Genomic DNA, 72,089 nt, shown 5'->3' with positions numbered 1-72,089 from the left:
GTGTTCGAAGGATTGGAGACTTTAGAATAGTTGGAGGAAAACAAAAAGGTGAAAAACAGGTCAGTACAATCACAGTCTCTCAACAAGGCTATGCTGTAATCCAAACGTTGCTCCTGTAAAGCTTAGTTATGTAAGTGAAGGGTATATAAGAGCTGCAGTCAGGTGTAACTCCTCACCCCAGTGCTGCGCGTATGCTAGTGCTATATAAATACATTTCAATAACAATCATAATATGCCAGAAGCTAATAACGTTTATGGTGTGTGCTAAGTTGCCACCGGTTTAGAATTAGCGTCATACCGTTGCTTCCTTCCACAAGACAATCACATTACAATTTGGCTTTTATTCTGGCTGTACAATTCATGCTAGAGTTTTTAACATTATTTGATATGTCTATTTCTAAGAATATCTCTATAACAAACACTAAACTTAAATATTCATATTGTTCTGAAAAAAGTCATAGTAGAAAAAGCCATAGTACTTTTTCTGTACAATATGGCTGCTTTTTTTTTAACTGCCCTGCTTCTAATATCACCTAATATTGCATGCAAGAAGAGGAAACATTAGTGTCTCCGATTAATAAATGATAGTGATGCTTGTATTTGGAAATAACAGCAATGATTTTATGCTCTTCCCATTTTTATCTAGAACCCCAGAATGCATTTTCTGAGTTAAAGCATCTCTATAACTGTGCATTAGAACTCAGCCTGTTAAATGAATCCATTCCTCTCTCTTCCCTAATAAGGCTCATCGGAACCTCATTTCCTCAGTTCTTCTTCTCTCTATTGAAAGAGCACAAATTCCTGTGTTCCGTGTCTTGTAAGTAGAAGGGGTAATTATCCCTCCTGGCCACTGAACAGAGCCGGGCCTTCAATAATGAAGTCCAAGCCGGTCATGTTTCTACAATTCTAGAGGAACTAATTAAACTGGATATCAAATATGCCAATCTGTGCTTCCAACTAGCTACACTTCCCCTGAGACCTTATCTCTCCAGCATACATCACCAAGCACCCAGGACTCACAGAGACAGAAGTATGATGAGGAGAGCAGATCGGGTCCCATCTGGAACGTCGCTACGTTTCCTGTAATATAATAAAGGCACAGAGCGGAACTCATTGACATAGATTGCAGGATTCATCACCTTTTTGCTATAAGAAGTGCCTTGTTTCAGTTTCCCTCCTCACTACCAAAGTAAAACATTAAAAGCATTATGAACATAACATAACATCAGTTCTCTTCTACTGGACAAGGGTCACATGACAACATCGCGGAACTACCACTGGTGCAGCAGATGCGGTGCACGGGGCCCATGGAGATAATGGGGCCCTCTGCACAGAGAACTAGTGAGCTGTGGGCTTCGGTTCCCTCCTCCCCACTTCCCTGCACCGGCGCCCACAGCTGGTTTGTTACGCATGACACCTTGGGAGGGCCAAGCCAGAGAGCTATAAAAACCTCTGGATCAGATTGCTGTGCTGGCATATCCAGACAATTGCCTCTTCCAAATGGGGTTTGAGAATCACAAGTCAATTCAGACTTTGAAATATCAGTAATCAAGTAAGGATTGTTAAATTCACATACAGCAATACATGATAGGCTGGACAGCCAGCATCAAAGCGACCCCTAATTCTGGCAGAATTTCTACATATTAACACTTCTATAAAATTAGATCAACTATTGTATTTTTTTATGAATAGTTCTGTTTAAACAATATAACTTGGACAGGGCCTAAATATTTAGGGATAGGTGCAAATCAGTCCTTCCCCTTCTTGTGGCTCTGTGAAGTTGGGCACTCCTTCCCCTCTTGATATACAGTCACTCTCTGAGGTAATTTCTCCCTTAAATATGGACCCTTCGCGTTTCATCTAAAAAAATTCACTTCCTCAGGGGAATGTGAATATTGTATGTTAATCTTTTTATTTCATTTGGTTTAGGGAGTATATTAATATGCTTCCACCAATACCAAAAAATGTCCATTAAAACCAGTTCTCTAGTCCTGCCAACCCCAAGGTGGTGCAATAATGTGTTTACTTTATACAGCTAAAACATACTGGACAACTTTTTGTTGAGCCCTCGTGTCATATTACAGTGGGAGCGGGGGCCAAATGATGTGATTCTTTGAGAATCTCGTCAATGCGGCTTTAATTCTGCCCACTTCACTAGGAAGTGGCACAACGGCTGGGGCTCTACCAGTAGTCCAGGAGACCTACCAGGAATTCGGGAGTCTCCTGGAAATTGCGGCAGTGTTGTCAAGTGTGAGCTAAAAAAGGCATCAGTGACCCTGTCTAAATCATGAATGCTTCTATGTATGTGAAATCTCCCACATTGCACGCTGGGATTCCCCTCAATCTCCTGGTTTTACTCATCTTTATTCCACTAGAAACCTTTAAATCAGAATTCTCATGGTCCAGCCTCCTTGTCCACCTAAATTAAAAGGATACGGTTACTATGACTGTGTGGCATTATGGCTTAAATAAACTTCAGGTCACAGGAATGTCCGAGTTTTTAATTTCAAAACTATTACACTATTTTTTTCCTGTAAAACAAAATATTGTCTTCATCTTGCAAAACAACACCACCTTATTGCAGTAGTCAAGGCAACGCATTCTGAGCGCAATGTGCGTTTGATTAAAAGAACACGTCAGTTGGCTCTGCGCACTCCCGAATTCATCAAGAAACGGATCTGATGAATTAGAGTGTAGGTCCGCTGTGCTCTTCTACATAAGACGCTGCAGGATACATCCAATATGTGGATTATAAATTTGCAAAGGAGCGCACAATATTTTTTAAATTAATGTCACCTGTTAATAATATAGCTATTAATGATAAAACCATAAATTAGTTGGGGGGGGGGGATTTATTTATTTTCCCATGCAATACATTTATTAAGGATGTCCTTAATGTCTATTGTACATAAATACATTTTTACAGTTACTCTTGGTTGCAAACACTGACCTGTGCCTATAGTGTTATTTTAGGCAACTTTCGGCTCTTCTTGAGGAATTACAGGGAGTTATGGTACTTTCCACAACGGCCGGAGAGCCACAAGTTGCCTCATTCTGCTATAGAGGGCTTTAAACTGTGATAACATTGGAGCCAGACGGAGTGTAATTAACTGAGGCTCTGAGTTAGCTAGTTGTAAAGTAAAGATGTAAGTACCTAAAACATGGAAGACTTGTTCTATACCCCTGTGTTCTAGTGGGAAATTTCCTCCTGCCGAGTGTGTGATCTGTGCTGGATCAAGGCATGTTGTCTGATTAATATTTTACAAATTGAGGATACTTGGAGAAAGCATTGAGATGAGCTGCATGCAGATGAGACATGCATGTACCAATTTGGGGTATAAGATGGTTTGAGTATATGTCTTTTATGTACTTTATTCATTTTTTTCCCTTCAACAAATCTGCAATTTCAATACAATAATTTGACAATAATTTTGTTTGGTTTCAATGTGAACTTACAAGAAAGCACATAAATATCTTTGCTATATTTATCACTTACATATTTGTTTTATGTGACAATACAGTATTTATACAAAAATACATTATTTTCACAAGGAGTGTAAAAGTACTTTATGTGCGGTGTGAAGATAGCCAGCAGAAACATACAGCAAGCCCCTCACCCCACACATACACGATCAGCCACAAACATTACCACCACTTGCAAGTGAAGTGAATAACATTAATTATCTTGTTTCAATGGCACCAGTCAAGGGGTGGGACACTAGGCAGCTAGTTAACAGTCAGTTCTTGAAGATGATGAACTGGAAGCAGTAAAAATGGGCAAGCGTAAGGATCTGAGCGACTTTGACAAGGGTCAGATTGTGATGGCGAGACGACTGGGTCAGAGCATCTCCAAAACGGCAGGTCATGTGGGGTGTTCCCGGTATTTAGTGGTTAGTACCTAACAAACGTTGTCCACGGAAAGACAACCTATGAAACGGCGCCCAAGGCTCATTGACATGTGTGGGGAGTGAAGGCTAGTCCGTCTGGTCCAATCCCACAGAAGAGCTACTGTAGCACAAAGTGCTGACAAAGTCAATATGAAAAATATAATTGCAATAGTACTCTGGAGCTACATATAAAGAGAGAAGTGAATCATGTATAATAATATTTTATTAAACTCTTATTTTTATATCAGTACACAACTAATATAAGCTCATATTGTCTATTAAAATACATGCAACATAAAAACATATAAAATTCACATACCATATAGATACATTAATTTGAGCTCTAAATGAGCTACTATATAAGCATAAAAATGATGTAAAACCGTTAGTATTAACTTTCACTGCAGTCCAGGCCTGTTCCAAATATTCAATCAGTGTATCAATTGCTTGTGAATTAAATAATTCCGCTACCATTAAAAGATCTTGTAGCAGCAATCACCGTTCTTAAAGATAATTAAGAATAAACTGACGGGAGGAAAGTCAGTAAATCGTACTTACAGATTCACTGTCAGTTTGAAAATGATCCGTCCTTCCCCCAATCATGTAGCGCTATGAACATTCTTAAGTACGATCTCCTCAAAAAAGAGGACTTTATACTGTTAAGATTATTTTTACGTCTTTCTAACAATGGAGCAATACTAGGGAATACTATAGTTAATACTATAGGTTTTTACATAATTTTTATGCCTATATAGCAGCTCATATAGAGCAGCACGGTGGCTAAGTGGTTAGCACTTCTGCCTTACAACACTGGGGTCATGAGTTCGATTCCCGACCATGGCCTTATCTGTGTGGAGTTTGTATGTTCTTCCCATGTTTGCGTGGGTTTCCTCCAGGTGCTCCGGTTTCCTCCCACACTCCAAAAACATACTGGTAGGTTAATTGGCTACTAACAAATTGACCCTAGTCTGTGTGTCTGTGTGTGTGTGTACATTAGATAATTTAGACTGTAAGCCCCAATGGGGCAGGGACTGATGTGAGTGAGTTCTCTGTACAGCGCTGCGGAGTCAGTGGCGCTATATAAATAAATGGTGATGATGATATAGAGCTCAAATTGATGTATCTATATGTTACGTGAATTCAAGTACGATGGGTTAACTGCAGGCATTCTACTGTCCAAAAACAAACTTGTTGGTTAATTGGCTTCTAACAAAAATGGACCCTGGCGTGTTAGGCAAGTTCAATGCAAGATCCAATGCGGCAGAGACTGATATGTGTAATTCAATATTCTCAGGAAAGCATGTGTAATATGGTGGTTCTATACAAATAGACAATAAATAAATAGATACACCACTGTACCAGTGTTTTTAGATCTTAATACCATTGTTTGCATACAGAATGGTCAGTTCTCTAACCTAAAACACAGCTAACAACAAAGGCTCTTCCGCGATCAATTTTGGTTCCTGTAGAACTTCCGCCGGTGGCTTAGATTAACAAATTGAACTTGTCACCGGCCTCTCTCTCCAGAGGGAAGTTCCTCCTTTAAATGACACTCTGGGTCCTTAGTCTGTTGTTATGTTATTCCTCATTAAACACATTTGTCTGATTCCACACCTCACTGGAATCTCCTCAGACCTGGGGGAAAAAAAGGCAGCTATGTGGACAGTTAATAAAGTCATCAGAACCATACATATATATATATACATGCATATATTTCACACAGTTATTTTTTATTCCAAAAATAAACCCAAATTTAATTTTATCGGCAATAATGTTACCTCCTTGTATAAAACACTTAATATACAAGTGTGTTCTAAAAATAGTATTGCCTTCAGAGTCAATACTGGATTTAAACACCATTTAACAGTGCTATATTCCCAATTGTATCATCCATTTCATGCTAACATTTTGTTTCAGAAATTATTAATTTGATAGTTACCTACCTGACCTCTTTGCCAGTGGAATTCGATGCAAGTTAGAGAGAGGAGACAGATTCAGCAAATATCCACAGTAGTTTACAAAGAAACATTTCTCTCAACACTGTACTGAGATTAGAGGACGGAGACGCACTCAGCAGCATTTTGGAAACAGATTCAGTACATTTCAACAGACATTCCTGTAAAGTTAAATCAAAGATGTTTCCTGACACTATCTTGGGAGAGAAGACTGAAACGGTCATTAGAACTGGTCCTGTTTGCATTTACCACAGTCAGGCTGGCAAATCATAATTTATATTTCATCTGTGTATGCTTCATCCATGGCGTGCACACAATCATTGTGTTGCCTGGAGCAGATGAGAAGTTTCATTTGTTACAAAGACAGAAATTGGGATTCTAGCTCTCGTCCGATTTACACTTCCAGTTTGGCGACACATCACTCAGCACTTAGATTTCTTGTGACTTTGTCCAGATTTTGTTTTGTCTAACACACTTTTGGCAAGATGTGTAAAAAGCATCCACCTGTGTTATGGTAATCCAAGTTAAATAAAAGGTAAGAACTCATTGTACGTAATTATTTTGGAACAGAGAATCCCAGCAGATATTTTAATCCTTGTTGTGACGTATTTTGCTTATGACAAGTCATGCATACTTACCTACCTTTAAAAAATGATTTCAGTAAGATTGTTCAAGTGTCATGTTCTGCTCCACCCAAGGGGCAGGTCTACCTCCACCCGTGGATGTATATAGTGACACCCAAGGCAGGTCTAGCTCCACCCGTGGATGTATATAGTGACACCCAAGGGGCAGGTCTAGCTCCACCCGTGGATGTATATAGTGATACCCAGGGGGCAGGTCAAGCTCCACCCATAGATGTATATAGTGACACCAAAAGGGCAGGTCTTGCTCCACCCGTGGATGTATATCGTGATACCCAAGGGGCAGGTCTAGCTCCACCCGTGGATGTATATAGTGATACCCAAGGGGCAGGTCTAGCTCAACCCGTGGATGTATATAGTGATACCCAAGGAGCAGGTCTAGCTCTACCCGTGGATGTATATAGTGATACCCAAGGGGCAGGTCTAGCTCCACCCGTGGATGTATATAGTGATACCCAGGGGGCAGGTCTAGCTCCACCCATAGATGTATATAGTGACACCAAAAGGGCAGGTCTAGCTCCACCCGTGGATGTATATAGTGATACCCAAGGGGCAGGTCTAGCTCCACCTGTGGATGTATATAGTGATACCCAAGGGGCAGGTCTAGCTCCACCCATGGATGTATATAGTGATACCCAAGGGGCAGGTCTAGCTCCACCCGTGGATGTATATAGTGATACCCAAGGAGCAGGTCTAGCTCTACCCGTGGATGTATATAGTGATACCCAAGGGGCAGGTCTAGCTCCACCCGTGGATGTATATAATGATACCCAGGGGGCAGGTCTAACTCCACCCATAGATGTATATAGTGACACCCAAGGGGTGAGGTCTAGTTCCACCCGTGGATGTATATAGTGATACCCAAGGGGCAGGTCTAGCTCCACCTGTGGATGTATATAGTGACACCCAAGGGGTGAGGTCTAGTTCCACCCGTGGATGTATATAGTGATAACCAAGGGGCAGGTCTAACTCCACCCGTGGATGTATATAGTGACACCCAAGGGGCAGGCCTAGTTCCACCCGTGGATGTATATAGTGACACCCAAGGGGCAGACCTAGCTCCACCCCTGGAGGTATATAGTGAAAACCAAGAGGCGGGTCTACCTCCACCGGTGGATGTATATAGTGATACCCAAGGGGCAGGTCTAGCTCCACCCGTGGATGTATATAGTGACACCAAAGGGGTAGGTCTAGCTCCACCCGTGGATGTATATAGTGACACCAAAGGGGCAGGTCTAGCTCCACCTGTGGATGTATATAGTGACACCAAAGGGGCAGGTCTAGCTCCATCCAGGGGAGGGCTGGCAAATTTTAGTCCAGGGGGCAAGACTCGACTCAGTTGCCTATTTTAAAGAAAAACAAATGCAGGTGACCCAGTGACCCAGCCCAAGGTCACCCACTATGGGACCCAAGGGGCAGGTCTAGCTCCACCCTTGGATGTATATAGTGACACCCAAGGGGCAGGTCTAGCTCCACCCTTGGATGTATATAGTGACACCCAAGGGGCAGGTCTAGCTCCACCCTTGGATGTATATAGTGACACCCAAGGGGCAGGTCTAGCTCCACCCTTGGATGTATATAGTGACACCCAAGGGGCAGGTCTAGCTCCACTTGGATGTATATAGTGACACCCAAGGGGCAGGCCTAGCTCCACCCTTGGATGTATATAGTGACACCCAAGGGGCAGGTCTAGCTCCACCCTTGGATGTATATAGTGACACCCAAGGGGCAGGTCTAGCTCCACCCTTGGATGTATATAGTGACACCCAAGGGGCAGGTCTAGCTCCACCCTTGGATGTATGTAGTGACAGCCAAGGAGGAGGTCTAGCTCCACCCATGGATGTATATAGTGACACCCTGGAGCATGTCCAGCACCACCAAGTGGAACCAATAGCTCTTTGCGGGACTGATGAGAAGAATATTTTTATTTTATTGTAAAAGTTATGGCAACACCGGAAACAACCAAACAGTGCAACAATGAAATTACTGCTGCACTGCTTGGTAAATATTAAGGTGCAGAAGCATGAGGGTGCAATTGCTTGTGATAAGGGGGTAAAATAAAATAAGCACAAAAAAGTCCTTACACTGCGATAAATGTTTATTTACATTGAAAGGGTATTATAAATAGGCCCTAAATTCTTTAACTATCAAACATCTCTCTATCAAACTACAAACACATATTGGACTTAAATAAATATATAAAAACAAAACAGTAAAAAAATTACTTGTCATGTGCTGTCTCACTTGAGTCACAAAGATCCTCATTTCTTTTGCTGTTCTCTAATATATGCACATACTGGCTAGTGGGCCTGTGCAACCCCAGACTAGCACATGACGTCATCATGTGAGTGATGTCGGCTCATTAAGTGCGCACAAGCGCATGTGTGATAAAGTGGTTCGGGAGGAACATTGGGGTTCCAGCAGGTTAGCTAACCTTCCTGGGATTCTGGGAGGTCTCCCAACATTCCGAGAGTCTCACGGACATTCCAGGAGAATAAACAACTATAAAGTCATGTCATATATTTCAGTTGAACCGAAGTATAAATACAGCGCAATTTCTAGATAGTAAGTTCTTTGCTTGAATTTGTTGCACATGAATGTGCTACTTTACACAACACTCACAATATTATGGTGCAGTATAAAAATCGGAGATTGAGAAATTAAAGGATTTATCCATTTTTTGAATTTTGGGCTAATCCATAGAACAGTTTCCAGAATTCTCCAACTACCAGAAAGAATAATGCATGTAGGCACTGGATAATATGCAAATGGAATTACAGTCCTGCTCATTGCTCCCGTATACAGCTGAGAAGTGTTACAGAACAAATGTATAATTGATGCGCTGAATGTATAATTCAATAATACTGCGATACAGAGATAAAAGTGATGAGCTCACTGAGAAACAAATTAGGCTGTCAGCTCTGCGCACAACCTTATTTACCAGCTGCAACAACTTGTGTTTCAGAAACATGGCTGTAATAAGATGTCTAAGTCCATTATATAGCGTGGGGTATTTTGAGAGCTATGTTTGTTTGCACTTTGACCTGTTGTCCTTCCTGAATTTCAAATGTCTATCAAGGTAAAAACAGCCCAAGGCAGACCCCTAGCCAAATATGACACATATATGAAGCTCTAAAAGGTTTGAAAGTTTCACTTGACTGTGCATCATAAAGTATTTACCTTCCATAGTCTATGGCAATGATGGCTAACCTGTGACACTCCAGGTGTTTGTGAAACTACAAGCCCCAGCATGCTTTGCCAGCTATCAGCTGGTTATCTACTGGCAAAGCATGCTGGGGCTTGTAGTTTCACAATACCTGGAGTGTCACAGGTTAGCCATCACTGATCCATGTTAAAACAGTGACAAGCTATTTTGTCAAAATTTGGGAATTAATGTCTCATTCGCTGCACGGCAGAGCAGCGGTAAACAGGAGCCGTGGGCATTGGTGGTGTTTGGAGGAGGGGGAGGAGAGTAAAAAAAACTTCAAACGCTCTAGACACACCCCCAAGATGTGGCCACGCCCCCATCAGAAACTTGTTACCCCCCCCTTGTCCTGTTTAAAGATAAGGCAAAGTTGAGAACTATCTTTATGACACTTTTACCCAATATTAGTAAATAACCTCCATTGTGTCAACATGATTCTATTTGCATTGAACATTATTTTCTTCTATTACACAGATACTGCGAGTAATGTAATTGCAAGTCACTGAACGAAAGCTATTTGGTAACTATAAAGCAATTTTACAGGTAACAAAAAAAAAATATGAGATCACCTATCTATGGAGACATAAAGCTTGGCATCAAAGGGAAATATTGTACATATAATTGGATTTACAGTTTGTATAATTAACACTTGTAAATTAACTTTTTTTTTCTGCCAGATGAGGAAAGACAGGTCGCATGCAACATATAAGTGGCAAACTACCTTAACTTGGGGCTGCCGCCATGAAAAATGGCAGGATCCATTAGTATATGAAATTAATGAATTAATGGAAAATAAAATTTTTACAAAGTTAGTTTTTTTCCCCACTAAAATCCTCTCAAAAATGAAGTTGTAGCCAGAGTTTTAAGAAAATATTTACAGTATATCAGACTAAAAATGTGTAAAGAAAGAAATACTCTATGGGACATATTCAATTGTTGGCGTTACAGACTAAATTAATGTGCCCCGCGCACTATTAACGTCATTACGGTAAGAGTGCGTGTAAATACAGTTATTACGGGTTTTTTCATGATGGATTTCAGCTCCGGATAGTATTACCGTAATAACGCAAAAATAAAAATAAAAAAAAAATAAAAAACAAAGATTTCTATAAATGATTATAGTGTTAAGGGTCGGTCTTTTATTTTGTTACCAATTTTTTAATGTGTTCTGACCTTTTAATTAATTACGCATGTGCATATACTGTAGTCTGTTGCCCTATAGGACAAAAATGGTCCAAATGTTGTAGATAAGGCATTTTAAACTTATTTAAATTGGTCTAATCTAAATATGGCTGAAAAAATACTACAACTATGAAAACATTAAAATTATTGAACATCAAACAGTCCCAATGAATAATCGGTAAGTATGTTTATAACACAATAAAGCTCATCATCTCTGATGTCATCATATTTGTCGTTACATCCCATGCACCAGATTTATCAGACCACAGTCATTTCTAGGAGGTGTCACAGATGATGTCACAAATTAGAATGCTGGAAGTACGAGCATTCTAATGTCCAGAGACTATCAGCCAGCTCATGTTTAGGTCCCATTATCGCAATGTTCTCATAATGTAGCATTTTGTAACACCTGTGTTTGTACTAATTAGCTTCCACTTACCACCAAAGCTCGCTGTTAATTAACAGTCCGTCTGGTGTCCCCGCTGTGTTTGGCGATTAGACACAGATCAATGACAAAAGACAACAGCCATTAGTACTAGGAAAGTATTTTCAAAGCTCAAGGAATCCGAAAGAGATTAATCCAAGTATAAGATGAAGTAACTGCAGGGGTTGCATTACCACAAAATATGGAGGGGAGGTCATTTCTATGGGTCTCTTTTAGAGTAATTGCACACTGATTTCCACATTAACAATGCAGTGGTTATTCCTCATTTAACAATGCATTTGCATATTTGGTTTGTCCCAGTTGTTTTGCTTACTCATTGCGCTTTGTGGTCTGAGGGAAACATTTTAAACCCCTTCATGTTATTTTGTACTTCCCGAAAGTACACTTTTGACCTATATTCAAGTCCAATGAGATTTTCTTTAATGCAAGTCACAAATTTTTCCTCTGTATGTTTGCAAAGATAATGGTTTATTGTTGTAAATATTTCCCATAGATGTCCTGCTTCACCATCAGACGTAAGTCCCGTTGAGTGCCGAATTTTGCGTGAAATTGCTCTGTGCAGGCTCAAACTGACTTTACGTCAGGGAACGCAAGTGCATGCAATTCAAGTTCAAACGCAAATGACACATCCAACTGCCTACAATTTCATAGGGGGCAATGAGGGAGGGAGCGTATGCATGTAGGTAATGTACTGTAACAGCGTGCCAAGGTTGAAGGTATGCACATTCATCTGATTAAAGCTATGGGCATCTTTTAGGTAAATGTTTTTAGCCCCATCGCTTGCACCGGCAATAGGGCAAGTGTAAGCAGTGTCGGACTGGGGCATGACGGGCCCGCCGGGGGACTGCAATGCAAGGGGCCCACCAGAGGGGGTGTGGCCAGCCATCATAGAGGCGAGACCTATTATTGCAAAGTTTGTATTTGTTTTGTGGAGAGAGTGGACTCTCCATTACGTGTATCAGGCCGCATACTGAGTGGAGCGCTATCTTTGTCAATTTTGTTATATATAGAGGCGAGACCAGACACTAGAGGGGGAGTGGTCAGCCCACGAAGGACAGCTAGCACAATAGTGTAGTATATAAAAAAATGCAGTGTGTATATAAAGAGTACACGGTCTTGACCTGCCCCTTAGATTGGGCAGAGCAGTCACCAAAAATCAGGATTGTCCCACTAGAATCCGAACATTTGACAGACTGTCTTACCTGTTCTTGTCACTTTCACCACCTGTGGCTGCTGTGGGTTTCTGTAGTTGTGGCTTGTCTGGATCCTGGAATGTTGGGGGTCCTGTTTGGAAAAAAAATGGGTACATTTAGGAAATTCCAACCACCCCCGGCGTTAAGTCAATAGGACCCACAATTAATACTTAGGCCTTCCACCAGTACCAACATTAAAGTAATAGTATTCCCATTTAACAAATAAATCTATTTTCCTCCCTCCAAACAGCCCCAACAATAAATTAATATCATTTACGTACTTATTTCCCGCAATCATCACTGCCATTAAATAATTCATATTCACATTTAATAAATAGACCTCATGCTCCTCAACTAGCCCCACATTCAATAGCCCCCAAACCCCCCCATCTTAAATTAATAGTCCCCACTATAAAATGAAATTTCCCCACTATCACCCCACAAACAAAATAGCACCCATTAGTTAGCCACCACCTACCACACACACACATACAACATTGCCACAAGCCCGCTGTGCCATCACACACATTACTGTGTTCCTTCATCACCATGCTGTGCCTTCTTATGATCACACTGTGCCCTCCATGCTGCTTTTGCTCCCCCCTTTCTCCTGGTCAGGGTTCGATAGAAGAGTCTTTATATTACACCAATACATTGTGCGTATCCTGCAGCATGTTGTCTGTCTGCATACTGCAAGTACCGTATAGCCAGAACATACTTATACCCGTATTCAAATGGAAACGTTTCTGGAGATACTGTTGTACTTGAATACAGGCGCACGTGCGTGCAAATTCCGTTCAGTTTGCGTTCACTTTGCGTTCCTTGATGAATCAGACCCAGAATGCGCAATGGCGTATCACTAAGTATCTCGAATACCCCCACCTCTCCAATGCCTTACAAGTCTAAGGCCTTACAATTTGCCCTCCATGACTTTAAAGCCCCTGCTCTGCGCATCCAGTGATAACTATCCAGCTAATCCATTCATTCACTCGCCATCTGGATAATGTATTCATTCCTTACACATATGGCTCACTCTCCATTTACATTCCAGAATTGTTCGACATTCAATGTGTTTAAAGACAGTTGACAATCTGACCACCCCCTATATAACCCCTAATAGTCCTCGCTCACTTCATCCATCCCATCTAGCCAGTAACTCACTCCTGCAAAAAAAATTATAATATTATTAAATATGCTGCAACCAGCATTTCTTAAACATTAACAATTAATAAAATATTTTTAGATAAAACATTAATCGCTCTTCCACAGTAGCAGCATGTTGTGAAGACGAAAAATCAAACATCACAGCCTACACATTGCCAAACGCTATGTTAGTAACTGCTGCATTTCCTAAAATAGTGTCAAAACAATCCAATGGTTAACCTACATTTTTATTAACACTGTATAAAGGTTTGAGTTACGTTTCCTACCTGCCAGTAAGTTTTCTGACCTATCCACTCAATACCCAGTAATTCATTTGTGATCTCTTACACCTGTAGTCAAAGCATTTTTTTATGCAACACCCCATAACGCATCTACTATCCACAAAGCTTATCGAAATGTATAATAGTCGCCACTGTACAGAGAGGTTAACAATAAAATAGAGATAGGGTTAAAACAAAATGCCAAAACCCCCTGGTGCACTTTCTCAAATAGCAAACAACCAAAATGTATATATCATATTGTATTGTATTGTCCTCAAATGTTCCCTTCAGTTTCAGTACGTTATAGTCTCTGTTCAGGTCCTTCAACACATTAGCTTCAAACAGATAAATGTTCAGAATGTTCCCAAAAGTATCTGCGCTCTCTCTGTCTAGCCCACAACTCATGGGCACTTCCAAGAGTATAGCACAAAGGCAGTCAGCAAAGAAGCACCATGTCTAATTACTCTCTATTTATGATCTCATTCTTTCGAGCACTGTAAGGAAGTGGTACTTACGTTTGATTGGCAAAATTAAAAATATTGTTTCCAGTACAATTATTAAATTGGAGATTTCTATGGATGTTTACAACTTTGAGCACGAAAATTACATATCTTAAGATTCCACCTAGAGTACAGTGTTCAATATTATACCCCTGATCCCCAATACATAAAGAGGTAGTGATATCACTTTACATTAGAGATGCTCACTGACCCCCGTGAACTGGTTTTGGTTCTGGATTAGCTTCGTGTTTTGGTTTTTTTAGAAAAAAATCCTAAAAATATGCTAAATCACATAACTTTGCTGTTTTTTGTTCCTACATTATTATTAACCTCAAGAACACTAATTTCAAGTAATTTGCAGTCAATTTTGACCACCTCACAGGTCACAATATTATTTTCATAAACTTTCGGACAAATACTGCAGCGACCTGACTGGATGGTAAGCAACAGAGCAATGACACAAACACACGGCAGTTCCTAGCACATCTAGAACACATTGGCACATAGCAGCGGCAGAAAAGAAAAATGGTGCAAGATGGAATTGTCCTTGGGCCCGCCCTCCCACCCACCGTTATGTTGGATCTTAAAAAGGAATCCAAAAATCGCGAGATCTGACAACGTAACAATGATGTTTTGCCTCGTTTTCAAATCCGAAAAAGCGCGACAGTACCAAGCCGAGTCGGCTCGGTACTCGGATCTGCTAAGTTCGGGTATGTTCGGTTCTCGGGGAACCGAGCCTGAGCATCTCTACTTTACATATCACTAGTAAGATCTCACCTGCTTTTAATCAGAGGTAGGGCTTCGTGCTGTTAAGGAGTTACCACACCGGGCTACAAGATTCGCCGGGTCTCGTTGGGGAAAGCTTCTTCATGCAAAGCATGTGGAAGCCTGTTTAACAAAGATTGTGGCAGTACTCATGCCTTCATCATCATCATTTATATAGCGCCAGCAAATTCTGTAGCGCTGTAAAATTGGATACAAATACAGTAATAAAACAATACTGGGTCATACAGACATAGAGGTAACAGGGCCCTGCTCGCAAGCTTACAATCTATGGACAACAGGAGTCTGATACATGAGGTTGAGTGCTACATATTGCACATTGGTCCAGCCAGATTGCAAAGGTATAAAGTGCTTAGTGGGCAATGTCATTCCAAGGGTCGTTGTCTTGTGTGAACTGTGTAAACGGTAGAGTATAAGAGGGTGGTTGAGGACCCTGAAGAGGTGAATGTTCAGAGAGCACGTGAAGGTTTGAAGACTAGAAGAAAATCATACGGGGGGGGGTATTATACACAGTGGGTGCAGTTAATGAGTGCAGATGAGAGACACAGATCTTGCGCAGAACGGAGGTGTCAAGTTGGGAGATATTTTGAGACATGTGAGGAGATGTATGTTGGTTCCATCTTTACCTTCTTCTGCTATCACCATCTCAGGATCAATTTGTACAAGATTAAGCTCTGAAGCTGCTCTTACACTATTAGATAAGTCTCTAGATCGATGAAATGCCCCAGATATGTTGCTGATTTGGCCACATACATTGTGGCAAAATTTGTCACAAGCCCAACAGACAAAGTTGACATGGTAATACACTCTTTTTAGTCCTGTTGGCCAATGACAATGATCTTGCATCACTAGACAATAGGATTTTTCATTCAGTACTGATCTGATTGCACAGAATGCTCACCTTACTGGTCATACACACTACTATAATGGTCTTAAGGTGCCACAAGCGACCATCCATGTAGTACAGGGCACGTTAAGGTTTGAGGATGTATAACGTGTAGCTGCAGAGCAGTAAACTCGCTCAGCGTCTCCTAGCATCAGTTTGAACCCTGCTTGTAAACAGTTAAACCACTGAAAATTCAGGGCTATAAACAAATGAAAGAAAACATCCTTTTCAAGCCCAGATATCACACAAAGTGAAGCCGCAGTGAACATAACATGCAATAATCGGCTTTGACTAAACCCCACTCTGAGCGGCCACTGAATCACTGTAGCTGCAGGGTATCCTCCAATGTTAAGGCTGATTTTTTTTATTTTTTTTTTAAGATTGTCAGATCTGCAGACGGCTCGGAAAAACCTTGTAGAGTCCAAGACAATAAAAAGAGATGACAGTTTGGGGGCTCTGAACGAGGCCCCTCTGCGACTACATCAAAACATTAGAGAAACTGGGTTTCACCAGCTGAGGATCAAATGTAATACATCATTACTGCGTGCACATGTATTCTTAGCAGTGTCCTGCCTGCTCCCAGCTAGTCTGTGACACCACGGACCAGTGACAACACAACACATCACAGCACAGTATACAGTGAAATAATACACAAAGTCACAGGTCTTATATGATCCAGAAGTTCTTCCTTCTTTATTTTCTCGTCACCACTCCCTTGTGTGTTTGTCAGTATAAGACAATGATGTCTACATTTACACAATAGAAATATACATAAATGATAAAGCTGACTAAAAGGGGTGTATCACAAGTAATAATCAAGACAGAGCATGTGAAATAAGGATTAAGGCTCATTCAAATATGGAGATCTATTTTTATACATGCTGATGAAATCAATTTACCTTTATTGAGGTGGAATAATATATTTAGCAGGGCCCTCTTACATCTTACCCCTTACTTCTTTGTCTGATTGTTAATACCCTTACTTCCAACCATCCCGATTTAGGCAGGACAGTCCTGATTTGAGGGCTCTGTCCCACCATCCTGATTGGGACATTTGGGAGGTATTGCATGTTCACTGTTGCTCTGCCCTGTCAACGGGTCCGCGCTCACTAGTGCGCACAGCATTTGAGGTATCTGGAGGGGAGAAGAGTAGGGTGTAGCCTAGTGCTTCAGAGAATAGGGTGCAGCCTAAGTACACCTCCAGGATATGGCAAATCCCCTTGGCCCGATGCCGGAATCCCAAATTTTGGGACGTGTGTACCAGCCATGTGTTGTTTCTGTAATTGTTGCCAATTATAAAAGTGCAGAATAGGCTAGCCCTATGTAAATAAATGTTAATTAAAATAAATATTTATAAATTAAATTCCATTTACAGAGTATTAGAGTCCATCAAACAGTGGCCGAACAAATGTATTCTGAGCCCATCTGCGCTTTTTTTATTAGCTCCCACTGCCATTCTTATCACATCTTTAATTTACACACTTCTCAGGTTACACAGAAGCTTGCAGAGTGCCTAACCTGCTACATAACCCTGCGCAGTCTAATATTAGTGTTAGGCCACTGCCATACAGTTCTTTATTACAGAGGAGATGATGGGGGCAGGCGTGAAGGTCTCTATGAGTGTATTTGTCTACATCAGGGTAGGTCTGGTCTTTCAGAGGTCATACACTGTGAATTCAACCTACTAATAACCAGATGACAGGGATCCTCATGTAGTGCAGTTGATGTTAGCCCATCAGCCAATCAGATTTACAAAAAAAGTTTGCTTTAATCCTGGTCCTCACACCCAGTCTCAGGCGAAAATGCAGGATTTTTAAAATAGAGAGAGAGAACAGCTCCATTTTGGCGATGCTGTACTGTACAGCAGCCGCGGCGCCGTCAACGAAGTGTCCATAAAGCACCGCCGGACGCTTCTTTGACAGCGCCGCGGCTGCTGTACAGTACAGTGCTGCTGGTAGGGGCAGTGCTTAGCGCCTGTTCGTTCACAGAGGGGAGGGGTTTCTGGAGAACTAGAAACCCCCCTGTGTGCGCCCCTGAGGCTAATACTGCCCATTATCGTTGTGGAGTCCATTACAACAGGCAAATCTAAAAAGTTGCTGGTATACTGAAAATGGAGACACAATAGTAGATTAGGAATAATTAGCACATTACAAACTCCTTTAATTACCATTTCCTAACTTTGGGTTCAAATTCTAAAGAAATCTGCTTCCACCAGCCGCCAAGGGACAAGAACGTTCGAGTTTGCTGGAAATGGAAATCATGTTGTGTTACAGGTTTTAATCACAGACATTTCTGACAAGCTATTTTCCATTCAGCCTTCCTGTCATTCACAATCGCTATTCAGATCCCAGCAAGACGAGAGGGGACTGTACTGAGAAGATTGTTTAGACAAGTCTCCTGAGGGGGCTCTTTTAAAGAAAGCGATCTGCAACTCCCCTGGTCCCCAACGTAACAGTCGCTGGCAATATTGTTTCTTAATTGATAAAAGAGTAAAAGAGAAACACACTACAGTTCTGAAATGTCAGTCTGCTGGACTTGGGATTTTTTTCCAGTATCAAAATTATAGTGAAGAAAATTACTAAATAAAAAAAAACAAAAAAAAAACATTCTTTGATAACAATCCCTCAGGCCCTCAATGAATACCAGAAACAAAAAAGACCACATCTAAGCTCGTGATGTCAAAACAGGCTGTAGTAATAAAATAAAGGATAAAGAAGAAAAAGAAAAAGGAATCTTGTACGGATTCCAATAAAAAGTCTATAAAAATAGTTTGTTGTTTTTTTTAAGAGACACAGATGTATCCCTTATTGCAGTATGCACATATATTGCAAACCTATATACATTGCACATTTGCTCTCCATATAAATTTAAAACAGTGCAGAAATACATAAGGGGCCTGATTCATTAAGGAAAGGAAAGCAAAAAAAAAAGGAGTAACTTTGCACCTTGGCAAAACCATGTTGCATTGAAGGGGGAGGTTAATTTAAAATGCGATGGCAGATTTATAGTTGGGATAGGGCATGTCCTAGATCAAATTTAAACTTCAGTGTAAGCATAAAGCTATCGCGTATTTGTGTGCTACATGAAAACATAGCCTGTATTTAACTTACGTGCAAAATAATAAACTCATTTGCACCCCTTGCAGTGTAACGTGGTTTTACCAGGAGAAAACGTACTCCTTTTTATGCCTTACTTTCCTTAATGAATCATGCCCATGGAGATAATGGGGCCCGCATGGTAGATGCAGAGGGTCGGGGGCCCCCGATGCCCTTCTCCCCACACCGGGGCCCACAGCTCGCTAGTTCCACCTCTGATACTGGATAATACATTAAAGACCTGCATGATCTTGCACTGTATAATATCGATCAAAGCAAACTTATTCCAGATAGTCCCTAAAATATGAAAATCCCCCCCCCCCCCCTCCCAAAAAAAAGAAATCACGTTTTGTCTCTAACACCCCTTCAGAGTGTGAATCTCAGAGAAACAAAAGACATGAGAGCGGGTGGTATTTTCTAAATGCTGGTCTCTACTGGTAATCAGCTGGCTTTGCTTCTTAGAATGCAGTGAAGGGGTTAAATAGGGAAGAATGCTCTGTTAACCATTCAGCTGCTGGACAGATATACGTTTAAAACACTCACTATTCTAAGTAGTCCAGTAAATTGAGATCATTCCCCTCCTTCTCACTATCATAAATGTACATCATCCACACCCTGCTGAGTAAATTAGCTGGATGTGTGAGGACCCCCCCCCCCCCCCTCACCTCAACACAAGAGAAAACTTCTAGCTGTTAGAATGCACCCTGTTTAAAATACAATGGTGTAATGTTACCTGTATACAATATGGGTTAAATGTCCACATACTTAAGGGAGCTCACTAGCTTGGCTCTGCCAGCATCTCTCTTGCATGGAGCTAGTAAGCTATCAAACCATCAATGCTATTATCAAGCTATTGGACGGAACGTGTTGTTTTCCTCTCTGTAGTCTTCCCTGGGGGGTCTTAGCCAGCCAGAACCCCACATGCCTATTTGCATAATCCTTTGTGATTGGAAGGCAGGAAAAAAGGGAGTGTCCTAGATGTAAGGTTTGTACCCCAGCGTCTTGATGAGTTTTATATTAGAAGAGGATCTGAATACAACACTGACACTTTTTTTTTTAAAGTGCATTCCCCAAAAGTGCTCAGAATTTATTCATTCAACCCCATGTAATGAGTATCCTGGACTCCAACCACTAATAAATGTCAGAGTTGATGAGGTACCCTCTGCTCCCCATGCCCTGGTGGCTTCCTTTGTCGGAGGCTGTGGATTGAAATCACTGCCTCACCCAGGGCTCCCAGGGGACACAGCAGTCAGTTCCTGTTGCTCAGTCTTTGCTCCACCTCCAGGCTGTGTTTTGTGGAATATGAAGCACCATGGTGTGGTGTGATCGTGGGGTACAGATGCTGCTGACCACAGTGGGGGCTTTTGCAGCCTTTAGCCTCATGACGATCGCCATTGGCACGGACTACTGGCTGTACTCCCGGGCTCACATCTGTAACGGAACAAACTTCACTATGGACGACTCGCAGACCCAACCCAAGAAGACCAAAGGGGATCTCACCCACTCCGGACTCTGGAGGATCTGTTGCATTGAGGGTGAGTGCTTGTGCAGACATTAGAGAGAGGGGATTACAGATGTACCCCACCCCCCCCCCCTCCCCCTGGTTCTGTGCTGAGTCTGTCCAGGTAGTACCTCGATTTTATTGTGTATTTGATGTGGTTGCTTAGCAACCATCATTTGGAGAATTGCCTTAAGTCCTGTGATTTGTAGCGAGAAAGGACTGGTCCAGTCTTATTAATGTGTCCCGCTGTGAAGTCCTCTTATTGGGACCCGACGCTGCCCCGGTACTATCAGGGATCGGGTTGCTTCAGGTAGTATAGTAAGTTTATTAACTCAATACTGTAAAATCTGCAACTCCCAGATCAGGGAGATTATGTTGGGCAGAATGAGAATCCGACAGAGATCCAAACAGTTTATACAAATGGAGCCGATGAAAAAGTTCAACAAATGATCTGGGGTCCACAGACAGCTCCTTGCTATATTGTGCAAGACGGGCTACACATAGTCTAGACAGGGATTACATTGTTAGAATAGACACCGCTTTCATGACATTTGTGTGGTGACTCAGTAGGGGCTGCTGTCCAGCAGCCGTGGTGCTGAACCTTCCTGTGCGCTAGGACGCAGAGCGCGGTGCTCTGTGCTAATGAGAAGACTGTAATATTCATACTTGTCACACAATGCACCTGTTGCACACAGCTACACCACACAACTGTGACACACATAGACCACACAATGCACCTGTTACACACAGCTACACCACACAACTGTGACACACATAGACCACACAATCCACCTGTTACACACAGCTACACCACACAACTGTGACACACATAGACCACACAATGCACCTGTTGCACACAGCTACACCACACAACTGTGACACACATAGACCACACAATGCACCTGTTACACACAGCTACGCCTACACCACACAACTGTGACACACATAGACCACACAATGCACCTGTTACACACAGCTACACCACACAACTGTGACACACATAGACCACACAATGCACCTGTTACACACAGCTACACCACACAACTGTGACACACATAGACCACACAATGCACCTGTTACACACAGCTACACCACACAACTGTGACACACATAGACCACACAATGCACCTGTTACACACAGCTACACCACACAACTGTGACACACATAGACCACACAATGCATCTGTTACACACAGCTACACCACACAACTGTGACACACATAGACCACACAATGCACCTGTTGCACACAGCTACACCACACAACTGTGACACACATAGACCACACAATGCACCTGTTACACACAGCTACACCACACAACTGTGACACACATAGACCACACAATGCACCTGTTACACACAGCTACACCACACAACTGTGACACACACAGACCACACAATGCACCTGTAACACACAGCTACACCACACAACTGTGACACACACAGACCACACAATCCACCTGTTACACACAGCTACACCACATAACTGTGACACACACAGACCACACAATCCACCTGTTACACACAGCTACACCACACAACTGTGACACACATAGACCACACAATCCACCTGTAACAATCACAGATCACATAAACCACCTATAAAACACACATAGACCGCACGTTGTACCTATAATACACATAGACCACAAAATCCAAATATCCCAGATATGTATCACACAATGTACCCGTATTACACACATGGACCACACAATACACTTGTATCCAATGCATAGACAGCCCATGGCACCTATGATGCACACACATGCACATTTTACCTATAAAACACAGAAACCCCACAATCCACCATCACAGACATGGATCACACACACCACGCAAATCAATAAAACACAGAAAAAAAAACAACTGTATCACATATATACATAGATTGCACAATGCACTGTTACACATATACACAACACAATTCAACTGTAACACACATAGACCACATAATTCAGCTGTAATAAACACAGAGCACACAAACTACCTTTAAGACACAGATCAAACAAACCACCTATAATACACATAGACCACACAATCCATATCACAGACATGTATCACACAATTCACATGTAACAAACACATATACAACACATTTTACTAGAATCACACACATATATACCACACCATGCACCTGTAATACACTTATAGACCACATCATTTACCTGTCTTGCACACATAATCCACACTATGCACCCACAACACACACATACATCCCATTCACATATATCACACACATAGGCCACACAATGCATAGATCACACAATACACCTGTAACACACACAGACCACACACATAGACTACACAATGCACTTGTAATAAACACATATATCACACTCTGCACACACATAGACCAGCCAAATAACCTGTAAGACACACAAAGACCGAACATTTCACATGTATCCCATATACAGACCATAAAATCACCTGTAACACATACAGTGACCACGCAGTTCACATGTATCACACACATAGGCCATGACATTTACCTGTAAGACATATATGCAACACATAATGGACCTGTAACACAAACATAGACCTAACAATTCACATTCATCACATAGACCTAACAATTTACCTGTAACACACAGAACCCCCCATCCCCCATGCACCTTATAGACACACATAGATGAAAACATTCACCTTATAACGTATACAGACCACACAGTTCCCATATATAACACACATAGATCACATGACCTGTTGCAGTGAATTTATTATAAAAAAACACAAAAGGTATTCATCATTGATAAACCCTCTAACGCACTGTCTAGTAATGCTGTTTCTTATATATTGAGTGAGTGTGTGGAAGCCGTTGAGAATGAATGGAGTGTAGATAAAGAGGATGCTAGCCTCTCCCCAGACCATTGATTATTACTTCTTATATATAGATTTTTGTTTACTTTACTGATTAGTATCAGTGCTGTGGCGTTAATAAATGGCTGTAGTGTGGGTGTTTGAACGTGTTGAAAAAGACTGAATGTAACTTGTTAATAGCAGCAAGTTCCATGTCTTTCTGGATGGTTAATGAGTCGTTTGTGGTCTCTCAGCAATAATAGCGTGGTGTACAATAATTATCATTATTACATTTCATATATTGGGCATTATTACACACTGCCTTTCCTTGCTGTAAGCTAATGCAATATTCTTATTTTCCTCTTGTGGTAAATGAGGAAACTGCTTATATTATGTAACACCCTCATAAGCCGGGTGTTGAAGCCTTGTTACCTGTACAAGCAGCTTCAACATCAGAGACCTATGTGTTGCATAGGTTTGAATTTGGTTAATTAAGTCTATAGTCAAACATAAGTCCAACAGTATAGACAGCTTGGATATATAATAGCAGTAATAACAATGATACAAATGGGTGGTCTACACTGTCCATGGTTTTAGGATAACCTGACCGTAATCTCCAGGATACCTTCCCACTGCATTATTGGATTTACAGAAAATGTTGGTTCGTAAAAATATAATTATCACTGAGTCTTGTCAATAACATACCCAACTCGAGAGGATGAATTGGATAATATAGAGACTTAAAATTCTAATATAATTACAATATATATATATATATATATATATATATATATATATATATATATATATATATATATATATCTCAACGGTTTTGCCCAGCAGTGAAAGTGTTACTGGACTGGGAAATGTCTGAGCACTATAAATATAAAAACAAAACAAAAAAAAATAAAAATCATGCTCATTTCTGACTGTGACATTGAATATATTGGTTTAGCATGGTCTTTATGAAGCTATAGAGGCTAACGACATCTAACAGTGGCACAACTCCCATTCAATTCCCACAACTTCTTGTGTAAGGAAGTCTCTAAATTCCATACCAATTATATATATGCAAAATCCACATTGAACCAAACCATAGACTATGAGTGTGTAGCTAGAAGTGAGAGTGATATTTAGAGATAATGTCTTCCTAGGCATTGGGACTTAAATCATCTTAATCTGTGTATCCTGTATCTCTTGCATTCAATAAACCACTTTTCCAACTTCATTATTTTTTTACTGGGAAAAGTGGTTGGTAAAAAACAAGTAGTGAATAAAGGACATTGACAGAAAAGACACTTGGACGCTGCCTCCTGTACGGAGCACCGGATGTGTGCTTAGTTTTTCCGATATGGTAAATTTAGCCTTGGCAATAATGTTCACATGCTGGAAAATAACAAAGTTTCCAAGAGGGTTTTATCATCAGGAACAATGTGTAGTTGGAGGTTGATGAGTCCATTGATGTTTGGTGCAACACCCTCCAACATCTCCAAGATCAGAGGTGGATTTATCTTCTAAGACCAGACCCATTTCTGTGGTTTTACTGGACATTACCTCTCAATTTCTTTATACTCACGCAAACTTGATGTTTTTTTCTGGGCATATAAGGTTTTCTTTTTTGGCAATATAAATGCACACTGGATTTATTAGTAACTACTGTACATGCTGCAGTCACTATGAGATTCATGTCAGTGTAGATCTATTAGTGTGTCCTTGCATGGGATAGCAGATGGGTGGACATGGACTGTGGTAGAGAGTAATTGGCTCATCTCTCCCCCTCTTGAGTGATGGATAATTCTTATATTTAGATTACCAATTGAGCCAGAGTTACAACAGAGAAAAACATAATTTTATTTTATGGATTGGGCAAAAACTACTGTGGGTCTCGCTACCGTGTGGCACCACCCACTCTTAGTAGCACCGCCCCCATCTTTGGAAGCGGCACCCCCAACCCTGCTGCTTAATATCTTGACAGGCCGGAGGTCAGAGCGGCATCTTCGGCTCCTCAGACTGGGAGGGAAGAGCTTGGATGTGACATTAAGTGCCACACTCCCAGTACATATCTTCCCAGTTCTGGCTTTGTCTATATCTGGGCAAGGCCCTCCGATACGTAGAGATTGCAGGTCAATCTCAGCTGAAAAGTTATTGTCAGGCAGCACAGAGCAGACCCTACACTACACTGTACAATCTAGTGACATGCTTGGAAATGACTGGGACCTAGCTATACTCAATTATACTAAACTAGTCCTTACTGAATCCATAATGGTTGACTAGACAAAGTAACTAGTTATATACCATCTCTAACGCCCCCAACATATTATGCAGCCCATCATACTCCATCATGCTCTACCAGACTACCACACAGCCTGCATTAAGCGTAATGCAGATCTGCAAGTCCCATCATGGGGACTAGCTGAGCACATGGTAAATTCTAGTGTTGTGTGAAAAAAACACGTAGTGATGGGGGCCGCTGTAGCGGAGAATAACTGAGGCAAATTGTGAGATCCTGAAGGTCAGTACCTAGAGTTAGGTTTAGAAATATGAAGAAACAGGGAGGGATATAACTATATGGTAGAAGTATATGGTAGTGTCTAGTGCTATATGTTGGCATATGAGCCATTGTGGGGACATGTAAGGGTTATAAAAGGTATTTGATGTATTATTATGGCATGTGGTACTGTAAGTTATTAAACAAGGACTTTTGCAGTATTATTAGGTTATATGATGCTATATGGTGGCATTGGCATGTAAAATAAATTGATGCATATGTGCTATAGATTATAGATATTATATATGTGCATATATAATGGAATATGAGGCTATTCTGAGGCATACACTATATGTCAGCATTGGGGCATACAAGTCATATTCAGCCCTTCCCGTCATGCCACATACATTACACATTTACATTTCCACTGTATTGAATAAATACATTTATTTTACCATTACATCAGCTAATGCTCACTTTTAGGCTGCAAGAAGTAGATATTTAGGGTTGGCAGCAACTTCAGCTAAAGTGTAAATATCTTCGCCTGGGTGTTGTAGTACAAGAGGTGCAAATACTAACTTTTTTTTGGCACGCAGGGAAAATACTGCCTGCTTTTCAATGTAGCATACAGATACAGCTATATTATTACATTGCAATTTAAAGATTATCTATCTCTCTACTGTATTAGCCTCTACCACATCTGATGGGAGGCTATTCCACTTATCCTCTACCCTTTCTGTGAAGTAGTTTTTCCTCAAACTTCCTCTGAACCTCCTTCCCCCCAGTCTCAGTACATGTCCTTGTGTTCTAATACTGCTCTTCCTTTGAAGAATGTTTCCCTCCTGTACCTTGTTCAAACCCTTGATATATTTGAAAGTTTCTATCATGTCCCCCTTTTCCCTTCTCTGCTCCAAACTATACATATTAAGATCTTTTAGTCTTTCCGGGTAAGTTTTGTGCTGTAGGCCATGCACCATTTTAGTTGCCCTTCTTTGTACAGTCTCTAATGTATTTATATCCTTCTGGAGATCTGGCCTCCAGAATTGAACACAGTATTCTAGATGAGGCCGTACCAATGACCTATACAGTGGCATTATTACTTCTTTCTGCTACTGATTCCTCTCCCTATGTAACCAAGCATCTGACTTGCCTTCCTCATTGCTTTGTTACATTGCTTACCTGCCTTTAAGTCACCTGAAAAAAGTGACTCCTAGTTCCTTTTCCTCCTCAGTAGTTTCCATTATAGTGCCATTAATACTATATTTAGCCTTTGGATTTATGAGACCCAAGTGCATGATTTTGCATTTTTTGGCATTAAACTGTAGTTACCACTCTCTTGACCATTCCTCTAGTCTACCTACGTCCTCAATCATTTGTTTTACCCCTCCGGGTGTGTCTACCCTGTTGCATAACTTTGTGTCATCTGCAAAAAGGCATACTGTCCCTTTAATACCATTTGCAACGTCTCCAATAAAGATATTAAAAAGCACTGGTCCAAGTACTGATCCCTGGGGCACTCCACTGGTAACCTTTCCCTCCTGTGAATGCACTCCATTTACAATAACTCTCTGTTTTCTCTTGCAAACAAGATCTTATCCATTCAACCATCTTTGAATCCAATCCTAAGCTTTCAAGTTATTTAACAGTTTGCGATATCAGACAGTGTCAAAAGCCTTACTAACATCTAGATAAGCTACATCTATGCCCCCCCCCCCCTTGATCTATTACTTTATTCACCCAGTCAAAAAAGTAAATAAGATTTCATGATCTCCCCCAGTAAATCCATGCTGTTTGGGATCCTGTAAGTTACTTGATTTGGGATATTCTACAACTCTTTCTTTTAAGAGCGTTTCCATCAATTTCCCTACTACTGATGTAAGGCTCTATCCTGGAAGTGGCTGCTGGGAACAGGTACAGAAGCGAGAGATGCATGCAGTCTGCATCCAAACTTGTTGACAGGCGACTAAAGCTGAACAGGTCTGGGGACTCATTAAATATTCCTTTTTTACTATATATGTATGTGTGATTTTTATCCAGGAATATTTCCACTAAATTTTTCTATAAATGTTGAATAAAACATGTTGACATAAGCCATAGTACACATAATGACAGGGCAACATTATAGATTCAGATTCTCCATTACCTGGAGAGAATAAAATGTAGGTACCGCGTGCATAGATATTAAACCATGCTGACTTGTGCAGATTGGAAGTATATCAGAGGCTGTCCAGTGTATCTTAATCATCATATTCAGAAAGAGAGACCTTAGTGTCCTGGGAACTGTCCCCACCACTCTCCAGGATAGCCATTAAACCCTCCAACTTTATATCCTATTCCAGTGTTGGCTAACCTGTGAAACCCCAGGTGTTGTGAAACTACAAGTCCCAGCATGCTTTGCGAATATATAGCAGCTTATTGCTGGAAGGGTATGCTGGGACTTGTAGTTTCACAACACCTGGAGTGTCACACGTTAGCCAACACTGTCCTATTCCTAAATTTCCTGATAGAAAATATCTCTCCAGCATCCTCCCAGCCATGTGATAATCCCAGCATTATTACCTGCATCAAGAAATGACATTGTTTATGCTTCTTAACCCATACAATTGAAATTCAGATTATGGCATACTATAGTAACCAACACTTTAAAGAGATACACATGGATAAATGTTGCTGTCTTACTAGTACTTGACCAGACCACCTCTCCTTACCCTGAAAAATAATTTATACAGTTGGTCACTGCATTAGTCAGAGAAGTGTCAGCACTTATACAGGTGAACACAACAATCACAACTGTGCCAAGAATATAAATGGAACAGTTCACTCCCTCTTTGGTTATTTAGTGGCAGCATTCTTCATTTGCTCCTTTTGTTTCATCAGAGCCCAGAATTATCTATAAATAACATTAGAAAGAGGCGCCCGATGATGAAGTGCAAAATTATATATATATATATATATATATTAGTGCACATATTCATAAGTGGTCCTGTACCAAATCAAAAAGATTCTTTGAAGCTTATTTGGATTTCCTTGATGGGATCTCCTCCAGATGTTTTTGGGTAGGTAGACTTCTATATTCACAAAAGTAGGGATTACATTATTCCACTTCATACCACCAAAAAGGATTATACATGAAATAGTGTAATATTGTTTCAAAATGTAATTAAAAAATCCGAACAAAATACCCTCTCATGGATTAAAACGAAATAGAGTGTCACAAGCAGTAGGGTCAGAGGAGTGCCTGTACAGTCTGCTCACGTTGGTACTACCTCTTAGAAGGCGCGGAGTCTAACGGAGAAGGAGGTTTGCGTCAGAGGCTCCCACAAGGGAGTTTCCACAGCTCCTAGACCGCAGGTCGTGGTTCTCCTAGGAGGTGATGAGCAAAACTGTAATGAGAACCAAGACTATAACGAAGGATGACACGGATGAGAGGTATCCAAATAGTTGAGAGACTAAGACAGTCTCCCAGGGAAACAGTAGGGCTGATATACTGGGAGATAGGATCAGGAGAGCAGTAGACTGGTTACACAGGAGGCTGGTAGCGATGGTCAGCAGAGCGATTACTACAAGGATAGTGGAGTAGACACAGAGGCTGTGATGATCTGCGGATTGATGCGCTGGAGACTCAGAGAACAGGCAGCAGTCAGGAGCGAGGGAACAGGATGTCTGAACAGGAGGAGAGACCTGAAGATCTGGCAACTAACACAGGTAAGAGGTGTGTTTAAATAGTGAAGTCTTGCATCCGATTGGCTGGAAAGAATGAATGGTTAGATTGCCGGTTCGCGCATGCCAAGATCAGCTGACAAGATGGCGCCCCGTCAGGAGAGCCGCGGCATCCGTCCCTGAGGAGTACAACTGCCAGAAAGAAAGTGAGTAATAGTGGGGCGTTCCGTCGATCAGTGGGTCTGATGTGAGACATACAGCTTATCTGATCCAGGGTCCTGGATATTGAATTGGTGTATTCCTGTTTATTTGCCAGCTAAGGGCAACAGGTGTGGCAAAAGTCCAGCAGATGGGTCTGATCCCAGAAAAATTCCAATAGAAACCCAACGCGTTTCCCCTCTACGGACTTTTTCAAGGGGTTTGCATGTATTCTGTGTGTCTCTTGCATCTCTTTCTATTATGACCAGTGGTGATCTTTAATTGGACACATGGGGGTAAATGTATCAATATGCGATTAAATTTCAAGCGGCGCTGCATTGTAAAGGGAAGTTAACCCTTTACAATGCAGCGCCGTTTGAAATTTAATCGCGGAAGAGGCTGAACACGCGGGTGTTGAAGAACCCGCATATTGATACATTTACCCCATGATCTCTCAACATTGATTTCAAATCCACACATTAATTAATACAACCCTATTTTTAAAGTTAAACTTACAGATAAAAACAATAATTTGATGTATACAAAAATAACAATACTTTTATGTAAAAAAACGTAAACATCAAAGTGCAATATCCCTGTAAATCGAGAACTGGACTGTGTGCTGCCATATCCAACAAACATGCACTATTGAATCAATAAGGGTGAGTTTGTCATATTGGAGCAGGGTAGTATTTACTGCAGAGAAGTGAAGACACCATTTGTGCCCTCAAGTGGGTGGGGCAATACATATTTTTTTACTGGGGTGAGCATGGCTTGATGACGTGAATTGTTTGGGATATATAATCACCCTTGAAGGAGAAGAGGAGTGTATTGTGGGATCTATTTAAGACCCTTCACAATTTTTGCCTGCTAACCATCATCTCTTATTGACAATATTTGCTAGAATAAGAGATGAAGTAACAGAGCTACCTAACATTTTAAATTATCTTCTTTTCATTGCACATACACGACAATAGGTCAGCGCATGCACTGACACTGAATGGTAAGGAGGGACCTGAATACATCCCACTATGCTCTACGATGGCTCTTTCCATAGAAAACAGCTAATGTTTAATACACAGGCCCCTTGACTGTCCTGTTCTTGTGGAAGGCAATGATGTGATGTTAATGAGGACAGCTCTGCATGTGACTAGAAATTGCATGCATTGAGGAGGGGCCATCGGAGTGCCAGAAACAGAGTTATAGAGTAGAAGGAGCAAGGTCCCCCAAAAGCACAGTGTAAGGGTGTAAGGCCTTTGTGTGGTCAAATGTATGTCTGCATGATTAGAAAGGGAGGAAAATGAGGCTAAGTTGATATAAGTCTACTCAGAGAAGCCTGTTGTCTTGTGAGGGATGAGGGCAGGGCAGGATTAACCCGAGGTCTAACTGGGCTACAGCCCAGGGGCCTTGGGCATCCAGGGGGCTCTTGACAGAGCTCAGCAGCATTATTGATCGCTCCTGAGCCTGTCATTGTTGTCCTTCCGCGGCGCTCAGTAATCTCCATACTGTGGAGATCTTGTGAGACTCACGAGATCTCCGCAGCAAGGAGCTTACAGGACAACAGTGACAGGAGAAGGTAAGCGCTTGGGGTGGGGGAGGGGGGCGGCTGCGGGTGGCCAACAGGGGGCGGACTCACGGGGGGAGGCGGCAAGCGGCTAATAGCGGGGGGGCCCCATGGGGTAATAAGGGCCCCCTTAGCTCAGGGACCTCCGTTCCCTTAATCCGGCCCTGAGGGTAAACATTTTTGGCCACTAGCTAATCGGGGTTCTTGTCTTTGTATGTATAAATCTGAAGGCTACTGATGCGTTTACTCCTTAATATCAGAACCATCACAGGGGCAAACGCAGGATTTCTAGAGGGGGGTTTCCACACTACGCCACCAGTGGGCGTGACCAGCATGCATGGGGTCATGACTATAATATTAGACAGTGCTTGGCTGCTCTCCAACTCTTCCTATGCCTATAATATACATGGGCAATGCTGCGTGCACTACTGTCAGGTGCATGCAGCTCTCCCTTTTCAAGCAGAGCCGTGTGAAGTGGGGGCAGGGTCCAGCCACCTGAATTATACAGTGCCCCAGGCTTGGAGGAGGGTTTTCAGGCACTAGGAAACCCCCCTTGGTTTGGCTATGCATCACAGGGGAGAGAGTGCGATATTTTCCAGAGAAAATAAAAGGAATTAGATATAGCTGGGGGGGGGAGGCTAAAGACTGGGAAATATACTGTGGATAAGGTGGATTTCAGAATATAATTTTCAGATTTTCAGACACACTTTAAATTACTGCTAGGTTACTACATAATCAAATGACCCACTGACACAATTAAAATACAATCTCACTGTAAATTAAATTCACTTTCTTACCGTTTTAACATAGAACAGCCGTTTCGGCACACAGAACAATGAAATTAGTACTGTCCGTACAGACAAAATAAGGGGAGATATCAATAATTAAATCCAGCATACAGAAGAAAAGAAGTGGAACTGTGTAGTTGTCCATAAATACATAATGAGTACAGATACTGAGAATTGCATCAAGTGCACAAACAAGAGAAGTAATACTATATAGCTGTTATTCAATACAAAATGGGAACATATTCTGAGAATTACATTAAGCTTATAAGGGAAGATACATTTTGTTATGTAATCGTCCGTGTATATAGTATAAGGACAATGAATAAGAATTACATACAGAATCCAAGACAACATAGAGCAGTGTGAAGTTGGTATTAGACAAAAGAGAAGAGCAGATACTACTACTAAGAATTTCTTCCAGCATACTTACCAAGAGAAATGATATATGGTAGATCCTGTTCAATTGGTGCCTTCAGCAGTGGAGAGGTGTCTCCTGGGGCGGAGAGTGGTGTTGGGGGTGACCTAGTATTTCAGACACATTAGACAGCCTCCAGCCCAACCTATGGCTCTCCCCAGGTGTTGTGAAACTACAAACCCCAGCATGCTTTGCCAGTAGATAACCAGCCGATTACTGTCAGGGAATGATGGGACTTGTAGTCTCACAACACTTGGAGAGCCACAAGTTGGCCAGGCCCGATATATAAACCACTGTACAGATATCTCAAACTTACCAACTTTGAAAGTTGGCTTCAGGGAGCCTGCCGGGGGAAGTGGGCGTGATGGGGGGCAGGGATCCAAAATTTGCGTCATTTTGGACCCGTCCCGTGACATAATGATGCAAACGTGTCATTTTACAGCAGGGGGTGGGGCCAAACGCTGCAATTCCCGGTGAATTGCGGCGTTTTGGACCTAATTGTGGGCAGAACCAGGAGATTGCCACACACTCCCGGGAGTCCGGGAGACTCTCGCGAAATGCGGGAGTTTCTCGGACATTCCGGGAGAGTTGGCAAGTATGAGATATCTTGAATATTGTTGTAAAAAAACAATTATAGCCAAACAAACTTTAACATTGCTTAATGTCCTAAAATATTATTTGTTCCCCTGCTGCCTTTTTATTTTAATATGCACAGTTGGAATACTTTATTTCTAATTATATAATTTTAGCTAGAAAACCAAAGTGGCGCCCCCTGCAGCTTTTCCTTGATTGAATTTGTCAACAAATAACAGAGTGGTAGCTTTTGCAAACCAAAATGAATAGGCATTTAAATAATGTTTAAAGGTTACTAAAATGCAATGATCTTTGGTGTCTTTCCCTTTAATCTTTTAAAATGATCCACCAGTTAATGTAATAAAAAAAAATTAATGTGTCAGAATGAATGAATGTATAAGCGGATGGCTGCAAACACCCCCCCAACACTGACTTTGAGTAGAGATGTGGCATTTGGGAAGGAATTGGGGACAAGCAGTAGCCAGCAGGACTGGCCCTTAGCTTCGCCTCCATCACGTCATTAGAAAGGCTTGTTATCGAGGCCGTCTCCTGGAGCTGTGCAGTGAAACATACTCACATCTGAGCCCTTCCGCTCGAGACAGATCTCTATCCTCGGTACCGACTCTCTCTGACATTACAGGGTTTCTTTCCTCCAGAAGTCTATTACTACAAAAAAAAAACTCTGCTCTGAATTCACATTATGTACAACGATTCCCTGAAGTTAACACTTTTTAGTTGCAGTCACGTCCTAGTTTTACACAAAATTATACCAGACAGCTCAAGGTGTGAAAATGTTATAAGCAGAAATCTACTTTAAAATGCATTCAGATCTCACTTCTGTAGCTGTGCCCCAAGATTCTGTCAAAGGCTACTGAAATGCAATGTCACTATATCTGTCATTAGCAATGAAAGGTAAGCAGACGTAGGCAACACTATAGGCCATTATGGAAATTAACACAGAGGTATGTAGATGTTGGTTTGACAGATGTCACCTCCTGTAGAATAGTAGCAGTTATCTCTATTTCACTTCTAGGGCTAGATTTACTAAACTGTGGGTTTAAAAAGTAGAGATGTTGCCTAATAACAACCAATCAGATTCCAGCTGTCATTTTGTAAAGTGCACTAAATAAATGACAGCTAGAATCTGATTGGTTGCTTTAGACAACATCTCCACTTTTTCAAACCCGCAGTTTAGTAAATCTAGCCCTTAGTCTTCAAGGGTATGACCAAGAAGTCTATTTACCATTGGTGGCTAGCGGTCTGTAAAGCGACTTCTAGCAGCAATACAAAATGTATTGTGGCACTGGACTCCATTAAAAAGCTTGTTGTTGCTTGTTCAATGGAGTTGGATCGTAGTTCCCATAGCTAAAAAGAAGTCAAAGTAATATAAATCTTTGATTTCTCCTGGTCATACTAGGGTGAAAACAGACATTTTTGGCTTATCACAGCTTCATAAATAGACCCCCATATTACTTATATGAGGCCTTGGAAAAATGTGGGTCTACAAAGGTCAATGACTCAGTTTGACTTCATATTGATGTACATACAATGTACAGTCATGGCCAAAAGTCTGGAGAATGACACAAATATTATGTAGCATTTTTATGATGGTAATTTGCATATACTCCAGAATATCATGAAGAGTGATCAGATGAATTGCAATTAATTTCAAAGTCCCTCTTTGCCATGACAATGGACTTTATCCCAAAAACAACATTTCCACTGTATTTCAGCCCTACCACAAAAGGACCAGCTGACATCAGGTCAGTGATTCTCTTGTTAACACAGGTGAGTGTTGACGAGGACAAGGCTGGAGATCACTCTGTCATGCTGATTGAGTTAGAATAACAGACTGGAAGCTTTAAAAGGAGCGTGATGCTTGAAATCATTGTTCTTCCTCTGTTAATCATGGTTATCTGCAAGGAAACATGTGCATTCATCATTGCTTTGCACAAAAAGGGCTTCACAGGCAAGGATATTGCTGCTAGTAAGATTGAACCTAACTCAAACATTTATCGGATCATCAAGAACTTCAAGGAGAGTTCAATAGCTGTGAAAAAGGCTTCAGGGCACCCAATAACGTCCAGCAAGCACCAGGACTATCTTCTAAACTTGATTCAGCTGTGGGATCGGGGCACCACCAGTGCAGAACTTGCTCAAGAATGGCAGCAGGCAGGTGGGAGTGCATCTGCACGCACAGTGAGGCGAAGACTTTTGGAGGATGGCCTAGTGTCAAGAAAGCCAGCAAAGAAGCCACTTCTCTCCAGAAAAAACATCAGGGACAGACTGATATTCTGCAAAAGGTACAGGGATTGGACTGCTGAGGACTGTGGTAAAGTTATTTTCTCTGATGAATCCCCTTTCAAATTGTTTGGGACACCTGGAAAAACACTTGTCCAGAGAAGGAAAAGTGAGCGCTACCATCAGACCTGTGTCATGCCAACAGTAAAGCATCCTGAGACCATTCATGTGTGGGGTTGCTTCTCAGCCAAGGGAGTGGGCTCACTCACAATTTTGCCTAAGAACACAGCCATGAATAAAGAATGGTACCAAAACATCCTCCAAGAGCAACTTCTCCAAACCATCCAAGAACAGTTTGGTGATGAACAATGCCTTTTCCAGCATGATAGAGCACCTCGCCATAAGGCAAATGTGATAAATAAGTGACTCGGGGATCAAAACATCAAACTTTTGGGTCTATGGCCAGGAAACTCCCCAAACCTTAATCCGATTGAGAACTTGTGGTCATTCTTCAAGAGGCGGGTGGACAAACAAAAACCCACAAATTCTGACAAACTCCAAGCATTGATTAGGCAAGAATGGGCGGCCATCAGTTATTATGCGGCCCAGAAGTTGATTGACAGCATGCCAGGGCGAATTGCAGAGGTCTTCAAAAAGAAGGGTCAGAACTGCAAATATTGACTCTTTGCATAAACTTAATGTAATTGTCAATAAAAGCCTTTGACACTTATGAAATGCTTGTAATGTTACTTCAGTATACCATAGCAACATCTGACAAAAAGGTCTAAAAACACTGAAGCAGCAAACTTTGTGAAAACCAATATTTGTGTCATTCTCAAAACTTTTGGCCATGACTGTACAGCGTTAGTAGTTAGTGCATTGATGGATTGTGGTGGGTTATATGATTTTTTTTTAGTGAGGGGAGGTAGGGAGTAGATTGGAGGGGTGAATGGTCTTTCACAACTTGCCATGGGGCCAGTCATCTCTACTTACCATACACTACTTATCCAAACTATAAGACATATTAGATAATATTGCATATATATGGGTATATATGCAAATATATGGGTATAATTATATATATATATATATATATATATATATATATATATATATATATGGGTTTTACAGATTTGTCTTAGGGTTCCTCTTAACGTCAGTAAGCTACTACCGACCACTCCGTCTGGTATTTCTTGGCCACCAGGCACTTGTTGCCTGTGCCAACTGTACATTATCGTGGTGCCCTCAGTCATAGGACAGTACTTGCTGCCACCACAGGCTCCTTCATCAGCACCTGGAACCACTTACATCTGGCTGGTGTGTGTAGCTGCTGCAGCACCTCTATACTGGGGGTTCATCTTGACACTTTACATTGGATCAGAACTGCAAGCTAGCATGCAGAAAGTTGACTCAGGGTTCAACACAGGGCGGGGATTGAATTAGACTGGTGATCACTGGATTCCACAGGTTCTCAGCATATAAGAAGCATCTTGCAGGATCTTTAGTGTTTATTGCTCAATATAAGCTCCTAAAAGAGTGGTTATTAATCACTGAAAAATAGTGATGACAGACAGGTGGGATATAAATGGAATACACCAAAAGATGCTCTTTATATAAAGCCAAAAGCCATTTCCACCCCTAACAAAATTCAAATGAGCACTTGGAATACTGAATTAATGCTAGTGATACAGGACCTGGATTTGCATTTAAGTGTGGCCAGTCTTTTGTTAGATGTGCTCAACTGTACGCATTAGCAGCATTAAATGCCACTGTATTTGACTGCATTTGTGCTTTTAAGAAAGGAGAGTGTTCAGTGCATAGAGGGCGACATCTGATTGGCTGTGAACAGCTGAGTCACATGTCATCTGTGTCAGTAGGGATTTAACGCCACTAAACAGATTGGAAATACTATTCACAGAGACCATCTTGAGTATTAAGGGCTGTTTTAAGGTTATAAGCACACCTTGGGTCAAACTTAAAAAAAGAAAGGTGGCAATCTGGGAAAACAGTTCAGAAATGAGAGGAGGGCATTTATTTATTTTTGTGTTATTTTATTTAGACCCTCTCTATACAAGATTGTGATACCCATCCAAAAATAATCCCCAAAAAAAAAAATCTGTACCACCAGGTGAGGTGGGATGTCTTTTCCAAATATTTAAAAAACATCTTCCATTAATCAGGATTCTAGGTCTGAAAGAGCTAGACCTCTCCATCTAGAGAGTTTAGAACTAGGAAGAACAATCAATAGAACAGACAGCTTAGGAGATAAAATATCATCAAACTTTTTACAAAAGACATCATATATCTCTCTATATGGTTCAGGTACTTTTGTCAAAATGAATAATAACATGAACAGGTAAGTGAAGACATGGCTGTTGACGATTAATACTCCATTGGACATTGTCCCCCGTATTCCATTCAATAACTGGGCATGAATATACAAGGAAGGGTACCCCAAAACCACCAGAATAGGGAGGGTTATATATGAGTTAAAAGTGAACTCCCTCACTAGGAGCATCCTATAAAGTATTATGAGATCAGGGAAGGGGCTATAATGTAAACCACAAATTCTTACACGAGTCTAGGGGGACAGACGGTATGTTTAAACTATGAGCAACAGAAAAATCCTTAAAATTTCCTGCAGGCCCCCTCTAATCAGCAGCCCAGCAACGTAATTCAGCACTGTACTCCTCTACTGATCTGCAGCCTTGTCGAAGAGAACAAATATTTGTCAGTCCTCATTACATATGTCCCAGATCCTCAAAAAGACATCCACTAATGGCTCTATCCCAAATGTCCATGACTGGCACCCCCCTTGTAGTAGGGAGATCACCATACTGGCTCCTTGTTCTATAGAACCCGACGATCTTAACTTAAAATTGAATTTTCAACATTCATGAACATTCCAGGACAATTCGCGGTCTCCAGAAAAGCAGTCATGTATATTAGCTTTGGGATTGGGCTGCTTGCTACTCGAGTGCATAATTCCTGCACCATCTGGGTGATCACCAGGACGGACCTGATTGGCAAGAACATGTACAGGATTTATCTCCATATTTTCTTTTATGCCAGTTATGTGATTCCGATCTTTATCTTTAGCAGCCCCTGTAGAGCGCTTAGGTTAATAGAATACAGGTGTTTATCCACAGGCTCCATGTAGTCACATGAAGGAGATGGAGAAAAGTCCAGGATCAGCAACAAATTAGAGTACTAAAACCCAGGAAGAAGGAAAGTATTTAAACTTACTCTAAGGACTATATATATGGAGAAGGACTGAGGCAGGTTCGGGGGATGTATCGAGGAAGGAGGACAAAGCCAGGAATAGCCAGAGGCAAAGCTAGAGACAATGGGATCGGCAAGGGGAGGTCAATACTAAGATGAGGGCAGGCGGCAAAGCTATCCTTGGTAAATCCAGACAAAAGCCTAGCAGCTAGAGAAGCTACGATGGTTGAATCCAGGCAAAGCAGTGTCAACAAACAAGCCAGGTCAGGAAACACAGAATTGCAAAAATCACATCAGAATCACTGCACTTACAACAGACAGTGAATACCTGAACTATCCTCAGGAAATAAAATTAGGCTTCCAATCAGACAGTTCCTAGGTGATCATGCAAGAACAAGCCCCTGAAACACATGCAGCATAAACTGCTCAGGAGCTTCCATGGTAGCTGAGCAGCCGGGAGCATAAAGAGAATGGGGAAAGGCGCAGCATGCTTGTTGCTGGGTCCTGAGTGGCTGCCACAGTAATAGTGTGGTATCCACGGTCAGCTGGGAGCTTATTAAGCTAGCTCCCTGTTATTTGACTATTCACGTTGGCATTCTAGAGCTTCAAAATGAAACTCTGCTCTGAGCATATCCAAAATGTTGGACAGTTTCTGGAAATTAGGCAGCACCGTGGCACAGTGGCTAGCATTGCTGCCTCACGTCACTGGAATCATAAGCTTGAGCTCCAGCATGGTCTTACATGTGTGGAGTTTGTATGTTCTCCCTGTGTTTGCGTGGGTTTACCTCTGGGTGCTCTGGCTCTCTCGCACACAGTCCAAAAAAATGTTAGGGAATTTAGATTGTAAGCTCCTGTGGGGCAGGGACTGATGCGAGTGATACTGTAAACTAGCAGCTGAGTACCCCCAAGTTGGCTGCCTCACTCTCTGCAACAATGTAAAGTGCTCTGAGTCCTATCGGGAGAAAGAATTATTATTGCAGTATGCAACAATATGAGATAATGCATGGTCAGGCCACAGAGTAATTGTGCTGTTCAATCCCCTCAGCCAGAAAGGATGGGGTTTTGAGCAAGGTAACAGCTGAGCAGATATTATTGAAAGACAAATAGGACTACAAGTGTGGATTTGGGGGAAGCTAGATCACGCCATCTCTTGCAGAAATAAGGTTCACTCAGGTGCATTCTTGCAACGCTGAGTTTAGAAGAGGTTGACATCCCAATGGACTTTAATATTTAACAGTGGGGGCAAATCAAAAGGTGAAAACAAAATAACAGACTGAAATAAAGACAGAGTTATTCAGTAGACAGAACATGCAAAAGGCATTTATTTATAGCAATGCTCTGGTTTTTACCATTGTTTCTTTCACAATATTTATTTGAATTGTTATTTATTACTTGTTACATTTTTAAAATGAATTATAAATTTGTTTTAAAAAAATCTGCACTGCGCCATTCTTCAAGATACTTTGACCAGCGGTTGTCAGTCAGGGTAATTTTAATAAGGGTTTTACCCTGCAATCACCTTTAGATGCCCTAATAATGGAACCTGGAAAGTAAAAGCCTCATAAGAATTTTTTTTTTAATTCTCGATGTAATAGGGAAAATATGGGACCTCTAGTGTCATGTAATAATACCTCACAATAGATGATAATGGAACAGATTGCCTAACAGGAGTTTCCCTTTAGGGTGATGGTGTTATATGATATATAGATTTTATAGTGACAAAGAGGGGTATTTGCCACACCACTCCTGTATAGGGAGAGGTCATACTTTACTGTTCCGGGAATTCTGGTAGAGTAGTCAAGTATGGGATAGGTCAGTCCCAAAGAGTTTGCAGGTACAGGCTGAAGTCGGGGTTTAGTTCTCACTCATACTTTCATACAGAACGCAGACACACAGGTGTACCATATGAGTGTAATTAGCTTTGTTATTTTCATATTTGTGATTTTTTGATTTGTTGTGGGCGATGCCAGATAGTTGCCCGGTGACTAGGCAGGTGGACTGTGTCTCGCTAGAGCAAGGGTCGCCTGGTGTCATCCTGAAAAAGTGTGCTGTTTTTGTGATGTGAACAATAAAAGCATCTTATAAAATATGTGAGCAATGTTAATCATTGCAAAATGTATGAAATTAATTGCCAATATATTTGTAATATTTATGTACAATATACTATAGTACCCGCTCACAGACATAAGATAACTGACTTGTCTGTTGTCAGCAACTTTTGAACACAAGCAGGGTGACATCACAAGAGCTGTTTATGATGTCATTAAGTCACATGATCAGACACAGCTCAGCATACCTGCCTGTTATGGGCCCGATCCATCACGGCACATATCTGTATTTAGAGTGCACTGTACGCAAAATCAATCTGCGCATACCCAGAACTGGGAGATACGTCCGTGATTGCAGCCCTGTCTGCCTTATTATATCTACTGCTATATTTTTATATATATAAACTTTTAAAATAAAAAACTTTTATGTATTAAATTACTTATTTTTAATGCCAGTGATATGTAACTAGAATTATCATCATAATGATTGGATACAGAGCTAGATTGTGGGACAGGGGAAAGGGGATGGCCACAAAAATCTCACAAGTTTAATAACGACTTAGGGCTCGAGTCCTGAATCCAAACCTACCCTATGATTTAACATTACACCTAACATTACCTCAAATCACTTCTAACTGTAAACCTAAGCAATAAATCTATCTCAAGACCTAAGAAAGCTCCAATCTACTTCCCCAAGCTCTAAACCAGGCCTGTCCAACCTGCGGCCCTCCAGATGTTGTGTCAACTACAAGTCCCAGCATGCCCTTCCAGCTATCAACAGGTTGTCTACTGGCAAAGCATGCTGGGGCTTGTAGTTTCACAACATCTGGAGGGCCGCAGATTGGACAGGCCTGTTCTAGACCATCTAATGTTTTAATCCCTAGGTTCCATTCTCATCTAAATACTAGAGATGCTCACTGACCTCAGTGAACTAGTTTTGGTTTTGGATCTGGATTAGCTTCGTGTTTTGGTTTTGGCAAAATCGCCCTCGTGTGTTTTGGTTTTGGTTTCAGATTTTTTTAGAAAAAATCCTAAAATATGCTAAAATCACATAATGTTGCTCTTTTTTTGTTCCTACATTAGTATTAACCTCAATAACACTAATTTCAAGTAATTTGCAGTCAATTTTGACCACCTCACAGGTCACAATATTATTTTCATACACTTTCGGACAAATACTGCAGCGACCTGGCTGGATGGTAAGCGACAGAGCAATGACACAAACACACTGCAGTTCCTAGCACATCTAGGACACATTGGCACACAGCAGTGGCAGAAAAGATAAATGGGGGTACGACCTCCCTCCCACCCACCGTTATGTTGGATCTTAAAAAGGAATTCAAAACTTGCGAGATCTGACAATGCCACAATGACGTTTTGCCTCGTTTTCAATTCCGAGGGCGCACGACAGTACCGAGCCGGCGCGGTACTCGGATCCCCTAAGTTCTTGTCTTCAGGAACCGAGTCTGAGCATCTCTAGTAAATACCTGTATGCCTTTATAGTTGTTGGAAATAACCTACACAGGCTTGTTGAAGTGTACCCCACATCTGCACGCAGAGGAGGCAGCCATTAGGAACTAATGACATTGCTGGGACATGGGGCACCAAGTGGGCCATATGCAATGTCGGCAGCAGAAATGGGCTCGAGTTCACTCCAAGGCAGAGCTGTAATGTGCAAAGAAGCCACCAGGGGGCGAGCATCTCTCCATCTCCACAGCCAACATTTGGTATTATCATATAGTGAGTTAGATCCTCTTTCCTATATGACAGAACATACAATACATACAGAACAAGGCACTACGTAAAGCATCCCTTATCTGAAACATGTCAGATGCTCTTTAATGCCATGTATAATGGATGCCAGCAGTATTTATTTACAAACCAGTAAAAAAGAAAATATTACTGCATGTCAGAATCTTACACATGCTATTTTTTTTTAAGAGTTCCCTGACCAACCGTCCAGATTTCAATTAAAGTCCCTGAAAGAAATTGCTGTAGGGGTTAGACTGGATTACTAGAGACTAGTTAAATCTCTGATGAGCATGAGTAACTAGCAAAGCACAAACACTAATACACGTCATCTATGCTATTCTGCCAGCGGTAATGGTAGGCAGCAGCAGCTGGTTTAAATAGTGTAATATGGTATTAATCTGCTTGTCTGTTCCTCATATATATATAACTGGAGAAGGCAGCAGGGAGCAGAGACAATAGAGGTGTCAGGAGGATACCCCTAGGCATTATGGGAAGGCAATTTATACAGACAATTGTGTTGTCATGGAGCAAATGTAGAGTGCTGGAAAGGACCTAAGGGATTAAGGGGCACATTGTATTGAAGCAACATCTCACTCGTCCTGTGATGTCTGTCAGTGGAGATTCACATAATCTCCTAGGAAAAGAAAAGTCTTATTTTGAGATACTTGTCAGTGCTATACCTCCTACTGTTTTAAATGATACAGAGGGACATAAGTGATTTGTAATTACAAGTCACACATAAAAATATATGAAACAAGTCTGCCATAACATATACTGCTGCTAAGAGAGCAATTTAAATGAGATTAATCTACTTCATACTTTTGGATTCAGACTAATAAAAAAAATGTATATAGGTGTATATATATATATCTATGTGAGGCTATACAGTATATGTGTCACAGGGCCTGATTAACCAATAGGCAGCCTAGGGGCAAGGATTTGGGGGGGCTTGCACAAAATTTTTGGGGGTGCAAAATTGTGACAGGGAGAGGTATAATTTGAAATTTGTTTTAAAATATAAGAGAATAGGAAGCATGGAAGAAAAAAATAATGAAAAAAGATTCTGCCCGAACAACAGACTGAATCTGGACACCAATTTGCACATTATACTTAAAAGGAGCCTTCAATCGGTGTCCTGTGTAGTATGCACTAAAAATTCAGGAAAGTCATGCTTAGGATCTGGTTGTCCAAACTTAGACATAGATAAAAACTACTGAATCCAAAACGGAGTCTTGGAATTGTTGCATCTACCTTATTGATCAATCCCAGTAAATGATTTGAAATGTGTTGAATAATTATACAAGTATGGCAGCTTGTAGTAAGTTTTTTTTTTTTATAAAACAGCTGTTCTGGCATCCAGGGATAGCAGCGGGGGGCAGTTAAGTATTGCTCAGACGACGGGCAAAATTTCTTTGTTAATTTGCAGTGATAACTGATTGCAATAAAGCATCAGCCTTATTGCAGCATCAAGGCTCTAATGATAAATATGGCCCATAGTTCTTAGAATTACATAACAGCGTAGACATGTGGTTATCATACCTCCCAACTCTCCCGATTTCAGCGGGACAGTCCCGATTTTAGAATGTTGGGGGCACGGAGGTATGTCATGGGCTGCCTTGCACCTTACAGCTTTAGGCAGCCCTCTGGGGGTGTGATCACACCCCCTGCCCCTCTGCCAGGGACAAACAGCTTGGGAGATACGGGTTATATACAGCCCACTTCTCAGCCTACTGATGTATGTTGATACATATACAACGCAACCATTTCTCGGGCTTAAGGCTGCACATTAAGGAATACTGTGCGGCAGTCCAGTAATATTCCCATCACTGAACTACAATACGGAGACGGCAGATTTAGCCGTCAGTCTGAAGCTGAGAGAAAACTAGCCCAGCGTAATCTACAGCGGCTTTATCTCACAATAGACGCCAACAACTCCCCGGGTCTAATGTACAGATGTCACCTGACACAATGCACAGATCAACAAGCCAAACATCTTTACAATCTTGGCCCACAAATAGATTTTTCCACAACACAAAGGTGCAATATACAGAACAGGTCGTGTTTTTGCCATTTTTTAAACTACGTTTAGTATGAAGACGTGTCTGGCAGATAGTAATGTCGCTGACGCTTTTATTATGTGCGATAATGATCTGCTTATTGCATGGTGACAGACATTCTGTAAATACTGCACAGAGCTTAGTCCATACTTGCCTACTTCATCTCTGGGAGATCTCGGAGCGGAGGACGGCTGATATTTACAGTGGGGGGGCATAAAGCAGTGAATCGCCTCATTTGGTCAAGCCCTTTACTAAACTGCGGGTTTCAAGAAGTGGAGATGTTGCCTATAGCAACCAATCAGGTTCTAGCTTTCATTTTGTAGAATGCACTAAATAAATGATAGCAACCAATCAGGTTCTAGCTTTCATCTTGTACACTGCACTGAATAAATGATAGCTGGCATATGATTGGTTGCTATAGGCAACAACTCCACTTTTGCAAACCCGCCATTTAGTAAATATACCCCTTAGTCTCTGCTTACTAGAATAACAGTTTGCAGTGAGTTCGGATGCTCTGCGTAGCTACAGGTAGGTGTAACACGGCCTACTTCAACTAATCTAACACACGGAAAAGAAGAAAAGTGTAAAACAATAGAGTCTCATCCAGATGAACATTTTTTCAAAAAAAGCACTCAAAAAACCATGCAGACTTCTATGTACTATTTAGTCGTGAGGTACTGAGATCCGTTGGTAAGCCCCAAACTTCATAAAACCATACACGTACACAAGATATTATGCTGTGGCCCATGGTATCTACTGCTGCTCGTCACGTTCCGTTTTGGAGCAATTATTTAGAACTAGCAATTGAAAAAAATGAATTGATAGCATCTAACTTGCTCAATTTAAAGATGCAATCCCATACTAACTTTTTTTTTTTTTTTATACAAGTTTACCTTTGTCACATGAAGTTGAATTATTTTTCCAGTTTTTCCCATAACCCTGTTGTCCATTTGCAAAATGGATCCGTGTGGCAAAAATTGGTTTCTGCTTGTTCCCAAGAGAGTCCTGATCTCTGAGTGAGAGACGATCAGTCATTCATCTTCTTGGTGGTCACGTGAGAGGAAGGGGGTGTGCCTGCTGAGAAGAGGGGTGTTCCAAAGCATCTATGCTCACTAAATCACAAGTCATTGGACAGTGGTTTCCATGGTAATTGCATAACAATGAGCAAACTGAATCACAGCTCAAAGGAAAATTCAACACAGTGATGAGTCCTTCACAATTAATCCAAGTGATTTAGATTAAAGGAACACACCTCATTTTTACATGGGATTGCAGCTTTAAAGCACCACACAAGGTAAAATACAAATTGCTTTTCTGAAAGAGCCACTAATATCCTTTAGTTTAGGCCTGTCCAACCTGCGGCCCTCCAAGTGTTGTGAAACTATAAGCCCCAGCATGCTTTGCCAGTAGACATCCTGTTGATAGCTGAAAGGGCATGCTGGGACTTGTAGTTTCACAACATCTGGAGGGCCGCAGATTGGACAGGCCTGCTTTAGATAATGCTGTGATTGTGGGGGAAATCCTTATTACTGTGCACTCCAGGCTTTGTGTTGTATATAATTTAACTGAAAGACAATGTTCTCCCCTTGGATACAGTAGCACTTCTCTTGTGCAGCAGTGATGCTGGTGATAGTACTCAGCAGATTGACAGGCCCTTTCCATTTATCAACATTTCAGTTCCCCATAATGTGAGAGGAGACGCTGAGCTCGGAGACGACAAGTATAACACATTTAGTACCCAATGAAATATTAAGTTCAACTAAAGCAGCCTCTTCTGGGAGCAGAGCGAAGACTCACAGATTACAGAGAACAAACACAATTCAGTCTGAGATGGAAGAATAGTGGGCGTTATAAAGTAACAAGCTGTGTTCTACCAGTGTATTGCTTTCAACTAACATATATATTATCATATTTTCAAATATAATTTTAAAGTAACTGGCTTATGTCACTTAAGAACACGTAAGAGCATAGCAGGTATAATGTCTGCTAATGGGAAAAAATAAAAGGTGATAGTGCTGGAACTGTCAATCACTATGTAGGATGCACAGATCAGTGGGCGCATCACTAGCTGTCTTGCCTTGGCAGAGAGCGAGGAGGGTGTGCGCAGTGCAGGGAGGTTGCGTGGCATACCTGGAGGAGGAGGGTGTGCACTGTGCAGGGAGGTCACGTGGTATACCTGGAGGAGGAGGGTGTGCGCAGTGCAGGGAGGTTGCGTGGCATACCTGGAGGAGGAGGGTGTGCACTGTGCAGGGAGGTCGCGTGGCATACCTGGAGGAGGAGAGTTTGCACTGTGTAGGGAGGTCGCGTGGCATACCCGGAGGAGGAAGGTGTGCACTGTGCAGGGAGGTCACTTAGCATACCTGGAGGAGGAAGGTGTGCACTGTACAAGGAGGTTGCATGGCATACCCGGAGGAGGAAGGTGTGCACAGTGCAGGGAGGTCGTGTGGCATACCCGGAGGAGGAGGGTGTGCACTGTGCAGTTAGGTCACGTGGCATACCCGGAGGAGGAGGGTGTGCACTGTGCAGTTAGGTCACGTGGCATACCCGAAGGAGGAAGGTGTGCACAGTGCAGGGAGGTCGCGTGGCATACCCGGAGGAGGAAGGTGTGCACTGTACAAGGAGGTTGAGTGGCATACCTGGAGGAGGAAGGTGTGCACTGTGCAGGGAGGTCGCGTGGCATACCTGGAGGAGGAAGGTGTGCACTGTGCAGGGAGGTCGCGTGGCATACCCGGAGGAGGAAGGTGTGCACTGTACAAGGAGGTTGAGTGGCATACCCGGAAGAGGAAGGTGTGCACTGTACAAGGAGGTTGCGTGGCATACCCGGAGGAGGAAGGTGTGCACAGTGCAGGGAGGTCGCGTGGCATACCCGGAGGAGGAAGGTGTTCACAGTGCAGGGAGGTCGTGTGGTATACCCGGAGGAGGAGGGTGTGCACTGTGCAGTTAGGTCACGTGGCATACCCGAAGGAGGAAGGTGTGCACAGTGCAGGGAGGTCGCGTGGCATACCCGGAGGAGGAAGGTGTGCACTGTACAAGGAGGTTGAGTGGCATACCCGGAAGAGGAAGGTGTGCACAGTGCAGGGAGGTCGCGTGGCATACCCGGAGGAAGGTGTGCACTGTGCAGGGAGGTCGCGTGGCATACCTGGAGGAGGAAGGTGTGCACTGTACAAGGAGGTTGCGTGGCATACCCGGAGGAGGAAGGTGTGCACTGTGCAGGGAGGTCGCGTGGCATACCCGGAGGAGGAAGGTGTTTACAGTGCAGGGAGGTCGTGTGGCATACTTGGAGGAGGAAGGTGTGCACAGTGCAGGAAGGTCACGTGGCATACCCGGAGGAGGAGGGTGTGCACTGTGCAGTTAGGTCACGTGGCATGCCTGGAGGAGGAGGGTGTGCACTGTGCAGGGAGGTTGCGTGGCATACCCGGAGGAGGAAGGTGTGCACAGTGCAGGAAGGTCACGTGGCATGCCTGGAGGAGGAGGGTGTGCACTGTGCAGGGAGGTTGCATGGCATACCCGGAGGAGGAAGGTGTGCACAGTGCAGGGAGGTCACGTGGCATGCCTGGAGGAGGAAGGTGTGCACAGTACAGGGAGGTCACGTGGCATACCCGGAGGAGGAAGGTGTGCACAGTGCAGTTAGGTCACGTGGCATACCTGGAGGAGGAGGTTGTGCACTGTGCAGGGAGGTTGCGTGGCATACCCGGAGGAGGAAGGTGTGCACAGTGCAGGGAGGTCACATGGCATACCCGGAGGAGGAGGGTGTGCACAGTGCAGGGAGGTCACGTGGCATACCCGGAGGAGGAAGGTGTGCACAGTGCAGGAAGGTCACGTGGCATGCCTGGAGGAGGAGGGTGTGCACTGTGCAGGGAGGTTGCATGGCATACCCGGAGGAGGAAGGTGTGCACAGTGCAGGGAGGTCACGTGGCATGCCTGGAGGAGGAAGGTGTGCACAGTGCAGGGAGGTCACGTGGCATACCCGGAGGAGGAAGGTGTGCACAGTGCAGTTAGGTCACGTGGCATACCCGGAGGAGGAGGTTGTGCACTGTGCAGGGAGGTTGCGTGGCATACCCGGAGGAGGAAGGTGTGCACAGTGCAGGGAGGTCACATGGCATACCCGGAGGAGGAGGGTGTGCACAGTGCAGGGAGGTCACGTGGCATACCCGGAGGAGGAAGGTGTGCACAGTGCAGTTAGATCACGTGGCATACCCGGAGGAGGAGGGTGTGCACTGTGCTCTCCCTCCTTCCTCTATGCGGCCCCCTTGAAGGCTGGTCTTCCAATCCTGCCGCTCTGCAGGTACTTCATGTCGTCCATCACTGCATTAAGGGCTCACACTTTATTTTTATTTAAATGTAACATTAATATTATCTCTGAAACTCGAAGAGTAAGTGGAGGTGTCACATCATCTATGGATGCAGAGGGAAGGGTCCAAGTCTAGTCCTAATTACCAAGTTTATTGATCATAGCGTGAAAAATATATATATATATATATTGATGGCATATAAAAGGATTAGAGTTAAACGAAGAGGGAAACAGAGGCTTTATTTTTTATGACTTTTCGGTGATCACAAAAGAAAACCGTTCTTAACAGTATATAGGTATGTTGGTGATTATAATAAGAGGTTTGCTTTACTGTAGCCAGCCACAGAAATATGAATACCTCTCAGCTACCTAAACAGGTCACCTTCCCAAGGGTCTCCTGCCTCCTCACTCATCACACCATATATATATATATTCTAATTTTGGAGGGTATTAAAATATTTTCAGGATTGTTGAAAAATAATTTGGGTTATAATTGATATACGTTATGCACAACGGTTTTTCCTTCACTTTATATGAATGTAAGGGAACAGTTACCATATATGTTATGTCTGGTGCACTCTTAAACCCAGGAGCTCGCCAAGAATTCTTTTTGGAAAAGAATAATAGAAAGATACTTAATTGTTTTATTCTTTGCTTTCTATATGAAGCAGAGAATAAGATTGAAGGCGACCAGCCGCCTCCTGCATCACGTGACCTCCTCTGCCCACTGATGGGAGGGTATGCAGCGCATCCAATCAGGCAGTGTATCCTGCACCATGTGCTCTCCCTCCGTCCTCTGCGGGCTCTGGACCAAAGATATATTTTTACTACAGGATACTATGTTAGCTAGGGAGTGGGGACATGTAGGGAAGTTTGAGTTTCATGCAGGGGAGTTTTGTAGTACATGTGGGATCCGAGGGCATTTGGGAGGCATTTTATGGCAAGTGGGGGTCTGAGTGCTTGTGGGGGCAGTTTGTGACAAGTGGGGGTCTGAGTGCTTGTGGGGTCAGTTTGTGACAAGTGGGGGTCTGAGTGGCACGCAGTGGAATTTAGGGGCAAGTGAGGGGCATGTGGGGGGATGTTGAGGTAGTTTTGGGGCTGTGTTTTTATATTGAAAAAGTGGAGATGTTGCCTATAGCAACCAATCAGATTCTAGTTATCATTTATTTAGTACATTCTACAAAATGACAGCTAGAATTTGATTGGTTGCTATAGGCAACATGTCCACCTTTTCAAACCTGCAGTTTAGTAAATATACCCCTAAGAGTATTGTGTGGCCCTTTTGAAAACTGGAGGGCCACACATCTTGAGCACTTGCAGTATGTCGTCACTGATATAAGGCTTTTTGAACAACACATAAAGCAATGTATTTAGATAAATTTGCAGGAGGACATGTACAAAACAATTCAAGTTTTCTGCAGGTAAAATATCCCTCTAGCCCTGAAATATACAGACCCTAACCCTTAATTGCAGAGTATCAGCTGGAGAAAATGGGCATGAAGACAGACGATTACAGACATTTATCAAGCTGGGCACCAGGGAACAGTTTACAATTTAAACTAATTAGAAAGTGCTATTTAATACATTGTGAGATAGCAGCGTGTGCAGGACGAGGTGCTAGACACACTGGAAACATACATTGGAATAGCACTCTACACATAGCTCATATTTGTATATAGTAATGGCATATAAATACTGGTAATGACAAGTTTATACTGTATATAATATGGGGCACTACAGTCCCTATCACATATTGTTATTATAATTCACATTTACTGAATTGAATTATAATGTTCTTTGTTGCATATAACGACTCCTCTTCATTAACGGTTATAAAGCACAGGAATAAAAAAGAATGCTAAAAATCGTATTTAACATTCTCAAAAAGAATACGTTTTTGTGGGGTTGATATTGAAAAATAAGGACATTACCAAGGACATACTGTATTTTTAAACCCTTGGTATGATTCTGTAAAATTAGGGCCGGTTGGCAGCTATACACTTGCAGGAGACAACACAAATTCCTTTATTGTTTTAAGAGATGAACGAGTAAGTAGCACTAAACGAGATGACAACAATAAAGTCTCTACTGACGCTATTTGTGCCCTAGGTCTACGATTCGCACAGCAATGAGAGACAACGAAATGGGGGAGTCTCTGTGGATTCGGCGGGCATACAAATATGGCTGCCAGTCACATACACAAACTCTCAGCTGTCAGCAGGTTATGTACTGGCAGAATGTGGAGAAGGAGGGGGAGGGTTTTACAGTGCAGACAGAGCTAAGACGTGTATTCCAAAGTCTTTCTGCTCACTACATCATGTGTCATGTGACTGTGGTTTCCATGGTAGTTGGGTGGCACTGTGCAAAACTATAAATCATTAATAGCATCCCAAAGAAATAAACCAAGGAAAATTATAATTGCAAAGTTTCTGCTCATAGCCAGTCACAGAGATTTATGTTAAGAAAAACACACCTCATTATTTTAAGTGCAGAGGTGATGTATGACAGAAGTAAATCATATATATAAAACACTGTGTGTAGTTTTAACAAAAAGTGTTTTTAGTTTAGTAACTATATTACTTTAGATACATTCTGCAATTATTCCTGAGATTAGTCTTCTTATAAATCAGTGCCTTGAGTAACAGTGACCATCGGTCACCTTATCACTGTCCACACATATCAGCATTTCCATGCGTCCTCTTATTATCACAGACTGCGATGGATCCAGCCAGAATGACAACATCTCAGCCATGTTTTATTCTCTTTCTTTAGGTCTATACAAAGGAAACTGCTTCAGAATTAATCACTTTCCAGAAGACAACGACTACGACCACGACAGCTCGGAATACCTTTTACGTGAGTTGAATTCTCTTGTTTTATAGTTTTCTGTTTGAAGGGTTGACCTTGTTTTAGCGAACTCCGGAGATGGATATACATTGTCCTACTGCGCGGGATTGGTTTACAGCGAATGCCAAACACAGAAACCTCATCATCAAACCGACTACTACAGCTGGGTCTGTATGTGTTAAAAAAAAAAAAAAAAATGCTGTGTTCAGTCCTATGAACACACTCTTGTTTATACGTTACAGGTCTCATATGGATTTGTTTATCAGTAATATGCTGGGCATTGCATGGCAGTGTTGTGTGTCAAATATATACTAAACTCTGCCTATTTACCAGGCAGAGATATCTAACACTGAACAGAAGAGAATGCCACAATAACTTGATATGGTCACTGATTTAGTAAATAGGTCACTTTTAAGAAACCTTTGAAGAAAAGTGGACATCTCTCTTTACTAAATAGATCCCAGGTACCCGCTGGCATTGTATATGTGCAAATAGTAAAAATGTGAGTTTGACATTTGGATATGTTGATATGAGAAACAAGGAGCTCTACTGTCAGATTCATTTAAGTGCGCTGTGTTACTCATACTTACCAACTCTCCCGGAATGTCCGAGAGACTCCCGAATTCTGGGTGGGTCTTCCCACGTTACCTTAAACGTCCACGTCCTTTTTGCTACTCATAGGGGACTTACAAACCCCCTCTAAGTTGTATCTTGGGTGCATTTCTGTTCTAGTCAATGTCAGACATAAAACAGACAGAGGGGCAGTGCCGGGGGACTGTTCCGCTGCACAGGTACTAAACAGGAATTGCTATTTACACATAGCACAATGTTTATAAGGTTGGTAGGAGCAGTGACCAGTTCTTGTAACACCCCCTCACCTCCCCTCGATATATTATTTGAAAGATGATTGATCAACTTTCTACATCAACTTCTCTCCACAGTTTTTTCAGGAGAGTAACCTGAGCAGAAGCTCAACTAAAATGCGTGGGCACTATAGGAAAAGGACGTCTTCCACTGCAGAACAATCGGCAGTGCCACCACTGTGTGTCTAGCGCCAACTAGGCAGCATGTCTAGTGGACTGACATCATTTTCATGTTACTGAACCACCCATATCATGCCCTTCATCAGTCCTCCATATCGTTATACCCCCAGGATGATTATCCCAAAATATCATGTTCCCCCAGCAATCTCCTTTATCACCAGAGCTCCCATCAATCCACTATATCATCATGTCCCCCATCAACTTCCTTTTTCATCATAGCCCCCATCAATCCATTATATCACCATGTTCTCCATTAATCCCTGATATTGTCATGTCCCCATCAATCCACTATATCATCATGTCCCCCATCAACTTCCTTTGTCACCATATCCCCATTAATCCCCCATATCACCATGTTCCCCGTTAATCCCCAATATCACTATAGTCCCCCCATCAATCCATTATATCACCATGTTCCCCGTTAATCCCCGATATCATGTCCCCATCAAACCACTATATCATCTTGCTCACTGGTAATCTCCAATATCGTCATATAAACCATCCTTCCCTTCACTCCCGTAACCTCAGTTACCTTAATCATCATCATCAACATGTATTTATATAGCGCCGGCAGATTCCTTATCACTTTAATGCCCCCTCTGATTGCCGGAAGTGCAGTGCAGGTCTCTGACCCTTCCTCCACCCACAGCAGATTAAGAGTTTCTGGAGTGTCCAGTGGAGAGGAGACAATAAAAAGTCAGTCTGAATGGTTACAGGTTCCCTTTCAATTAATTTGTAACTGTTGACTGGATTGGTCAGACAAACTGGTCTATATATTATAGGGCGACAAGCCCTATCTCTGGCAAAAAGATTCATCGGGTCTTTTAAACAAGGATCTCAAGATGGTTATAACAGAAGAAAATCAATTAAAAATGCTTTATTCTTAGATGGATAATATTTTTTGTATATTTTTATATACATTATATATATTTTTATCTATTTTTAACTATTTTTTTGTGTTCACTAAGCGGAGAGGAAAGCCCAAGTCTGTCTAGTTGGGTCTTGCATGCGCATCTCTCTTGATAATTGTCCAGCGTAGCGGAAAGTTCACTTTTCTAGCCCTGGGCCAGTATCACCACGGCAGCTGCCTCGGCGAGATTTTATTGATAAAATATGGCAATATAAATATTATAATAAATAGATCCATAAGCATCAAAACAATACGGTTAAACAGCGTAACGTATTGTAATGCTTCAATACATTGGTGTGGACTAAACTACTGTTTGATCATACTCAAGTAACGGGCGCTGACGCTTGGAAAACAAAGACACGGATTCATGTTATGTCACCTAAATGGGATAATGACACTTTTTTAGTAAACATTCTCATCTTTAATTTGCAGCTCTGTGTCTGATCGTGGCCTTAATATAAGATGGATTGTTCAGGGAGACGATGTGCTTTGATGTACGAGGAGATTACAGTCATTACTGTGACTCTTTAAATTACGCCGCACTTACAGCTCCAGTCAGTTTCTATCACAACACTCAGCGCTAGGTGAATGTACCTTACTTTAATCACGTTTAAACAGGAACCGTCATTCAGTTAGTTCTACATTAAATAAATTATTTTATTTTACCTTTACATTTAGTTAGTAAATTTGAAAAAATATATATATTTTTGACCACTTTAATGCTATGAAGCACATCAGACAACAGCAAATTAAATTTTTGGAGTGTAGTTGCCCATATAGGGGTTGTCAATCTTGGAAAAAGTCCACCCCTCTATAATAACTGCACCCCTGTGAAGTGCCTCAGTGGAAATCCTTCCTCTATGATAACTGTGGGGATCATCCCACACTATCTGCTATCTCGCTATTTCAGGAAAAAGAAAGGATAGACAGGTTCCGATGCTGGACAACTGGAGCCGTCCAGGATATTCTGCCTTTTATAAAATGAGAGTGTAGGAGGAAATTTATCTTCCGATTGGATAGCTGTGACTCCTGTCCAATCAGGTGAAGCTTCCACGACACACCTACTCTGCAGTGCTGGAAATGGAGCACTCAGACAGCTGCTTTCATGTAACAGTGGGTGCTTTTAAGGGGAAGGACTGGGGGGTAATTAAAGAGACAGGGTGCCACGAGTGTGGCTTTTACAAAGTGGATAATCCTTTAAGTGGCCTCAGATTGCCAAGCAGAATCCTTTCAGCATATCACTAAATAAAATTGAACGACTGTAGAGAATATCGAAAAGTAACTAACAAATTGAGAGTCTGCTATATAATATACAATGTTTTTACTTCGTTTTACTTAGCTTTTGTTTTTTAAAATAGTGAAGACATCACATCTACCTACATGTTGTTATAGAATTTATGTATATGTCAAAAATCCCAGAACTCTTTCTGTCCTCTGTTATTGGACTGTGTGTTTGCACAACAGCAAAAAGCCATTATGAAAACAGACAGTACAAGTTATTACCTAAATACAAAGGCTCAAAATAGCACAAATCTGGGTCTCAGAAATCAATAGCTTCAGCAGGTCGACATCTTTTAATGTTTCTACTTCGTTTGGGGACTTTAAACTGAGCAGATAGAGCACACATTTCTTAAAAAATAGGTTTAGCCCTTGTTATTTTCACTGAAGAATATTTTTATGATTATTTAATATTATAGTTGCTGACTTTTCGGAGCTCCCTGCTACTGAGGGGAGTTTGGTGAAGTCAGGGGGTCCGGAATTGATGGACCGCCTTGCATCATAATACGCCTTCCTCCGCAGCACGATGGTGCAATTCACCCACCACTACTTTGTCTGGCCCGGCTTCAGATTGACAGACTCTCTTGGGTGTCTGGGAGGTCACCCATTATTTTCAGAGTCTCCCGGACATTCTGGGAGAGTTGGCAAGAATGATTAACATTTCTTTATATAGCCACAGCATAGTCAGCAACGCTTTACGTTTGGGAACAAACGCGGTAATGAAACAAACCTTGGTATTAAAACACAGACAAAGAGATACGAGGGCCCTGCTCACAAGATTACAAGCTACAGCATTCAGTACTACTTTCCTTACGTGGGTGGCAGAGTAGCAATTGTACATACACAAATGAAAGTTACAAAAAAATGGCTCAATCTAGTAATGGGCAAATCACCAAATGACATGTGGCTAAGAGGTTAGCACTTCTGCCTCACAGCGCAGGGGTCATGAGTTCAATTCCCGACCATGGCCTTATCTGTGTGGAGTCTGTATATTCTCCCTGTGTTTGCGTGGGTTTCCTCCGGGTGCTCCGGTTTCCTCCCACACTCCAAAAACATCCTAGTAGGTTAATTGGCTGCTATCAAAATTGACCCTAGTCTGTCTCTCTCTGTCTGTCTGTGTGTGTATGTTAGGGAATTTAGACTGTAAGCTCCAATGGGGCAGGGACTGATGTGAATGAGTTCTCTGTACAGCGCTGCAGAATCAGTGGCGCTATATAAATGATGATGATCACACCTTCGTACCATGGCAACAATTCTTGGCAGCAAAACAATTTAAATGTGGTTTGCTCATCCATACTACTAATATTATGGGACAAGAGGGAAGGCAGAAGAGGTAGGGAAACTTTATTTGTGCCAGAGTATATTAGGGGCAGTGTTTCTGCACTCAGGCATCAAACATGTTGGATGCTGCTTGGGGACCAGGAACCATAGACAATAACAGCAGGAGTCCAGCAGTGGGAATTGTACAGGGATGTTATTCCCAGTCTTCATTGTGACATTTATAAATATCTATCTGTGATCCGATGCTTGAAGTGTCGGTGTGGAATGGATGAAGAAATGTCACACGTGAAAATAAGCATCAACTCGGAAATCACATAAAATATTAATCCACCCAAACAGAAGCGGCAGCCCACCCGCCAAAGGTCTGTCCTTTCACAGAGGAAAAGACGGCAGCACCACCCTGCGCAGTTCATTAGATCCTCAATTAAAACGTCCTCCACATGTCATACTCTCAGTTCAAGTAACGTTTCCACGTCTCAGCTGAAAGCACCTCAACAGCTGATGGTTTTTTAATTCTCGCAGGCCCACTGGGCCGGATACCAAACCAAGCCTAGTTGGGCTCTTCTACCACTGGCTGTTCCTATTTCCCAGGTTTTAAAGTTTTCTAATTGGACAATACAATTCCTCCTATTTGGTATATATCGAATACAATACTAACTATATGTTTTTTTGTGTTGGGTAAGAAATAATGATAGTCATTTATTATGACAATACCGCGACATGTTCAGACAGAAGGGTTTCTTCCCCGTCCAGGCTCCAGACGACTGCTGTGTAAACCGAGTGGAAGTCATCGCGATCAGTGAAGAAGCCGTCGGCAGCTCATGACGTCACCGATAACCGCGACGCTGTCATTGGTGCTGTGAAGGGGGTACTGTAAGTATGCGGGCATGGACAATGTACAAGGCTTTGTAAAGTACATTGTCCATGCCCGCATAGTTACAGTACGTCGCGGTTATCGGTGGCGTCATGAGCTGCCGCTGGCTTCTTCACTGATTGCAATGACTTCCACTTGGTTTACACAGCAGTCGTCCTGGAGCCTGGTCGGGGAAGGAGCCCTTCGGTCTGAACATGTCACGGTAAGTATAGTCGGGGTAGTCAGCATCGATATGCTGACTACCAACGGTTTTTATTCTGTGGTCTTCTGTGTGTTTTTTATTGAAGAGAAGTATGTAAAATGCCACAAACTTATATATAACCAACTATGTTAAACAGACCAGGCTGGAAACTGCAATAAGCCAAAGTCCTCCTAGACAATATCACTCACATCATGATTACATTAACCTGCACAGCAACTCAGGGGTACACGATTCCACAAGCCCTCTTTGCTGGAGGGCTTGTGGGGGACTTTCTTTCACATATGGTGGCAATGCCCTCTGATAAACAACCTCTGGTTCCAAGTATCTGCGCTTCTCACCCACATCCTCAATTTTGAATTCACCCTTGACCCTATGGTCATGTTACTCTACTCCTCAATCAAAACCCTCTCTAAACAAAGCGTTATATTGGTACAACATGTCTTTCCTGCCACCCGCATGCAGATAGCCAGAGATTGGAAATCCTCCCACCCGCCTGACCTCCAGGCGGTCGTTTCTCAGGTCTGGTATATAACATCTATGAAGTATCTAACAAACCTCCTTCAAGACCAAGTAACTAAATTCCACAAGGTTTGGGACCCTTGGTATGCCTACCACCAGACCCCACTTCTGGCACCCAGTAAATTCCTTATGTCACACCTTTACTCGATGCCTAATTGGGGCGGTGCAGGTCTCGCCACTCTTCTGCCTGATTCTTACCTCTTCACCTCCCTTTACTCTTTTGTTACCCCCATTGCGTGGACCCAGCTTCCCCCTTTCTCTTTCTTTTTGTCCTCTGAGACCCTTCCTCCCCTCCCCCCTTCTTTTTCTCCCCTTCTTCTCTTCCCATGTAATGGAAAAAACGACTTGTATCTTTCTGAGGAATCCCTTAGGGAACCTATATGGCACCTTGGTTCAATTACGTCTACTAGCTGAACGTGCAAGTTACAAATTTTACAAATTTTGATTATTAATATATTTTTTTTGCTTCTGACTGTACTGTTATAGTTTTAGACTTGATCGGTTGATACTCTGTTACTGTATGTATGCAAACCCCAAGTGCAATGTATAATTAATCCCCTTTTCTTTTTTGTACCCTCATTTTTATTGTTGTGGAAAATAAAAAAGTAAAATTAAAGAAAAAAAAGAAAAATTATTGTTACATATAGAAGACCATATTTCCTATTCTCCTCGGAGTATTTCTTATACATCATATACGAGAATTAAAACTATGAAATTTCAAAAAAGCCCGGAGATTCTGTTCCAAAGAGCTTACAGTCTATTTAACCGTTCAGTGTTTAGTATTCGGCTCTGTAAGCCCCACTGTGTACTTTACACCTGAGTCGGTTTACAGATTGAGGTTGATGTTCTGTGATGGCCTTTACCCTCGACTCGCTGAATGCAAACTCCACTGGATGCACCTGTCAGTCACTCCGTTATCTTTGGCAGAACTAGTCTACCAATCATTAAGCATGGCTGTCTTAGAGTGGAAGAGTCTTATTATGCACCGGCTTTCGACATCAAACACTTTAAAACAAAACTTTGCATTTCACAAGTCTTAATGGCCTTGATCAGGTAGGAATAATTATTAGAGGCCTTTAAATACCACAGGGGAAAAAAACGACGAACTGCAGGGGACTAGAAGCATATTGAAAATATACACTACTTCTAATTAGTTTTAATCTTCACACGTTGTTTTTTTTTTAATCCTCAGCAAAATATGTTGGCTAAATTATTCTGCAGAGAGAGTCTGATCTCTCTGATTATTATTATTATTATTACTGGTGGGCCCTGCACACTACTTGGTCAGCTGTGATAAATTATAGACAACAGAAGAACAGTGCCTCCGGAGGCTGGATGGAAAATTGCTTCGGTAGAACACTCGCTGGGCTTTACAAGGGGATAATGATTGAACAAATCATCTTTCAGACATTCCCGACTAAATTCAGGATGCACGAATCCACACATGGCGGTGTAATTATCTGGTCTTCTATAAAAAGCTACATCCACTTTTAATGGATTTGTTTGCTGCCAATCTCTGGTGTAAATGCCTAGAGCTATTAGAGGGTTGTATTTAATGATGCTTAAGTCCTAACAACTGGACCGTTCATGCCCAAGAGCCTGTGGATATCAAAAGTGTGACTTTGCCCATTCTCACTCTCACCTCCTTTCTCCAAACTGGTTTAAAGACACTCTAACCTCAAACATTGAGTTTGCTAAATAGTGCTCAGTATAGAACGGTCATGGTTATAGTTTTACTCCATCTCTCTATAAAGGCTATGAAGAAATAGGGGCCTATGGGTCCTTTTCGACTGTTCTTTTTCATTTATTGAACCTAATAAATGGCTACAACCACAATGTCATCATAATACCCCATCCAAGATGTCGGACCTAACTCCTGTCACTAGACCCAGGGGTTCCTAACCTGGGTTCCCTGGATAGACTTGACATCTTTATTTTCACTAACCTCTAATTGAAACTTAGCATTTGCTTCAATTATGAATATAGGTAACAAATCACAGTAGTATTAGAGGTATCTGTCACTTTTTCACCAATAAAAGCCACAGATATTGTCATAACTATCTGTAACACGGAGAGGCACGCAAGCTACGAGAAGGGGTCCATAGGTTGGCGAGCTGCTAGAAGGGGTCCATATGCTTCAAAACGCTTAGAAACACCCTTGCAGAAGGTAGAGAAATTCCTGCCACATGAATATTTTGATAAATGTATATTTTATACATTAACCTCTTCATTTTCATTAGATAGCTATAAATGGGAAGATAAAATAAAGGACTTGTTCCCCTTTAACTTGCATTCTTTATTTAAGTTAACTCCCTCCTACTCAGCCTACCTCTACTGGCAAATTTTACTAAGCTCAGTGTCTGGCCCCGGCCATTATGGGAGGAGCCAGCAACATAAGTTTGAGTGATTTTCTTGAAACCATTAATTCAAGTCTTAGACATTAAGTGACCCCTCCCAAAACTGGCGACACCACAGACAACATGGTAAAAAGTAGTAGACTTTGTATGAGTGTGTGAGATTATTATCATTGTCTATATATAATGTATCAGCAAATTTTGCAGCCCCATACATTGGGGGATTAGAGCATAGTATATAAAACACCCAACAAGCAAAATATGGAAGAGCAAAGGCAAACTGCAAAGCATTCAAGAAGCATAAATGCAATAATACCAAGAAATTAAGCATAATACAACAAAATGTAATAGGCAACGTACAGGACAGACTTAAGTAGTATAGAACATGCAAGAGGCATAAACACTCAGGTGGTCCTGCTCCTGAGAGCTTACAATCTAATTGGATGGAAGGTAACCTTGCAAAAAATGGAAATATATATTTTGCCAGAGGGAATTCTGATATAATTATAAATGTGAAGATGCTCAACTCTGTAATAGAACTTATATAATTGTCCTCTACAGGATACAAGTTTGAATGCACAGGATGAGCGCAGGGCATGCCTTCTATCCGTGCGTCACTAACTGGCGGTTCTTGTTACCACATCTCTAGCGCGAGGCTTATCATACTCTGCATATCGCTAATGTGTGCGTTGTGTTGTCTCCAGGCATTGTCCGAGCCTCCAGTGTGTTTCCAATCCTCAGCACAATCTTGCTGTTACTCGGAGGGCTTTGCGTCGGGGCAGGACGGATTTATAGCAGAAGGAATAACATTATACTCAGTGCTGGAATTCTCTTTGTAGCAGCTGGTAAGTCCAACCATATTATATTGTCACTGATAACCCTATGTACATCTTTACAGGGTAATGTCATTCAACGATAAAATATATACAGATACTGGGAATTTTTTACACTATACAGGGGCTAATGCAGGATTTTTAGAGGGGTGGGGGGTTTCAATACCACACCACCAGAGTGGGCATGACCAGCATGCAAGGGCATGTCTATCACTTTAGACAGTGCCAGGCCCATTCCCATGTGCAAATACATGGGCAATGCTGCGCAGACTACTGATAGGTGCACACAGCTCCTCTTTCACAAGCATAGTAGTGCAAAGTGTAACATACCTCCCTGCATTAAATTAATAGCACCCACGTTTAATAATTAGGCCTCTGTGCAACCAGCCCTAATATTAAATTAATAGTATTCACATTTAATTATTAGCCCTTCTTCTCCCCAAATTCAGCCCCCAAACATTAATAGTGCCATCATACCACCTTAGCCTCTGATGCCCTACCATGACCCAATTATTAAATTAAAATAGTCCCCACAATCAAATGCATAGCCTCCACTATCACCCCACCAATATATTAATAGCCCCACTCACCATTAAATGATTATCCCACACCCCCACCTGCATTACATTAAGAGCCCCCCCTGACCCACACTTACCTTCTCCTATCAGGACCTGTCAGAGGCAGACTCTTCTGTCTGCCTCTCTTTATGCCTGCACTTGCGGGACGCCACTCACATGTCAGGTGGTTAGCACCCCACGTGTGACATGCTGTCAGCGGATGGGGCATAGAGTGGGTACTCACAGAGGGGAATGAAGGGAAGGAACATGGAGAAAATCCACGGACCGTACACACTAAGGTGGCTAATCCTGAGGGGAAAGGCCAGCCACCAGGAGTCCTATCAGGGCCATGGACCAGTCCGGGTCTCCAATTACCCCTTATGTGCCCACAGAGCAAAATAAATAGTATATTGCAATACGTTTTGTACATGTTGAGTATTGCACCCAGCATTCAAAACAAAAGAGTTTGTATTGTGCAGATGACCGCATAATACAGAACAGAGTACTACACTGTAACTATACACTGCTGAGCCACACAGAATGATTGTGCCATTGTGATGTCATCGGTGATCTCACCTATAGCGGTGTATTCACAGGGATATATTCCCCGAAACAGCTCATGATTCTGATTGGAAGTGTTAACCAGCTGAATATGTCTGCCAGACAGGGGCGTGACCGGGCACACCACTGGCAGCCGTATAAAGCACAAGCCAAAATCAATACTCACATAATAATTATTTAAATAGTGCCAGTCATATTCCTCAGCGCTGTACAGAGAATATATATAATCATTCACATCAGTCCCTGGCCCATTGCAGCTTATGTTCTAACTTCCATACAACGCGCATATTGTCACTCGCCTAGTAACCTACCAGTATGCTTTCTGGACTGGGGGAGGAAATCGGGTAACCCGGAGACAAAACATGTAAACACGGGGAGAACGTCCAAACTCCACACAGATAGGGCCTTGGTTGGAGCAGAACCCATGACCACGGCGCTGTGAGGCAGCGATGCTAGCCACTGTGGTACCCTGTAAACATATTCATATAAATGTTATTATTATACTAATATATACTTATAATTAAAATATCAATGAGGCCAATAATTATAAATTGCAATATTTTGCCTCAAAGTGGTATTTTCGTACCAACATAGTGAGGCTGACGCATTTCTCCACAGCTGCAGTTTTGTCGGTGACGTACCATCATCATCATCATCCTCAGCGTGTGTTTGCACCTTGCCTCTAGCCGGTGTAAAGAATATGAGCGACTGCACGCAAGATACACTATGCAAACTAAGCCTATGTCCCATTCTGCATTTGACCCAGCGCAGGTTAGGGGCCACCCAGCCACAGCCCCCTTAATTAAACATTACCCTGAACAGCTCTTCTGTGCCAAGGCAACAACCATCCCCACTTAACATCTAACTTCAAGAGCAATTTTACATTAAAATGGTTTTATGGCTGCAGATTTCAAATTGACCTATATGTAGCTGCCACAGCACAAACTCTTGTTTCTGGTAAGAATCCCCACCAACGTCTGAGGCTGCTCCTTTGGGACTGAAGCCCACTCTGAAAGCTGTACACAGATATGAGGAGATGTGAGCCTGACGCCACTCACTAAAATCCGCACGAGGCTCTGGTACAGCACATTAACCTCTCATGGGTCACAGCTCTGGGTCCCGCAGAACCATATTGCTAAGCCACTGCATTGTACTGCTGTTAGTGATGTCATCCATTGTTATGACATCAACATTTCAATGTCATCAGTGATTTTGCTCATTGTAATGTTGTGTTGTCATTTACTGTGAGTCAGTGACAACATTATCTATTGTGATGTCACAATGATCACTGCAGTGGTCACTCACCTTTACGTCATAATCTTTGTGATGTCATCAATTAACTCATACGCTCTAATGTTACTGATGTCCTCTATAATGGCGTCTTCATAACCATGGTTTTACTTTTGATGCCATCCATATTGATGTTTCGCCAGTGATGTAACCTGCTCTGAGGTCATTATTGTTGTCATAGTGACGTTACACCACATAGGACATCAAAATGTATTTGCTATCCACATTAAAGTCATCATTGATTTGATAGACTGTGATATAAAAACAGTTCTGTTAATCAATTTTGATGTCATCAAGAATGTTACAAGATTCCAATGTCCATGATATTAGATTGTAAACTTTGTTGTGAGCAGGGCCCTCCCTACCCCCTTTTTATGTCTGTAATTATTATGTTTACCTTGTATGTCCCTGTTTTCTGTATGCCCTGTTTTTCTCACTACCCTGTGCTGTGGAGCACTCAGTATTATTACCCATCTTAATTGTAATTTTTTAGTGATGTCCGACATCATCATCGATGACATCACAGATGACTGCACAATGATTTACATCACCATATTTATATCTATGGCATATCTATGAATGAGACAACTATGGGAGATTTCCCTGATAACATCACTATGGGTGACATTAGTATAATTGACATCACTGCTTACATTATTTTTGATGACATCACTAATGAGATCACAACATTACTACGGTGACGACATCACTAATGAGATCACAGAGCTTAGTGATATAACTGAAAACAGAATGGATGACTTCGGTGGCGACTTCACTAAATCACAATTCATAATAGATGGTATTATTATGGGTGATATTACTGATGACATCACGCTGGTGGTGTTACCATGAATGACAAACATTGGGTAATATGCCTGACTGACATAGTTTGTAAACAACAGTGATGACATCACAATGGATAATGACTTTACAATAGAGATCACTGAAGACATCCGGTTGGATGGGATAACAGACAGCATCACGGTGTAGACATAATCGATGACCTCACAAAAATTATGACAACATAACAATAGTTGAGGTCACAGATGACATTACAATAGATTGGATCTCCGACTCACAAGATATGATCATATTGGATGAGTTTACCAATGACAAAGCAATAAGACTAATTAATAACCCTTAGGAAACGTTGACTTGCAGTGCTTCTTTATCTGTACAAGTGCTCATCAACCTCCTGGTCCTTACAACTGCTTTCAGAAAACCAATTAAGTGCAGAGCTTTGCAGATCCACCTAAAAATCTGCAAGTTTTATTCATATTCCCACTATAGGACCAACTTCGTCATTACTTTAGACTTCCATTTTTCCACCTGAAAAATGCTTCATTTAGTTTCCTTTCATGTCTTAAATGAAAGTGGGGGGAAATCGGGACTGACATTATTACGGCTGGCAGCTGTGTGTGTGTTTGAATGTTTTTGGCCAAAGTGTTCCTAGAAATTAGATTTTCCACAGAATTGGAAGACATGAAATAATAGCAGAAGGGTGAGTGGTGATCATCCCCGGAGGTGGTGCAAAGAACAAGGGTTGTGCGGCCCAATACAAAGCAGCTAATGCCCCCCTGGACCAGCGCCCCTTTTACATCATTAAGATAATCTCATTCCGCAAAACAAAATTACATTTTTGCATGTGGGTGCAAAAGAAGCAACTCGCAAAGGACACCCACAATACGCCCAACTTCTCCCATCAAACTGCACAAATGCTTGCCATCTTCGCCCACATATCTATGCGCTTACCCATAATCCTTGTGCACATAACAGTTCAAAACAGCATTTGCACTGCACTTTTTGCATGTTTGCAAATGGCATCACAAATGGTGGCATAATTGAGTTATAGCAATTGATGACATCAGGGAGGACTTCTCTTTAGTGAAGTCATCAGCTAAATCAACAATTGTGATGTCATCCATAGTTACGTGATTTCGGTGATATCATTTTTCATCCATCATGGTATTAGTATGATATGGAATCATGTATATTGTTATCATAATTGTGATGACATTAGCGTCAAACCCAATGCAGTTACATCTAGTGTGATCTAAACAATGATTTTAATATGATCCATTTCAAGGCCTTAATTGTTGTATGTAACTGTGATGTCTTCAGTCATTCATTGTGATTTCATCTCTGATGTCACTCAGTCCAGTGTTGTCAAACCTTAAATTCATCCTATGTATATCATAAGTGATCGTTGAGGTCACACTCTTTGATGTCACCTCTCATAGGAATTCTGTTGAGCACACGGAACAAGAGAGGTTAATACTGTGTACACGATCAAACATACAGAAGCAAAAGAACAACAATTGTTGCTCACTAGCATGGAATTTTAGTAATTATGATGTCACCCATCTCTCTATTACATGTAGTTATCTACTCTGATGCCACCCATTGTGAGCTCATCATTGAAATCACTCATGTGATCTGTGGCCTATCATACTGATGTCACCTACTGTGATTACCATTAGGTGTTTTGTTTATTTGGCTTGAGCTCCACTTTATATAACACATGGGATATATAAATATTGTCCTATGTAAAAACACTGAACATAACAATATAGTTGGTGGTTCCATCTAGTCTGCCTATATTCATATGATTGTGCGTGTGATAGTTCTCACATCAGATCTTGTTTCCTTTCTTCCTAGGGCTGAGTAACATCATTGGAATCATTGTGTACATATCCAGCAATGCCGGAGATCCCAGTGATAAAAAAGATGAAGATAAGAAGAACCACTACAACTATGGCTGGTCCTTCTACTTTGGGGCATTGTCCTTCATTGTGGCAGAGACTATAGGAGTGCTGGCTGTAAATATTTATATTGAAAGGAACAAAGAGTTGAGGTTTAAGTCAAAGAGGGAATTCATTAAGACCTCTTCCTCACCATATGCCAGAATGCCTAGCTACAGGTACCGAAGAAGAAGGTCAAGGTCCAGCTCTCGGTCAACAGAGGCTTCTCCATCCCGTGAGATATGTCCAGCTGGCATGAAGTATGCCAGTGCCATGCCCATGGGCGAGATTTCTATGTACACTCTTTCCAGGGAACCTTTGAAAATCACAACAGCTGCCAGTTTTAATCCGGACCAAGATATTAGTTTCATGCAAGTCCACAACTGTTTTCAGAAAGAATTAAAGGAAGGTCTTAATATCAGTGTGGTTAATCGAAGGACGACCCCTGTTTGATAACGACTTATTTATCTGTTACAGATGTTATTCATGGAGGAGGAGGAGAAGCAATGAGTGGACATTAATGGAAGATTAACCATAATAGTGCCACCAAAATGTAAATTAATATTAAGATCATGTGAAAGGGCTATGATCAGCACAATGACGGAAAGGATAATGGCAAGAGGTGGAGACGGCATTCTACATTTTGCTGTATGTAGAAAAGAAATTAGAGGTACAACCATGGGGGAACTACGGCTCCCTATTTCCACTCTTTAATAGACTGTTCGTTGTTGAATTCTTCCCTACTTGGCATAAAGCAATGCACCTTTGAGTTCTCAATTATAGAAAGGACAGGAACATTCTACTTTTAGGAAGGACTGGTTGTGTAATGTAAGTGTGGTTTCAAGTAAGATTCTCCCTTAACTGTTTTGCCAAATAAGCCATGTTGAATTTCAGTGCCAATTTTCAATTTACTTTATTGAAGGCCCCAAGTGCAAGGATCACTGTGGCTACAGAAACCTAACGCTGCTCAAATTTGTAGGCAGCTAGAATGGAGAACCTAAGTATTATCTGTCTTTGTGAAGACATGTCTAAACTGAAAAGGTCCAAGCATTCCACAAATGAAGCACTAGGTATCTGGCACTATATAGTATGTAAGGATGTTGGTGTTGTTAACATATAGATAGGATCTAGAACCAGTGTCAAAACATAGACAACTCCATGCAGTATAGAAGTACAGAAAATCTGGACACATCAGTATTGTATGACCAGACTTGTATATCAATGTCTCAAATGTCAGAGGTACACAACGTGTACTCAACAGGTACCCCATATGCTTTGTTATTTGTCCCATAGATTCTGCAGCTCAGCCAATGGACAAGGGTCAGGATTATCCTGCTGGTTAGTAGATATATTTTGTAAGTGCTCTGGAATCTGACCTGACTGTTTTTCATTAATGTGACTGTTATGTATTCAACTACAAGAAAACCACACTGTGGGGTAAACTTAGAGCCTTAACTTAAAATGTTTGCACCTAAAATACACACACACACACACACACACACACACTGGACAAAAATAATATTCAATGCTAATGCAAAAAAAACTAGGAGTCTGGCAAACATATTGCAGACAAAACTGTGATAATTAAGATTTGCTAAAAAATTGTGAATGGTCAAATCTAAAATGTGACGTTACTCTTTTGATTATTTTATTTGCTTATATTGTCTTTGCATAATATTAAAGAATAGACAGAATGGCAGGTTTTTTGTCTTCCTTGAAATAATAGAATATAATATAGTTTAGCTTACTGCCACCTTTTCACTCGAAAATCCAAATTCATTAACATTAATATATTGGTCAATTTTTGTTCAGGTCATTTTTGGATAGCTATTTTTGGCCTATGTAACATTGTGTTGGATATTTGTCCATTATTGTCACAAGAGTGATATGTTCACAAGGCAAAACATTGTCATTATTGTTGTTTTTACACCAGTTTCTCAAAACAACTGGGAATGTTTTAAAGCCATTTCTGGAGGTAAAATAGCACTATTATATTGGCACTAACAGATATTATTAACATTATTGCCATTAACTTTTATTTATTTAGTGCCAGCATACTCCTTACCACTTTACAATTGGGGACATAAGTCTGGTTATTAGCAGACTAAGGGTATATTTACTAAACTGCGGGCTTGAAAAAGTGGAGATGTTGCCTATAGCAACCAATCAGATTCTAGTTATCATTTATTTAGTACATTCTACAAAATGACAACTGGAATCTGATTGGTTGCTATAGGCAACATCTCCACTTTTTCAAACCCGCAGTTTAGTAAATATACCCCTAAGTGTTTATAGTGCCTCCTCGCAAGCTTACAATTCCCATGGAAATTGGTGTTACATACATGAGATTAAGTGCCACTTGTTGCATATTGGTGCTTCCAAATAGCAATGGGAAAAAGTAGAGCTATGTATTCAGTATAAGGTCAGAGGTTTTTTGAATATAGAAGGAGAATAAATGAAACTTTGAACTGTGTAGTGTGGTGGCAACTGAGTAGAATAGCCTAGGGAGGTTCAGTAGATGGCTCAGTAATTTGGTAAACTTGCCTTAAGAGATGAATTTTCATGGAGAGCTTGAAGGTTTGGAGGCTGGAGGAAAGCCTTGTTGTGCAAGGAAGGGGATTCCACAGAGTGGGTGCAGCCCGAACAACATCCTGCAATCGGGAGACCTTGGAAGAGTCAAGATTCTTCCAAGGTTGACAGATCTTGGAAGAATCAAGTTGGTAAATATTTTGAGAGCAGAGAAGAGATGTAAGTTGGTGCAGTTTTGTTAATGGCTTTGTACATAAGCAGAATTATATTATGTTTGTTTTGGTACAGTACAGGCAACCAATGTAAGGACTGACTGAGCGGAGCAGCAGTAGATCAATGTGGGAAATGATGAGTGCATGAATTCATGTTTTTGTAGTATCTTATGGAGGGGACTTCACTGCGTTATTACGTGAATAGTGTGCATTACTACCGCTAGTACGGGAATTTCAATACTGATTTTTGCTTGCAGCTCTGAGAGCCGCGAGCGGAAATCCACGGTAAGAGTGCGCGGGCCGCGTTACTCTGACGAGTAACGCTGTCAATTGAATTCCCCCCTATGTGTTATATGAGCATATCCTGGAAATATTTCTTAGATGTATGCAACAGGATTTGATGAGAGGAACAAAGGACCTGCAGGTAGGCAGCTTCTGTTGACTGGTGGGAATGTTACTCGCTCAAATTTTGAAAGATTGGGTTTGAGGTGGCCAGAGGACATCAAAGATGAGATAACAGAGAGACAGTCAGAAACACGGACCAACACAGATGGTGAGAGATCAGGAGAGGATAGATAGATTTGAGTATCATCCACATAGAGATGACACTGAAATCCAAAGGAGTGTATTAGTTTTCCAAGAGAAGTGGTGTAGATAGAGAATAGTAAAGGGCCTAGCACTAAGCCTTGTGGTACTATAATTGATAAGAGGAAGCAGAGAGGAGGTGGATCCACAGAAATGAACACTATAAGAAAAGTTCGATAGGTGGGATGAGAACCAGGATAGATCAGTGTTTTGAAGGCCTAGAGAATGTATGAAAAGAGAGTGATCAACAGTGTCAAATGAGGTCCAGGAGAATTAGAAGCAAATTCTGGACTTTAGTTTTAGCAGTGACCAAACCATTGACCACCTTAGTGCAGTCTCTGTGGAGTGTTGGGAACAACACGCTGACTGGAGAGGGTCCAATAAGGAAATAAAGTGTGTGAACGGAGTTTTAAAAGCTTGGCACCCAAATCTGTATTACCATGATTTAAACCATTTATATTCTTTTTTTTTTTTAAATGAATCAAGTAGTAAATAGTTTATAAAGCTCTTATTATTTTATAAATGTTTTCAATGGCTGTTGTAGATCTGCTGCACTACTACCAGTTCTGTAGTCAGCGCCTTTCTTACCCTGGCAAAACCAGCGTTCAGTGACCGTGTGGTGAATGCTGGTTAGTGAGGTCTGCCGTATCATTAGAGTCACTGTGAATTTAACTTATAAGCACTAGGACAGAAAGACCGTCATTTCCAAAACCATATAGAATTTGTGAAGTACCGGTATGTCAATCACTAAAAATTACAGCTTCTAAGTATGTGGAGTTGTTTTTTGGTCTTTTTTTATATATCATGAATTAGATATAAAAAGACATCTGTGAACACGGAGGAAACTCTGACGCACCCACATTAAAGTCAGAATTTTTTTTGTGCATATATAGAAAAGGCAAATATATAATAATATAGTGTTAATCTGCTTTGTAAAATTAGTTTTCTTGTATTTGGAGCATTTTAAGCCATTTTTAGCTCTTGTGCTTTTTTGAAAGTCAAACCAAAATATAAAAGACATTGAGAATCTCAACTATGCCCTCCAGTGTATTAGAGGCTCTTCTTGCCGTTGAAGCCTACGATTTACTAGAGCGCCCTGGACAGGTGACAACACAGATAAGGAAAACACTGTTATAATGTTGGCACCACCCTAATATCCCTCTCGGTGAAGTTCTTGACAGACTGTACGTAACAATAGTGTATGATCACATTATTTGAGTAGACGCTTCTCTCCAATTAAAGATGTTTTTCCCACCTAACTTCCAAACTTGTCCCTACAGTCACCCATCTCATATAGTTACTGTGAGAATCTTCCTTTAGCCATAGTAGACAAACTATTGCCATTATTTTTTTATATACCACCATATGACAATGCAGAAATCAATGATGTTGGCTGTTTAATGAACTCAGGAATCCCAACGGTGTGGAAGCACCTAATGGTGTTAATATTCTTTTTATCTCTCATTGACTGATGTGCCTCTTTTAATTTGTTATTTACCTGTATTACACTGTGATCCTCAGAAACCTCGGCAGCATGTATATTTTTAAGTGGTTCTCCAACTTTTAGTTGTAAATCATGACGTCCCACACATACATAAACAGGGTTCTAACCTCCAGTCATGATTATTTCTTAAGTCTTAAAGTTATACATATAGGGGCTGAGTCATTAAGGAGAGCAAGGCAGAAAAAGGAGTAAATTTGATCCTGGACAAACCATGTTACAATGCAAGGGGTGCAAATTAGTTTATTATTTTGCACATAAGTTAAATACTGGCTTTTTTGTCATATTGCTACACTTGATAACTTTATATTCACACTGAAAGTTGATCTAGAACATGTCCTACCCCGACTATAAATCTGTCCCCACATTTTAAATTTACCTCCCCCTCCAATGCAACATGGTTTTGCCCAGGTGCTATGTTACACTTTGCTTAATGACTCAGGCCCATAGATAGATTAGAGGTTTACTTTTATTGAAGGCTACCAAAAATGGAGCAGGGGTCACCAAACCCAACACCATCCTTAATGGAAGGGACAATTGCGACGTTCCATTATATCGTGTTGCTCTGTTACTCAGAAATAGATATCGGACTTCAGCTAGTATGAATGTTTGTCCATGGACTGGGAGAAATGATAATGGGTTAAAAAAAACACCACTGCAAAAACAAATAATGTGAGATTATGTCCTATCCTCCTATCACTGTACATAGGTGTTATTCTGAAATGCAAAACTATGATTTATATTGTACACAAATCGCGTTTTATAGAAATCTTTGCATGTGATTTTGTTGGATTTGTATACAGTGATCCCTCTATAAGCTACAGTGGAGAGGATATAGATAGCAGAAGGTTAATGGACTGTGATGTTAGCAGTGTAGTCTGAAAGAAAATCAGAGTCATTTCACCCTGTCGTGTCGTCTAGTGCCCTTTGGAGATTTTTAAAGTTTCATTATCTGGTGCAAACAGGAAATTCGAGTTGTTGACATGAGTCGAGGGGCTGACTATTGTTTATTTTGTCACCGGTCAAGTAGTGCTTCCCAATTCGACACATCTGACTGTTGTCTTGAGATGTAAAGATTGCAATTAGGTCAATTCAGCAATATCCAGTATTTGATTATATACAGTATTGGTGTTTTGTTGTGTCATTCCTAAATAATTGTATTTTGTTTTAATCTGTCCACATCC

General features: G+C 41.5%; 1 protein-coding gene across 1 annotated transcript; it reads left to right on the top strand.

The window, feature by feature from the left end:
• Positions 1-20,230: 20,230 nt before the first annotated feature.
• On the top strand, positions 20,231-67,760 carry CACNG4 (calcium voltage-gated channel auxiliary subunit gamma 4). The gene is made up of 4 exons (XM_075215409.1): positions 20,231-20,731; positions 51,561-51,644; positions 60,801-60,941; positions 65,996-67,760. The coding sequence occupies exons 1-4, from the start codon at positions 20,509-20,511 to the stop codon at positions 66,529-66,531; spliced, it is 984 nt and encodes a 327-aa protein (XP_075071510.1). The 5' UTR covers positions 20,231-20,508; the 3' UTR covers positions 66,532-67,760.
• Positions 67,761-72,089: the final 4,329 nt, after the last annotated feature.

This window comes from Mixophyes fleayi, chromosome 6, assembly GCF_038048845.1.
Source record: "Mixophyes fleayi isolate aMixFle1 chromosome 6, aMixFle1.hap1, whole genome shotgun sequence".
In the NCBI taxonomy this organism is placed as follows: domain Eukaryota; kingdom Metazoa; phylum Chordata; class Amphibia; order Anura; family Limnodynastidae; genus Mixophyes; species Mixophyes fleayi.
The sequence above is the reverse complement of the archived record's forward strand: the minus strand, read 5'-3'. Positions and strand labels throughout refer to the sequence as shown.

What these genes read in the sequence shown, in the direction of transcription:
- CACNG4 (XM_075215409.1), top strand. Translation starts at nt 20,509, where the DNA reads ATGGTGTGGTGTGATCGTGGGGTACAGATGCTGCTGACCACAGTGGGG. An exon ending in GAGGATCTGTTGCATTGAGG is followed by an intron (nt 20,732 to 51,560) that starts GTGAGTGCTTGT and finishes CTCTTTCTTTAG; the next exon opens with GTCTATACAAAGGAAACTGC. An exon ending in AATTCTCTTTGTAGCAGCTG is followed by an intron (nt 60,942 to 65,995) that starts GTAAGTCCAACC and finishes CTTTCTTCCTAG; the next exon opens with GGCTGAGTAACATCATTGGA.